Source organism: Diabrotica undecimpunctata, chromosome 2 (assembly GCF_040954645.1).
Source record: "Diabrotica undecimpunctata isolate CICGRU chromosome 2, icDiaUnde3, whole genome shotgun sequence".
NCBI lineage: Eukaryota > Metazoa > Arthropoda > Insecta > Coleoptera > Chrysomelidae > Diabrotica > Diabrotica undecimpunctata.
The window spans coordinates 4,330,073-4,402,161 of NC_092804.1; the positions used below are offsets into that span (position 1 = coordinate 4,330,073).

At 33.5% G+C, this 72,089-nt stretch overlaps 1 pseudogene; it reads left to right on the forward strand.

The window, feature by feature from the left end:
• Positions 1-45,293: 45,293 nt before the first annotated feature.
• LOC140433112 (uncharacterized) lies at positions 45,294-46,751 on the forward strand (annotated as a pseudogene).
• Positions 46,752-72,089: the final 25,338 nt, after the last annotated feature.

The window sequence follows — 72,089 nt, forward strand, 5'->3', positions numbered from 1 at the left end:
TCGACACCATGAATAGAGCTAAGATTAATACTATTACAAGAATTAATAATAAACTCAACAGGGCTTGAACCGTGTCATTTATCATTTCGCCGAGCTTTCTACATCCTCTTTGATGTCTTCTTTAGGGCTTCCGACGTCTCAGTCTCCTAAGCCCCCAGACACTACTACACTGATCACTAACCAGTGCATTACTGCTACTGGGAAGAGAGGACGGTTCATTTATACCGTCGATGGTGACGTTACCGTGACCATAGTTCCTGTTCATTAATCAAAATCGTTTCTATATTCAATCAATAATAATATTGTTTTAAATATTAACTATTTTAAATCCGGAAGGCGTAACTTCGTAGTTCAATGACTTGAATCGATGAAATTATACTTCTAAATTTTCTATCATGAGCAATTACGATTAAGGCGAACATGCCAATTGAAAAAAAAAATTTTAAACTTGTATGCAATTTAGTACTGATATATTTTAGTTCTATATATCTTTTGGTTTTGTCACGATGTATGTTTACACCATATTCTCTCTAAAACATTATTACTTCTCTCTGTTTAAGGTGAATAGCAAGCAAATACATCTTGAATTACATACTCATACACAAAGATTATAGTCTAGACTTCAAAACGGGTTTTTAGGTGTCTTGTACCGACGAACGTGGGCTCATGTGTACATATATATCGGCGTGGACTGTTTACAAACGGAATAACAATATCCCTAAATTGATTGTTCTGATCATATATTTGTTTAAGGTAGTGACTCGCCTACGGAAATCAGAGCAATCCATTAGTATCATTAGAGGTGTTTACTCTCCTGCGACCATGTAGGTAGTACTTACGATACTTGGTAGAATGATTTCCTAATTCCATTGGCTGATGCTCGGGAATTTTTAATAATTTTCGTAAAAATTGTTTTTTTTTACGCTTGTTGTTTTTTTAAGTTTAGGCATATCGATGTTTCTTACCGTAGTTTAGTTCTCGAGGTCAATAAATGAGGTTTTTTCTGTATGTTGTTCTAAAGTATAAATGTAATCTTTATATGGTCTACCTACTGTAATCCTTGTTTGATCATGTTTAGACTTTTTCCATTTTACACGACTCCAAATGATGAGTTGGGCGGTGGATGTTTGATGTAAAGCATATGTTGAGCAAAGGACGTTAAATGACTTTACGAGAGAGCTGTGTTATTCGTGTTTATGAAGCTTTTGAGTTTGACAAATTTATATATATATTGTTATGCTATTTAAATTGTATTATATTGCTTACTTAGGAAAAATCCTGTCTATATTTATTAAATGAACTAATCTCCAATTAATCACAATAAATCAGCATTAATTAATTACAATCTCAGGCTATTTAAATTGTACGATTTACCTTTGATCGTGGATTCAAAATATTTTCCAATTGGCGTCCTAATCGGGATAGGTAATATGACCTGAATAAAATACATAGAATTTCAACTGAACTATATGTGAGATGTCCTTTATTTTAATGAAATTTTATACAACAATCAATCCTGTAATATTTGCAATATACTAACTTTAAATATATGAGAAGTTGTTTTCTATCATGGACCCAAATGTTATTTTACATTGATTTTTAATATGTGTTATAACTAAGCTCTTTTTATAATTCCTTTTTTTTTTTAGTGATCGCAAAATTAACTGTCTCTATTATTTATTCAATTTACTTAATTAATAAATGAAAATCACACTCCGGCTCTAATGAAATTTGACTGACCTTTCCTTCTCTGCCGTTGCAATTCTATGGCCACGCCACAACAAAAAAATCCTTTCTCTGCTTCTGCTCCTATTGTGGTCCAGATGACGTACACCTTTCTCCTATCTGTCCTTGTATCTCCAAATGTTTCCGGCTTCGTCTGCTATTAATATTCTTAGGCCCTTTGGTTTTCTATCTCTCTGTACCCCGTTCCTCACACTGGTCAGCTTTTCCACCGCAAATAAACACACCCGGTAAATTACGTCTTCGGGACTTCAAACAAACACAAATCACAAAGCTCCTTCCTTCTTGGACGACGAAAACTGACTAACTAACCTTTTTTTCTCTCTCCTATCTCATAGCCAAAACCAAACCTCCTTGCATTCAAAATTTGACCAATAAAAATCATCCACCTCTTGTGAGTATATCGTTACCACCCAACTCTCTCTATAAAACGTCATTCGGGTAATTCCAGAAAACAAATCTTCTTTAATTATTCTAACTAAATCTATCTACTTTACAAATATTTCTTACTAATAGCTACAAACGATACCTGTTTCTCAATTCAATGTCTTTTGTTAATAAACTTTTACCGATATAATCTTTCGGGGAGAAAACCACCGCAAATCCCGGTCCATTGTTCAACACTTTCTATATACACTTTTATTCCGGGTAAAACCATTTCACAATAACCGACTTATTTAAATTTCTTATCGATAATATTTGAAAGTCTTGTCTCTGAGGCCTAATGAACAATTCTTCGAACAACTTAAAATACATATTTTGTCTTATACAGGATGTTTGAAAATTCATATGCCCGTGTCTTTATGAAATATCAATAATTTTAATTTTTATTTAAGTAATAAAATTTGTATATCGGTTTTTTATTGCTTATGGACATTCAAAAGTACAACAAATCCCCGCCTTTGTAATCGATAAAATTTATCAATTTATGCAACTAAATTTTCTCGAGGCAAAATAAACGCACTTCCTGTATGCTATCTGTACTTATGCTACGTATTATCCTATCCTACTATCTACTTTATACAAATTTAAATCTTCATTCGTGATATTTATATACATCATGGATATTATAAATACCTCTGATCTTTTCAGAATCCATATGTTTCAACTCATAGCTGTTTACTCCATCTTCGTTGTTTACTATGTATGGCCCTTCGAAAACAGGCATCAATTTTGCGCAAATACCGGTCTGAAGATTTGACACTCTTAATGCTCTTACCATTACTTTGTCACCCTTTTGGAAAGTTACTGGTCTTCGTTTCCTATTATGACCCTGTCTCTGGATGTATTTCTCATTGCTTCTTCTTAATCTCCTCTGAACGGTTTCTATAACCTGTCGATACTCTCTTTGTTCTGGATCTTCCCACGGTCTTATCGGCATGACGCCTTTCATGATGTATTCTGGTGTTTCTTTCGTTACTGTACTTGGCATGGAATTTAGGTACATCTCTATTTCTCCCAATTTTCTGTCCCATCGCCGATGTTGACCATCCATTGCAATACGAAGAAATTTCGTTACCTCTTGTATAAATCGCTCAGAAGGATTACTTTGGGGATGCCTGATGCTTACAAAGTTCGTCTCGATTCCCCGTTCTCTAAGCTGTCCCTTGAAACGATCATTTCGGAAGTACGTTGCATTGTCTAGTAAAATTTTTCTTGGGGTTCCTACCGTAGCGATGAAATTGTCTATTTTTCTCAATATTTCTTCCCCTTTTGTGGTGCGGCAACTATATAATTTTACGTATTTTGAGAACACATCCACCATCACCAGAATATGCTTGTTCCTTTGCGTGGTCACAATTAGATCGCTTAACATGTCGATGGCTATAATGTCCAGGTTGTTCCGGGAAACAATGCTCTTTGCAATATTTTCGTTTTTAAAATTCCTGCTCTTGTATTTCTGGCATACTTCGCATTTCTGTGTGATCTCTTTTGCAATGCGGTAATCTTGTCGACTGATGTAGTTTTCCCTAAATACAAGCCATACCTTTCTACTGCCAATATGTCCATTTTCCTCGTGTAGTTTCTTGATGATTCTTTCTGCCAATGTCGGTGTCACTAAATATAATTCCTTTCCGTCTATTCTCTTAAAAAATATCTCGTTTTCTAGCTCTGCTCTTCTCTTTTCTCTTTCTTCTAGGCCTTCCTGGTCGGTCCTTATCTCATTTAACGAAAATATCCCTTCGTCTTGTGTCAGTATATTCAATCCCACATGTAATGTAATTGTCTCCTTTTTTCCTGTATCTTCGTCCCGTGTTAAAGCGTCAGCTATTATGTTGTCTTTCCCTTTGATGTATCGAAATTGGAAATCATACTCTTGTAAGAGCAGAATGCCTCTGTGTATTCTGTTATTTACCAATCGATTCTTCATGATGTGTATCAATGCTGCATGATCCGTTTCGATGGTGAATTTAGCTCCCAATAAGTAAAACCTTAATTTGTTTACACAAAATAGTACACTGGCGAATTCCAACTCGGTGACACTGTATTTTCTCTCATGTGTTTTAGTCACTCGAGATATAAAACATATCGGAACCTCTTGGCCGTTTTGTATTTGCGACAACACTCCTGCAAATTTCTGTATCGACGCATCCGTACGGAGTATAAACGGCAAATTGTAAATAGGGTGATATATTTTTGTTCCTTTAGCAAATTCTTGTTTCAATATTTTGAAAGCTTCCTCCTGTTCTTCTTTCCAATTCCATTTTGTCCCTTTCTTTAACAATTTTATTAAAGGAATTTCTTTTTGGCTTAAATCGGGAATTAATTTCTTGAAATAATTTATCGTATCGAGAAACCCTCGCAATGTTTTTAGATTTGTTGGTCTTGGGTATTCGTCGATGAGCTTTACTCTGTCCTCGGCTAGACTTACAGTTTCGGTGTCAAGTTTGAAACCCAAATAAATCACTTCCTTTTGAAAAAATTGACATTTTTCAATGTTTAGTTTTAATCCCGCTGTGTCCAATTCTTTCAAAATTATTTTGATATGTTCCACATGACTCTGCATATCTTGTGAAAAAATTAATAAATCGTCGATGTAATGGACGATGAACTCTTCATGGTGATTCAAAATGGTATGCAAAGCTCGTACAAGTGCTGCACAGGCGCTTTGTAATCCAAACGGAACTACCTTAAATCGGTATACTATACCATCAATTGAAAAGGCAGTGTAGTTTCTACACTTTTCAGCCAAAGGTATTAACCAAAAACTATGCTTTAGATCAATTTTTGAGAAAATATGTGATCCCGTGATCCTTCCAAAATGGCCTCGATATTTAACGGTGATTCATATTGTGATACTGTGTGTTGGTTGATATTTCGGGCATCTAAACAGAGTCTTAACTCTCCACTGCTCTTCTTCACTATCACAATTGGGTTAATATAGGGTGAGTCACATCTCTCAATGATTTGATCTTCCAACATTTTTTTGATTTCTTGCTTTACTTCTTGCCGATACTTATAAGGAATTGGATAAGTCTTCGATCGAAAATTTCTCAAGTTTTTCACCTCAAATGAGTGCTCGTATTTTGTGGCCACTCGGTTTTCCTCATTTATCAGCGTTTCATAGTCTCTTAAAATTATACGCAAATCATTTTCTTTGCCTTCTCCACATATCAATTTTTTTTCTCTCCCATCAAATTTTTCGCACATATTCACCGTGTACTCCGTGTCTTCTTCAAACACCACTGTCTCCATTGTGTCCTCTTCATTTTCCTTTGTGTTTTTTTTTGTTGGGCTCGTCTCTTCTTTTGAGGAATCCCAAGTTTTGCTTTTATTTCTTGTCAAAATTTTTCCATCTTCTTCTCCTGAGCTCGTCTCATCTTTTGAGGAATCCCAGGTTTTTTTTTCTTTGATCTTTTTCAGACCTTTTCCCCTCTTTCTTCCTTTTCCTTTCTTCGTCGCCAGGTTCATTTCCACCGTTTGTTCTTTCTCTGATTCGTCCGTAATTTGTTTCTCTTGTTCCTTATCCTGTTCTTCTTCTTTTTCCTTGGTTATTTTCATCGTATTGGTTTTGAAGTCGATCACTACATGTTTTTCCGTTAATTCGTCAACGCCTACAATCATGTCATGTGACATATTCGGCATTATTACACATTGAAGTGCATACATATTTTTTTTTCAATCGTACCATTACTCGTATACCTTCATTTATTGTTGCCAATGTCCGTTTATTTGCGCCCACTAAATTCACCCTAGGTATTTTATAAATTAGACTTGTTAAATTTACTTCTTCGATTAATTTTCTGTTGACCAGTGTTATTTCAGAGCCTGTGTCTATCATAATTTTAATTGGTTTCTCATTTATAAATCCATCCACAAATTTTAAATTAACTCCATTTCTCTTTTCATTGTTTCCTGCCAGTTTAATAAATTCCTTGGGGTGACAAAAAATTCCTGTTTGTTTCTTCGTTTTTAGTGAGCGCCTTCTTGAAAACACGCCTGTTGTTCTTCTGTGTTTTCTCTCCCGTCATCTTCTCTCTCATATTCATTTTCTTCTCTTTGCATATTATTTATTTCTCTTCTGTTCTCTTTTGGTCTATCATTCCCGTATCGATTACCGCGAGATTCCTGTTCATTCCGTGGGTTATTGTATCTGTTTCCTTGGTATGGGCGGTTATTTCTACTCTGATTTTCCCGATCCCTGTTTTCATTCCATCTCTGGGTTCTGGGTTCATAATTCTCTCTTCCGTTCGGTCTATTTTCATATCCCCGTCTAGGTATGAATTCTCGTCTTGTATAATCTCTTCTAAAATTTTGACCTCTATCTCTATATTCTTGGTTTTCTCTTTGTCTATAATTTTCTTGCGGTCTTCTTTCTCTTCTTTCATGCCTATGTGATTCTCTCATTTGCAAAAATTGACATAAGCTGTCAATGTCCTTGTAATTTTGGAGATTTATGTGGTCTTCCAAGGTATCTTCAAAATGTCGCGATATCAACTCTACCAATTGTTCTGATGAATAATTATATTGCAAATGTTTTGCATTATTATAGAGTTGTAATGCGTACATCTTTTCTGATACGCCCATCCTCTCATGGTATTTTCCATTTTGTAACTCTTTATTTACTTGTAGTTGCTGGATTTTTCCCCAGAAATAATTTAAGAATCTTCTCTCAAAATCTTGCCAATTGTCCAATTCTTCTTCCTTGCTGACAAACCAAAGATTTGCCTCTTCTGTGAGATGGTTTCTGATGGTTTCCTTTGCTGTTGCAAACGGTCCTATGTATTTGACTTTTTCCTTTAGGTTATTTATAAAAGGCACTGGGTGTATTTTCCTTATATCCCCGCCAAATCGTACTTTTACGTCTTCTGTGCTATGTACGATGACTTCCTTTCTTTCTATTCCTCTTATCTCCATCTCTGCAATTTGTTTAAATCTCCTTTCCGTTTCTTTCCGGTCTTCTTGTAGCGCATTTTCAAATTTTATTTCTATCTGTTCTAATTCCCTTTTTTGCATACTCTGAATATCCTTCATTTTAGTTTCGATTTCTTCTCTCTGCAATTCTATTTTCCTCTCTGTTTCTTCCCTACTTCTTTCTAAACAGACTTTTATTTCGTTTTCATATTTGTCCATACGCGTTTCCATTTTTTGTTCCATTTTTCTTTGGTTTTCTTCCAAATTGTCCAATTTTTGTTCCGTTCTTTGTTGTGATTCATCCATTATGTGTTTTGTTTCCAGTTGATTTTTATCCATTTTTTGTGACGATTCTTGTATTTGTTGTGTCTGTATTTGCATCATAGCTAATAATTTTTCTAACATCCCTGTTTCTTTTCTTTCCTCCATTATTGTAGCATTTCCTTCATTATCCGATCCTTCATCAATAATTGTTTCCTCTTCTATCTTATCCTCTTTCCTTTCTTGCGTTTTGCTTTGACTCCTTGTGGCCGACATGTTCGTTAGATTATTTATCCCCGCCAAATATGAAACTTTGAAATTTGTGCAATAATTTCCCCGCCAAATATAAAATTCTACTGGTCTGTTGCAACAAACGGGACTTTTCCTGTTCAAATGTAATAACTCTTGAGTACGAGTATCAAATTTCAATATCCCACAAATAAATCAAATGGTAAAATATCAAATGTCAAAATCAATCAAATCATTCAAGTATGGTAAAATTATCAAATTTAAATATCACACAAATAAATCAATTATGGTAACCTATAAATTGTCAATATCACGAATAAATCAATTATGGTAAATTGTATCTTAAAAAAAATATATAATCTTTATGTCCTCAATTTTTACATAATATTTCACTTTATCCCCGGCATATAAACTTTCAAATATCTGCTCGTCTACTCCTATCCTTTCAAATTTGCCAACTAGAAATATTTTTCAAAGCTTTACACGTTGGGGGCCATTTTGTTATGCTATTTAAATTGTATTATATTGCTTACTTAGGAAAAATCCTGTCTATATTTATTAAATGAACTAATCTCCAATTAATCACAATAAATCAGCATTAATTAATTACAATCTCAGGCTATTTAAATTGTACGATTTACCTTTGATCGTGGATTCAAAATATTTTCCAATTGGCGTCCTAATCGGGATAGGTAATATGACCTGAATAAAATACATAGAATTTCAACTGAACTATATGTGAGATGTCCTTTATTTTAATGAAATTTTATACAACAATCAATCCTGTAATATTTGCAATATACTAACTTTAAATATATGAGAAGTTGTTTTCTATCATGGACCCAAATGTTATTTTACATTGATTTTTAATATGTGTTATAACTAAGCTCTTTTTATAATTCCTTTTTTTTTTTAGTGATCGCAAAATTAACTGTCTCTATTATTTATTCAATTTACTTAATTAATAAATGAAAATCACACTCCGGCTCTAATGAAATTTGACTGACCTTTCCTTCTCTGCCGTTGCAATTCTATGGCCACGCCACAACAAAAAAATCCTTTCTCTGCTTCTGCTCCTATTGCGGTCCAGATGACGTACACCTTTCTCCTATCTGTCCTTGTATCTCCAAATGTTTCCGGCTTCGTCTGCTATTAATATTCTTAGGCCCTTTGGTTTTCTATCTCTCTGTACCCCGTTCCTCACACTGGTCAGCTTTTCCACCGCAAATAAACACACCCGGTAAATTACGTCTTCGGGACTTCAAACAAACACAAATCACAAAGCTCCTTCCTTCTTGGACGACGAAAACTGACTAACTAACCTTTTTTTCTCTCTCCTATCTCATAGCCAAAACCAAACCTCCTTGCATTCAAAATTTGACCAATAAAAATCATCCACCTCTTGTGAGTATATCGTTACCACCCAACTCTCTCTATAAAACGTCATTCGGGTAATTCCAGAAAACAAATCTTCTTTAATTATTCTAACTAAATCTATCTACTTTACAAATATTTCTTACTAATAGCTACAAACGATACCTGTTTCTCAATTCAATGTCTTTTGTTAATAAACTTTTACCGATATAATCTTTCGGGGAGAAAACCACCGCAAATCCCGGTCCATTGTTCAACACTTTCTATATACACTTTTATTCCGGGTAAAACCATTTCACAATAACCGACTTATTTAAATTTCTTATCGATAATATTTGAAAGTCTTGTCTCTGAGGCCTAATGAACAATTCTTCGAACAACTTAAAATACATATTTTGTCTTATACAGGATGTTTGAAAATTCATATGCCCGTGTCTTTATGAAATATCAATAATTTTAATTTTTATTTAAGTAATAAAATTTGTATATCGGTTTTTTATTGCTTATGGACATTCAAAAGTACAACAATATATATATATATATATATATATATATATATATATATATATACATATACATATATAGAGATTAAAGAAATAAGTTGGAAGAAGCAGGATGCTCAGTATCGGTGGCCACCGTACGCCGAAATTTGTATGGTATGGACTTCAAATGTCACAGGCTTATTAAGGAGCCAAAACTAACACCACAAATGCTCAAAAAACTCTTAGCTTGGGCCAAGATCCATAAAGACCTCTATTCATGATTAGTGTCAAAGACAAAAGGGTCTTGCGTACAGTATTGGTTCCACAAGTGAACGAATGGTTTGGTGACGGCCATAAGATGTTTATGCAGGATGGAGCACCTTGCCATTTGGCTAAAAGCTGCTAAAAGTATTAAAAAATGTTTATGCCTAAAAAGAGAGAAGTAAGGGGAAATGATTACCAACAAGGTTCAGTTCATATAAAGAATCATTTTCCATTGATTTCCATTTCAAATCGCAGGAAAATGCATAAACAGCATGCCTAGGAGAGTGGCAGCATGTTCGGATAAAATCCGCAGTCAGGTAAAAGGAAATTACTAAATTCTCGGGAAGAACCGCGTTGAGAATTTAAAACTCGAAGTTTTAGTCCCATTTTGGAGCATTATCAAGAGGGAAATGATTCCGTTCGAGTTCAGAGTCCAATCTGCCGCTTCCTCTCACTCGTGACGTACCAGTATCTTGTTCTCTAGAAATACGAGAACTGTCAAAAACGTGCGCCAAACAGTACTGAGGTCTCAATCTGCCTATTCCTCAGTGCAGTGTTACTCGACACTGTCGAAGTCGTAGGTCTGTCCCTTCTTAGAATGTTTTAGCCAAGTACAATGGAATAACAGCCACCAAAAATTACACTCGCGATCATAAAATCCGGGTCACCTTGAAAATCGCCGTTATTTCATTTTTAACGAGCTTTATCGTAAATAATAATAACACAAATACAAACTAATGCATGTTTCTGAGAATTGTTGTCGCCTAAGTGGTGTCCTTTGTAACAAAGAATTCCAATAATGCCGATTTCGCGGAAAACTATACACTTTCCAAAATGAACGGTACCTGTAACTGCCGCTTGTTTTGAATGTCTCATTTGTGCTTCGACTTTCTGTTCAAACGCAACAAACAAATGTTTATTATTGCCACCATTAGTGTGTATTAGTGCCATTATTAGTGTTTATTATTGTTTATTTTTTGCCAAAAATGCCTTTGACTGTTGTTGAAACGGTACGCATTGTTGCGCTTGTGGAAGACGGTCATACTCAACGGCAAGTCGCAAGAACTGTTGGCGTAAACCTTTCTACGGTTCAACGAGTGCTTCAACGCTTTCAGGAGACGGGTTTGCTAACCAGACGATCTGGATCTGGACGAAGAAGAACGACCACGGCACGAGATGACCGTTTCCTTATGTTTCAGGCTTTACGAAACCGGACCTCAACTGCGGTTATGCATCGAAATCGTCTACAGGAAGTACGAAATTGCAATGTTAGCGTTGCAACAGTCAGGAGAAGACTTTGTTCTTCTGGACTATTTTCTCGGGTAATGGCTATAGGACCGCCACTTCGCCGGGCGCATCGAGTTGCACGACTAGCTTTTGCTCGACAATACGCGCATTGGGGAATTAATGATTGGAGCAAAGTGTTATTCTCATATGAATCCCGTTTTTGCCTAACTGGATCCGATGGACGTGTAAGAGTTTGGAGGAGAACCGGTGAACGATTTTCACAAGCTTGCATTGCTCCAAGAATGTGATTTGGTGGAGGCTCGGTCATGGCTTCGGGAGGTGTATCTTCCGACTTCCGCACAGAATTACCCTTCATCGAAAATGGGTCCTTAACTGCACGAAAGTACATTACGGAGATTCTGGAAGAACATGTTATGCCCACCATGGCAGGGCTTGGAGAAGACGCCGTTTTTATGCAGGACAACGCGCGACCGTACGTTGCCAGAATCAGTATGCAATACTTAGACGAGGTTGGAATTACGAGGTTACCCCGGCCAGCTAGGTCTCCGGACCTGAATCCCATCGAACATCTCTGGGACGATTTGAAAAAACGTATTAAAACCCATACACCACCTCCTAACAACGCACAGGAGCTTAAGGATCTGTTAGTGAGAGAGTGGAATACATGTACATGAACCACAACATGTAATCCGGAGAAAAATTGAGAGTATGCCTCGTCGTCTGCAAGAGGTTATTAGAGCAAGGGGAGGCAATACATGATATTAGTCATTGAAATTCCACTGTTTTACTACGTTCTGTATTTTTAATTTTTTTTTTCGTATGTCTGTTTTATCAACAATTTGGTTTGTTTTCTGCTTTTTCAATAAAAACAATAAAAAAACCGTTTTTTTTTCTTTCAAAACAAACATTGATGACAAATAAAAAATACATTAGTCTAAAAAAAAGGTTATTACTGCACCAGATGCAAAAATATTCAATAAACATGAAATTTTCAAGGTGGCCCGGATTTTATGATCGCGAGTGTATATACACCTAGAAATAATATTTGAAGATTTCTATTAATGTAAACTTAAAGAGATACATCATAACTGGTTTCATTTAGTTTGTGTAAGTGGATTATAAAGCGTTTTTATGAAGCACACTTTTCTGACTCACACTTTAACTCGATGAAACGAAGGTGACATTTTGATATAAATTGGGAAAACTTATTTATTTAACAGTTGCAATGTTCACACTTCACATTTGTTTTTATTATTTACTATTAATTAAACTGTGTTCTTTTTAGAACAAAATTAGTGTGATTTTTAATTTAAAATTAATTCAGATTTTTTTTTGTAATTGGGCAATAATGTCAACTTGGATCTCTGATATCGATAATGACGTGCATCGAGAATTATACTGTAGATACCAACTGTATTTAATTTTAATTTGATTTGATTAAAAAAAAAAGGTATTAGACGAAAAAACCATAATTAACGATGTAACACTAAAATATGTAAATAATTCCATCCTATAAAGCTTTTGACCATCATATTTCCTTTTAAAAATATTCTCAGCTCCGGTTATGACAAATCTCAGGTGACTGACTGACGCTTATCCGGATCACTTTCGACTACCATCTTTGTTTTAGGATGCCATTACCATAATTTAGGCAAATAAGACCAGTATCAGTAGCTTAAAGTAGTTTGAGCTTGTCGAGCTAACGGGTCTATCATGTATATTAAATATTTAATAACTTGATGATGTAGTTTTTTTATTTCATTTCATAAAAACAATGACGAAGGCTAAGCTCAGATTAACTTTAAGTTGTAGGTATTATGCTATAAATAAAAATCGATAACTGTCAATAGAGGACATTGTCTAGATTAAAGACATGATAATGATAAAAGTTAACTTACTAACACAAGAATTAATGGTTTTTATGTGAAAGAAATAGTAATTTATAAAACAAGAGCATAAAGAGATAGGATAAAAAAGATACTTTATGCATGTGTTGCCTATAATATTTTTTTAAAATTAAAATCGATTTTTGGAACATTTGAATTAAACTTCTTTAACAAATACAAGAATATAAGTTGTGAGAAACGGCCGTATATAAAGAAGAAAAAAGAGTTGTTCCAAGAGTTGTAAAAACCAAGAACGGTCTTTAACAAAATGAGCGCCATCTTCAAAAGTCACAACATATCCCTAGATACAAAAATGAGACATTTGAGATGCTATTGTTTTCTCTGTGTTGTTGTACGGGGCGGAGGCATGGACGCTTACAGACACCACTATTAAAAAACTTGAAGCATTTGAGATGTGGCTTTATAGAAGAATGCTGAGAATATCATGGACAGCAAGGATCACGAACAAGGAAGTTCTAGAAAAAATGAAGAAGGAGCCACAGATTGTGTTTACGATCAAACGCATAAAATTGCAATATCTGGGACAAGTTATGAGAAATCAGCACCGTTACTCCCTGCTGCAGTCTATATTGCAAGGTAAAGTCAAAGGTAACGAGGACCCGGTAGAAGGAGAATATCATGGCTGCGGAATTTGAGAACATGGTTTAAGAAAACCTCAACGGTGCTGTTTCGAGCCGCGGCGAGCAAGGTCATGATTGCCAATATGATTTCCAAAATCCGAAACGGATAGGAACCATAAGAAGAAGAAGAATCTACAGCAACATTCTACGAGTATAACCTAGCGAGAAATTAAAATTAAGACAATTTTGAAGATGAATTGCTAAATGAAGACATCATTGAACTTTTTGAAGTTGAAGATGTTTGAGCTAGCCTTATATAATATTTTAGTGTTATGGAAAAACCTGACAAGAATCAATAACCATGTATTATTTTTTTATTCGTTATTAAACTTTTCTTTACATAATTTAATTTATTCCTGTCGCCACAAATTGTATATTCAAAAGAGATATTAAAACATTATTGTGATTTCTTTGACAATTAATTAAATATTGGTGTGTTCTAAAATAAATTTTACATTTATCTTAGAGATAAGTAACCGCAACACAATTTGACGTGAAAAGACGGGTACATTTTATTTTATAAATAAATGTCTATCCTTCAGATAACTAATGGTCAGATAAGACAATATTTATCTGGAGGTGAAAAGACCGGCCCTTTGATGCATAAGTTTATTATTTTAAAAATTTAATTTTTAACTCTTTTGACAATTTTGTTGATCTTAAAAAAATTTTCTGCGAATTTGGTGATCGGTAAAAAACATAGTACAAAAGTCGAGCTTTCCCAACAAATAAATTGTCAAACTAGAATTACGCTGGTTTTAGACGTAAGTCGATTTCATAAGACGACTTTACGCAAAAGTTCAGCAACTCTCCAAAACTGACTTATTTGTTATGAAAGTTGTACAACAGATTAAAATATTATTCTGTTGTCGTCCTAGCCTTAAATAGGAGGAAGACAAAAAAAATTAAGTGGAGTTATTGTAGATGCAATTGATTGGATCTCCCATCGCAGGATGACGGGCAAAATCCCTAGTTATTATATTATATTATTACATAAATATATACTGCTATGACATGCCCTCCAGCTTTCAATTGTTAGATGAACTTTTCGATATTGATTCATTTAGTGGTTGCCAAAAGCTTCAAGTTTAAATGTGGTACTGTCCTGGAAAGGACCTGGAAGATGCTTACAGTTTTTACAGAAAGCGAAATATCCACTAGAGAGTAGGTACCCTACATTTTGAGCGTATTGTAAACACTATCACAGAAAATTTTGACATTTTTCTTGATTATTTTTTTTACACCTCAAAACTATTCAGAATATCTATAAAACATCGCTAAATTAAACTTTGAGCAATTACTCTTATGAGTTCCGGGTCAGATTTTAGATCAAGTTACGAGCCTAGCAACAATTTCAACAAAACAACTCACATACTCGTCGCCGCTCACCATCACCATCACCAATATCGTAGTAGCTTATTCGATGTGCAGGTGTCATCCAGACTCTCTGGCGCCGAGTTGCATTCCTCTCACTTTGAACAGTTGAACACGTGCAATCTACGGCGACCACAATTCAAAGCAGCCGAATTACCAGAGCCGTATTCTAAAAATCAAAATACGCTTACAGAGTATCAGATTTTTTGTCAATCTGAAAAGATTTTTGGTATGGTTATTCTCATAACTGTCTTTCTTTTTTATCATAAGAGTAACCATTTAAAGTAATTTAGTGTATGTTTTCTCGTCCATACGGAGATCTTTTGGTTTAAATTTGAATTCATTTAATAACTTCACTGTATGTTTTCCTTTTCAACAACCAATGCTTACACCACTTTTTTCGCTTTTTTTTTAACTGTTTTTTTAACGTTTGTCTTCAAAATTAAAACAAGGCCTAACAATGTCCACGCGTCATCGTCTTCAATCGATGTCATCGCTTAAGGAACTGAAGACCGCACCGGTAATCCGGAGAGTCTCCATACACGCTACCGCTGTTTCGTTGACATGTACATGCACACCTGCTCAGGTTGACCTCTCGAGTAGACCGTAGTGTGTATGGCGTACTTACTCCCGGGCGGACGTTTCTTATAACATTATATTCAAAAGATCCATACTTATGAAAAAGACAGAAAATATTTTATTTCACGTTCAAAGCGTCTATGTACCTATTGATACGTATTTCGCTTTAATAAAGCTCATCAGAATAGTTATTCATAGCCGTTCTTAACGTGAAAAATAAAATTCTCTGTCTTATTAGAAGTAACAATAACATGACTTCGTTATGGACGCAATAGCGACATCTGATAGAAAAATCGGTAAGATAGTTTCGAAACAAATTCAGATTTCTGCTTTAATCTGGAGCCTTCTAAAAATTGCAAGGCATGGCCAAACGATGATAAAGATGTTAATAGAGACATGGGGAATCTAAAATTTGCATTCCACGACATGTCTATTCATCTAAGCAGAAATCCTAACGAATTTGTTTCTCGTACTCATACAGAGTAGATCCGAAGAAAATGAAAAAGACAGAAAATATTTTATTTCACGTTCAAAGCGTCTATGTACCTATTGATACGTATTTCGCTTTAATAAAGCTCATCAGAATAGTTATTCATAGCCGTTCTTAACGTGAAAAATAAAATTCTCTGTCTTATTAGAAGTAACAATAACATGACTTCGTTATGGACGCAATAGCGACATCTGATAGAAAAATCGGTAAGATAGTTTCGAAACAAATTCAGATTTCTGCTTTAATCTGGAGCCTTCTAAAAATTGCAAGGCATGGCCAAACGATGATAAAGATGTTAATAGAGACATGGGGAATCTAAAATTTGCATTCCACGACATGTCTATTCATCTAAGCAGAAATCCTAACGAATTTGTTTCTCGTACTCATACAGAGTAGATCCGAAGAAAATGAAAAAGACAGAAAATATTTTATTTCACGTTCAAAGCGTCTATGTACCTATTGATACGTATTTCGCTTTAATAAAGCTCATCAGAATAGTTATTCATAGCCGTTCTTAACGTGGGGAATTTGTTTCGAAACTATCTTACCGATTTTTCTATCAGATGTCGCTATTGCGTCCATAACGAAGTCATGTTATTGTTACTTCTAATAAGACAGAGAATTTTATTTTTCACGTTAAGAACGGCTATGAATAACTATTCTGATGAGCTTTATTAAAGCGAAATACGTATCAATAGGTACATAGACGCTTTGAACGTGAAATAAAATATTTTCTGTCTTTTTCATTTTCTTCGGATCTACTCTGTATGAGTACGAGAAACAAATTCGTTAGGATTTCTGCTTAGATGAATAGACATGTCGTGGAATGCAAATTTTAGATTCCCCATGTCTCTATTAACATCTTTATCATCGTTTGGCCATGCCTTGCAATTTTTAGAAGGCTCCAGATTAAAGCAGAAATCTGAATTTGTTTCGAAACTATCTTACCGATTTTTCTATCAGATGTCGCTATTGCGTCCATAACGAAGTCATGTTATTGTTACTTCTAATAAGACAGAGAATTTTATTTTTCACGTTAAGAACGGCTATGAATAACTATTCTGATGAGCTTTATTAAAGCGAAATACGTATCAATAGGTACATAGACGCTTTGAACGTGAAATAAAATATTTTCTGTCTTTTTCATTTTCTTCGGATCTACTCTGTATGAGTACGAGAAACAAATTCGTTAGGATTTCTGCTTAGATGAATAGACATGTCGTGGAATGCAAATTTTAGATTCCCCATGTCTCTATTAACATCTTTATCATCGTTTGGCCATGCCTTGCAATTTTTAGAAGGCTCCAGATTAAAGCAGAAATCTGAATTTGTTTCGAAACTATCTTACCGATTTTCTATCAGATGTCGCTATTGCGTCCATAACGAAGTCATGTTATTGTTACTTCTAATAAGACAGAGAATTTTATTTTTCACGTTAAGAACGGCTATGAATAACTATTCTGATGAGCTTTATTAAAGCGAAATACGTATCAATAGGTACATAGACGCTTTGAACGTGAAATAAAATATTTTCTGTCTTTTTCATTTTCTTCGGATCTACTCTGTATGAGTACGAGAAACAAATTCGTTAGGATTTCTGCTTAGATGAATAGACATGTCGTGGAATGCAAATTTTAGATTCCCCATGTCTCTATTAACATCTTTATCATCGTTTGGCCATGCCTTGCAATTTTTAGAAGGCTCCAGATTAAAGCAGAAATCTGAATTTGTTTCGAAACTATCTTACCGATTTTTCTATCAGATGTCGCTATTGCGTCCATAACGAAGTCATGTTATTGTTACTTCTAATAAGACAGAGAATTTTATTTTTCACGTTAAGAACGGCTATGAATAACTATTCTGATGAGCTTTATTAAAGCGAAATACGTATCAATAGGTACATAGACGCTTTGAACGTGAAATAAAATATTTTCTGTCTTTTTCATTTTCTTCGGATCTACTCTGTATGAGTACGAGAAACAAATTCGTTAGGATTTCTGCTTAGATGAATAGACATGTCGTGGAATGCAAATTTTAGATTCCCCATGTCTCTATTAACATCTTTATCATCGTTTGGCCATGCCTTGCAATTTTTAGAAGGCTCCAGATTAAAGCAGAAATCTGAATTTGTTTCGAAACTATCTTACCGATTTTTCTATCAGATGTCGCTATTGCGTCCATAACGAAGTCATGTTATTGTTACTTCTAATAAGACAGAGAATTTTATTTTTCACGTTAAGAACGGCTATGAATAACTATTCTGATGAGCTTTATTAAAGCGAAATACGTATCAATAGGTACATAGACGCTTTGAACGTGAAATAAAATATTTTCTGTCTTTTTCATTTTCTTCGGATCTACTCTGTATGAGTACGAGAAACAAATTCGTTAGGATTTCTGCTTAGATGAATAGACATGTCGTGGAATGCAAATTTTAGATTCCCCATGTCTCTATTAACATCTTTATCATCGTTTGGCCATGCCTTGCAATTTTTAGAAGGCTCCAGATTAAAGCAGAAATCTGAATTTGTTTCGAAACTATTTGTTTCGAAACTATCTTACCGATTTTTCTATCAGATGTCGCTATTGCGTCCATAACGAAGTCATGTTATTGTTACTTCTAATAAGACAGAGAATTTTATTTTTCACGTTAAGAACGGCTATGAATAACTATTCTGATGAGCTTTATTAAAGCGAAATACGTATCAATAGGTACATAGACGCTTTGAACGTGAAATAAAATATTTTCTGTCTTTTTCATTTTCTTCGGATCTACTCTGTATGAGTACGAGAAACAAATTCGTTAGGATTTCTGCTTAGATGAATAGACATGTCGTGGAATGCAAATTTTAGATTCCCCATGTCTCTATTAACATCTTTATCATCGTTTGGCCATGCCTTGCAATTTTTAGAAGGCTCCAGATTAAAGCAGAAATCTGAATTTGTTTCGAAACTATCTTACCGATTTTTCTATCAGATGTCGCTATTGCGTCCATAACGAAGTCATGTTATTGTTACTTCTAATAAGACAGAGAATTTTATTTTTCACGTTAAGAACGGCTATGAATAACTATTCTGATGAGCTTTATTAAAGCGAAATACGTATCAATAGGTACATAGACGCTTTGAACGTGAAATAAAATATTTTCTGTCTTTTTCATTTTCTTCGGATCTACTCTGTATGAGTACGAGAAACAAATTCGTTAGGATTTCTGCTTAGATGAATAGACATGTCGTGGAATGCAAATTTTAGATTCCCCATGTCTCTATTAACATCTTTATCATCGTTTTGGCCATGCCTTGCAATTTTTAGAAGGCTCCAGATTAAAGCAGAAATCTGAATTTGTTTCGAAACTATCTTACCGATTTTTCTATCAGATGTCGCTATTGCGTCCATAACGAAGTCATGTTATTGTTACTTCTAATAAGACAGAGAATTTTATTTTTCACGTTAAGAACGGCTATGAATAACTATTCTGATGAGCTTTATTAAAGCGAAATACGTATCAATAGGTACATAGACGCTTTGAACGTGAAATAAAATATTTTCTGTCTTTTTCATTTTCTTCGGATCTACTCTGTATGAGTACGAGAAACAAATTCGTTAGGATTTCTGCTTAGATGAATAGACATGTCGTGGAATGCAAATTTTAGATTCCCCATGTCTCTATTAACATCTTTATCATCGTTTGGCCATGCCTTGCAATTTTTAGAAGGCTCCAGATTAAAGCAGAAATCTGAATTTGTTTCGAAACTATCTTACCGATTTTTCTATCAGATGTCGCTATTGCGTCCATAACGAAGTCATGTTATTGTTACTTCTAATAAGACAGAGAATTTTATTTTTCACGTTAAGAACGGCTATGAATAACTATTCTGATGAGCTTTATTAAAGCGAAATACGTATCAATAGGTACATAGACGCTTTGAACGTGAAATAAAATATTTTCTGTCTTTTTCATTTTCTTCGGATCTACTCTGTATGAGTACGAGAAACAAATTCGTTAGGATTTCTGCTTAGATGAATAGACATGTCGTGGAATGCAAATTTTAGATTCCCCATGTCTCTATTAACATCTTTATCATCGTTTGGCCATGCCTTGCAATTTTTAGAAGGCTCCAGATTAAAGCAGAAATCTGAATTTGTTTCGAAACTATCTTACCGATTTTTCTATCAGATGTCGCTATTGCGTCCATAACGAAGTCATGTTATTGTTACTTCTAATAAGACAGAGAATTTTATTTTTCACGTTAAGAACGGCTATGAATAACTATTCTGATGAGCTTTATTAAAGCGAAATACGTATCAATAGGTACATAGACGCTTTGAACGTGAAATAAAATATTTTCTGTCTTTTTCATTTTCTTCGGATCTACTCTGTATGAGTACGAGAAACAAATTCGTTAGGATTTCTGCTTAGATGAATAGACATGTCGTGGAATGCAAATTTTAGATTCCCCATGTCTCTATTAACATCTTTATCATCGTTTGGCCATGCCTTGCAATTTTTAGAAGGCTCCAGATTAAAGCAGAAATCTGAATTTGTTTCGAAACTATCTTACCGATTTTTCTATCAGATGTCGCTATTGCGTCCATAACGAAGTCATGTTATTGTTACTTCTAATAAGACAGAGAATTTTATTTTTCACGTTAAGAACGGCTATGAATAACTATTCTGATGAGCTTTATTAAAGCGAAATACGTATCAATAGGTACATAGACGCTTTGAACGTGAAATAAAATATTTTCTGTCTTTTTCATTTTCTTCGGATCTACTCTGTATGAGTACGAGAAACAAATTCGTTAGGATTTCTGCTTAGATGAATAGACATGTCGTGGAATGCAAATTTTAGATTCCCCATGTCTCTATTAACATCTTTATCATCGTTTGGCCATGCCTTGCAATTTTTAGAAGGCTCCAGATTAAAGCAGAAATCTGAATTTGTTTCGAAACTATCTTACCGATTTTTCTATCAGATGTCGCTATTGCGTCCATAACGAAGTCATGTTATTGTTACTTCTAATAAGACAGAGAATTTTATTTTTCACGTTAAGAACGGCTATGAATAACTATTCTGATGAGCTTTATTAAAGCGAAATACGTATCAATAGGTACATAGACGCTTTGAACGTGAAATAAAATATTTTCTGTCTTTTTCATTTTCTTCGGATCTACTCTGTATGAGTACGAGAAACAAATTCGTTAGGATTTCTGCTTAGATGAATAGACATGTCGTGGAATGCAAATTTTAGATTCCCCATGTCTCTATTAACATCTTTATCATCGTTTGGCCATGCCTTGCAATTTTTAGAAGGCTCCAGATTAAAGCAGAAATCTGAATTTGTTTCGAAACTATCTTACCGATTTTTCTATCAGATGTCGCTATTGCGTCCATAACGAAGTCATGTTATTGTTACTTCTAATAAGACAGAGAATTTTATTTTTCACGTTAAGAACGGCTATGAATAACTATTCTGATGAGCTTTATTAAAGCGAAATACGTATCAATAGGTACATAGACGCTTTGAACGTGAAATAAAATATTTTCTGTCTTTTTCATTTTCTTCGGATCTACTCTGTATGAGTACGAGAAACAAATTCGTTAGGATTTCTGCTTAGATGAATAGACATGTCGTGGAATGCAAATTTTAGATTCCCCATGTCTCTATTAACATCTTTATCATCGTTTGGCCATGCCTTGCAATTTTTAGAAGGCTCCAGATTAAAGCAGAAATCTGAATTTGTTTCGAAACTATCTTACCGATTTTTCTATCAGATGTCGCTATTGCGTCCATAACGAAGTCATGTTATTGTTACTTCTAATAAGACAGAGAATTTTATTTTTCACGTTAAGAACGGCTATGAATAACTATTCTGATGAGCTTTATTAAAGCGAAATACGTATCAATAGGTACATAGACGCTTTGAACGTGAAATAAAATATTTTCTGTCTTTTTCATTTTCTTCGGATCTACTCTGTATGAGTACGAGAAACAAATTCGTTAGGATTTCTGCTTAGATGAATAGACATGTCGTGGAATGCAAATTTTAGATTCCCCATGTCTCTATTAACATCTTTATCATCGTTTGGCCATGCCTTGCAATTTTTAGAAGGCTCCAGATTAAAGCAGAAATCTGAATTTGTTTCGAAACTATCTTACCGATTTATCCATACTTATCTTTAATACAAAGTTCTAAATAATCGTAAATCTGAAATACTTAAATCAAATCTTTTGTTTCATTAAAGTACAAAAATAAAATATTACAAAACATAATAAATTTTAGTCCCAAAAAAGTCTAAAGAAATCTAATATTTTTTCTTTATTTTCCTTTTCATCTACTTGAGTAATCAGACATTTTTGGTACGTATTGCTATGCCCCCACATATTTTTAGAGAAGCTGTTACACCAGCCCAACAGTTATTTTTACCATTAATATTTTTTGTGGAACCTATGGAGTAAAAATTAGAAATGTTGCTGCAAAGTGACTGTATTCTGTACATGATCAAACAACATTTAATAATAGTGGCATACAAAGATTTGAAGCTTGATACTTTGTTAGGTTTGTACTATTTTTTATAGCTGATGTGTGTGGTTACAATTTGAAATCATATTTAATGACACGACTAGACAAGATGCTAGAGCAGAAGCAGAGAATTTTTATAATGAATCTCCCATACAAACTGCGAATGTTGTGGAAAGGCAATAAATGGTATAGAAACGATGAATTTTTAAAAATCGAATGAGATTAAATTGGAAAGTGACTATGAATATAATAGTAGCAACAGCAGTAATTCATAACATCATTATAGAAAATGCAGCCTGGTTTCCTATAGATCATAAACTAGATCAACAAGAAGATCATTTAATTAAGGCCATAAAAATAAAAAAAAGGAAGAAAATTTTCATCTTTTTCTAGGAAGTTTAATTGTGAATTATGTACTAGAGATCATTTTGCAGAATTAGAATTGTTGCAGAACAATTTCTAAAAAAATATTTTCTATTAAATCAATTGTTTTATTTCTGAGGTAATTTACAATGTCTAAGTTTTACACTTACTTTCACCTTTAGTAAGATAAATTTTATAGCTGTATGATGCTTATATTTCAGTAATTTGCATTTTTATAATTGTACATATATTAATCATTAATATACACTGCGCTCCAAAATTAACGCATAATTTTAAAATTCTTATTTTGAGTTGTAATGAAAGAATTTTTGTTTGTCCTTTTCTGCTTTATGGTTATTTTAGAACATCTTAAATAAAAAACTTTTCTTTTTTTACAAAAAATGTATTGAAATTAACAATATAACATTATAAATCTAAACATCTAAACAAACAACTGATCTAAACAAACTAATATTATAAATTAATGACAAAATTGAAATTTTTAAAGTTGACGAAAATACTAGTACTGTGTACTAGTATCGAGTATTGCCTCCTCTGGCATTTACTACTGCTTTACAACGATCTTTTATACTGAGAATAATCGTTCTGATTTCTTCTTGATCAATTTAATCCCAAATTTCAACCAACCGCAAAAACAGTTCATCTAATGTGTTTGGTGCATTAGGTAGTTGTCGTAGTCATCTGCCTATGATGTTCCAAACATGTTCTATTGGGTTGAGGTCAGGACTTCCCTCAGGCCAATCCATGGCAGGAATTCCAACCTTCTGACGATACTGCTGCACAATTCTTGCCGTGTGTGGCCTGGCATTATCTTGCATAAGCATGAAATTATCCCCAATAAATGGTGCAAATGGCACGACATGCTTTTCTAAAATGTCTGTTATATACCTCTGCGATGTAAGCCGACCGCGATCTATTCTAACTAATTCCGTACGAGCCTCTAAATTAATCCCACCCACACCATTACCGAGCCTCCACCATACTGTGCAGTCCCTACGGTGTTACACTGTGCGTAACGTTCCCCAGGCCTTCTATACACTCGGTTTCTCCTGTCATCAGAAAAAAGACAGTACCTGGATATTCATCGGTGAACAATATTCTTCCCCAATCGTCATTATTCCAATCAACATGTTCACGAGCAAAATGCAATCTTTGCCTTCTATGGTCTCTGGTCAATAACGGGCCAATTGGTGCCCTTCTAGGTATAGGTCGTTTTCGGAAAGTCTTCTTCTAATCGTATTTTGGCTGATTCTAAAGTTATTACGATCCAAAAATTCATTTTGTAGACAAGTATTGGTAACAAACCTTTATCTCAGTGTACGAAGTGTCAAAAACCGGTCTTGATTGGGAGTTGTAACCCTTCTACGGCCTTGACCGGGTCTTCTCGAGTTCCTTCCAGTAACAGAAAAACGTGTTAATACTTTTGAAATGGTTGACTGAGTGGCGTTAAAACGTTCAGCGAACTCTACTTGAGTGTATCCTTCTTCGCGAAGAGTAACGATTCTGAAACAGTCACTTTCTGACAAATTTCGATTTTCTTGCTGCTGGTGGTTCATTTCAAAGAAAAAGCACTTAATAAACTTGAAAAACCCCTTTAAACGTTCAGCACAACGTAATCCAATCCAACTAAATTCAAAATAAAATGAAGCACAATTAGCATGTTTTTAATTTTTTTGCAAAAAATGGTAAAAACGTCAGCGTTTTTTACCGTTCTTTCGATAAATTTTACAATATACGGTTGGTATATTAGCACAAAAATCTAAACATTAAAATTATTTAATTATTTGATTTACCAGGGTTTTTAAAATTATGCGTTAATTTTGGAGCGCAGTGTATTAGTTTAGCAATTTCTGTACTGTGTTCTTATAATTTGCGTATAGTTTAAATTTACTTATTTAATATAAATAACATTAAAACACAACACTTTTTGTACAATATATTTATTTCTTTCACTTTCTTATAACATTAACATTAACGTATCGTTCCTGAAGTTGTTCAATTTTTTGGCTTTTCATTGGTACCCAGTTTTTTTTCTTCAGCTTCTCTGCCCTTTTTTTCTAATGTTACATCAGAATATTACAAACAAATTAACGAATTATTAAAGTTGCAAGTTTTCCTTGAAGAGAAAATCAATCTGGTAGTACCTATACGTAATGTGGAGCAACTATCTAAAAAAGATAAACTTATTTTCCAAATTATGAGATAAAAACATACCTATTTAGCCACAGCCAGTTAAACTATTATATTATAATAATTAAGTGTTTTTAAAATCATTTTGGTTCTACATTGTGAAATTAGAAATAATAAAAGACATTGATGCTGGGGGCGGTACTAATCGACAGTGTTATTCTAGCGGTGCTAGTATTTTAATTCGTTAATGTAAATAAAATGGAACTTTTTACTTACTAATTGATTTTTAAGAACCTCCTTTTTATTTTGTGATTTGTCACAAAGCATACGAAATGCTCAACTTTATGATTCACCAAGAATTTATTGGGTATAAGCATTTTGGAAGGTTTGGCCGGCCTGTATATTTCTAGTTTTTGTTGACAGTTTAATTACAGTAAGTGATAAACTGGAAAAAGACAGGCTTTAATTTTTAATTCTATTATTACTTGTAACTTTTAGTTTTAATTTTTTCTAAAATATAAAATCTAATTAGCGACTGATCTCATTTGTGTTTATTCACTCCAATAATTGGAAAAGCAAGTACAAATATTTGCAGAATTAATACAGTATGCCTTGTGGGAATAAACTCCACCATTGGTCAGAACACATAACAGAAGTCACTGCCCTCCTAGCATAAGAAAGAATATTAAAAAAAAAACGACACCTAAGAAAGATCTGGCAAATCTGACCCTGAAGATAAAACAAACTATAACAGGGCAGCCAAACGCTTAAAAGACTACCTATCAAGCATTAAAAACGAGAGCTTCCAAAACTATTGAGCTTGACTTCATTTATTCAGATGCCTTCATCAATATCTTTTAAAGCCTCTTCAAAAATGTGCTCCGAGTACAGATTTAATATCAGTGGTGAAATTATTAGAAATGTAAAAATAAAAGACGTACTTACTACCACAATTCTCAATTGTATCCATCTCCATGCAGTGAACTTAAGTGTCTTTTTCTTCTTATTCAGCCTGTATTTGTTCACTGCTGGACATAGGCCTCTTCCATTTGATTTCATTGATTTCTACTCTTGGCAATTCTCATTCACTGCTTGCCCGCGACTTGTTTGATATCACCTGCCCACCTCTTCTGTGGTCTGCCTACTCTTCGCCTGTTCTCTCTTGGTCTCCAGTTTGTTAATCTCTGTGTCCATTTTTCGGGATTATCTCGGGCAACATGTCCGACCCATTGCCACTTGAGCCTTGCTATACGTTAGTTTAGTATTCGCCATGTCTATATAGTTTGAAGGATGAGTATCCTTAAAACACCACGCTGGCTAGACGGGTTGATGAGTTTTATATCAGCCGCCCACTCTGGGTCAGACGCTATTCATAGCCGTTCATTCTGGATCATACGCTACTGTTTTGATTCTATATTAACCCTATAATCGAGGGTTGCCACTTCCGCCATCCACACCGTACCGAAGCTCCGATTCTTCGCCGTGGCTGCCGTTGTAGACTTCATCCGTAACCCTGGACAATTTCAAGTGTATCTATGTGTTTTAGCTTGAATATTGGGCCTTGTTTCCAGGATCTTTCAATATATTACCCAGTTTCTCTGCTGGAACGAAACTAAAAGGGATGATAAGGCCCAATAAAACCGAATACTGAATTTGTTTGGTTTATTATTCTGCGAAATGACATTAACGTTTAAATGTTTTTATAATTTTGCTGGTAGTCTTCATGACCCTGGTCTGTAAATCTTGGAATTTTTTCTATAATATCACAGATATTAAAATATTTTAACTACAATATATAGATTTGAATTGCGATATTTTATATACAAAAAAATGAACATTTTTTTTTTAAAAATCTTTAATTTGTAACCATTAAGAATCCAGTCCTGTGAATAGGCCCTGAACTGACATCAACTGAGCGGAGAGCAGATCCGGCCTAACGTAATTAGTTATTTCTATTATTGACCACCACTACTCATTGACCTATCCGGTACAGTCGATGTGGTGCTGACACATGTTGCTTGCTTCATACATGTGTATGTGTTATTTCATCATAACTGATTCTTTCCTCCACATTTAAATCCTGAAAGCGAGACTTTTTTGTTGTTTGAACGTTAAAAGCAAACAAAAGCTTTGTAGAGCATCCATTTATTTTGTATTTAGATCGTATAAGTATGTGAAGACACTATTCTGTCACAACAAAAATGGCACACCGTTGTGATGAATTCTTGTTCAAGGAGAGAAACACTTAACTTAATTTAATATTTTAATATATAAATAGCGAATATTTGTACAAATAAATAAAACAATCATCATCATCAATTAGCCTATATTTGTCCACTGCTGAACGTAGGCCTCCCGTAAAATGTTCCACCTATTTCTATCTTGAGCTTCTTGCATCCAGTTGGTGGTGACGAGCTTGATATCATCCGCCCATCTAGTCGGTGGTCGTCCTCTGCTTCAATATGCCTCTTGCTTTGGTCGCTATTCCAGAATCTTTTTGGTCCATCTACCATCCGTTAATCTGGCAACATGTCCGGCCCAAGCCCATTTAGCCATGGCTATTTTTTCAAATGCATCTGTGACTCCTGTTCTTCTTCTTATTTCGAGGTTTGGTACTTTATCTCTGATGGTAATACCTAATATTGATTCTTTCCATAGCGCGTTGTGTAACTCTTATTTTATCTATTGTTCTTTTACAGAATCACCGACCTAACATATGCTTGGTAGAGTTGAATTTTCTTCGCCTTCGAGAGTGGACTGGACCTAAAAATGAAAGGAAGTATTAGTTTTTTAGCTGCATTAGCTTTTACCTTAGTTTTTTGTGTATGCACCCGGAAGTTGAGTTTTCTGTCGAGGTGGACTCCTAGGTATTTGACCGTCTCTGTTTCCTGAATTCTGTTGTCTCCTACTGTGATCTGGTTCCGTAGTTGTCGTCTATCCTGGCCGAAAATGATGAACTGCGTTTTTTCGGCGTTAATCTTGATTTTCCATTTTTCGGTGTAGTCCGTGATTTTTTCCAGGTGGTTCTCCATGTCATCTATGATTCTTCTTTCGTCTTTTCCGGATGCATACACTGCTGTGTCGTCTGCATACAGGGCTGTAGAAGTCCTTGGATCTGTAGGGAGGTCTGAAACAAAAATGTTATATAAGATGGGTGATAAGATGCTGCCCTGAGGCATTTCTTCCTGGATTTCTTGAATCGTCGACATCTTTTGGTCAGCTGAAACTTGGAATGTTCTATTAGATAGATACATGTCGCAGATGTTGATGAGGTAGTGTGGAAGTCTAGCCTTGTGATGGATCAAAAACAATTCAAAGGTTATTTAGGTACTTTCTATCTTACTATAAGATTCAAATCTTTTTCTTCTTCCCTCTTTACTCTAGACAAATCGCATTCAACTTCAACCAGCTGTATTAACGTACAGATTGTTGATCCACATTTTTTGGGATCAGCATTTACTTCACCAACCCTTTGGCGATTTATCTCGAGCGATTCTCAACATTCTTCTTTCTTCCATTTTGTTAATATTTTCATTCCACTCTTTTTTACTCTTTAGCGTTTGTATCTAAAAACATTATCTTCAGTTCTATGGGTAGTACAAACTTCTTTTTTTAATTAAAGATGTTTTTTTTTATAATAATCCAGATGATATATTTTGTTTTTTCTTTGTAACGGTTAAAACGGCATAGGGAATTTAAATGTTTTATGTTTATATGGCCAAAAATGGTACATCATTTTGCATTAGTTTCAAAAACATGAACATTTGAGACGTTACGAACAAAATAAGACCAAAAAACCTTTCTATAAAGTATTAAAACATATGTACAGCCATTATTCTCTCAAATGGGATAAACAAATAACTTTTTTAAAAACTAATCGACCGATCGGGCTCATGTTTTGCGCATTAGTAACTACATAAAAACTGACATTGTAAAATGTGTCTTAAATATTTTTATTGTTTATTTTAATAATTACAAAGAATTGAAAAAATGTTCACTTTCAGGTTTAACTTGCAATGTTTAACTGTTTTTTTAGAAACAATATTTTATAATTTAGAAAATATTATTTTAAAGAGGAAGTATTTTTAAGAAAGTCATCTGTTGTACCTTTTCACCCACAATATTGAAATTAATGAAAAAATCAGTTTTTTTAATAAAAAACGCACATGACGCAGTAGAAATTTCGATACCCACGAGATGGTACGCTTTTTCTGTTCTTGTTTACTTAAAATTCTTCAAAATATCAAACTATTATATCACTCTTCCATAAATGTCTTCCATTTGGTGGAATTATTTGAACACACCTGAATAATAATTCCGGCATCGCATATAATATAACACTTGGTTTGGCCATCGTTCGGCCAACCTTCTTGGTAATGTGAATATGTAGCAGTTGAGATCACGATGGGATTGTTCGACTTCGACGGTGCAAGCTTTAGTCATCGGTAAGGCCAAAGCCTCAAAAAACGCAACTAAGATGACTGTGCGCCATATAAAGCGGTCACTCATTGACACTAAAAAGAAAAAGTATGAAACCGCAGGCAGTTCAGAATAATTTATGCACTTGTGGTAATAACAAATAGATATATGGGTAGAAATTATAGAGGTATTTATGTTTTAAATATTTTCGTACATTTTAACAGCATAACACCACCGGAGCCTGACTTACTAGGTATAAACCAACTAGAGCCACGGAATGCGTGACCGTTTATACTTATATAGTTATATAATTAGGTTTAATGTTTTTTTTAAAACAGTTTTTCATAAAATCCATAAATTTAAACTCACATTACCTTTCGTTTCCTACTTTGCTCATCTATTTATTTATAAATCTAAGTGATTCCATCACAGTAATCATTAAAATTTGAACGCTCCACTGTTTTAGTGCTCCAACGAATCTGCTAAATAATAAATCTGTCATGTGTGCATTTCATTTGTTTGCTGGTTCACATATTTCGTTAAATTGAAGTGGCCATCAAATATTACATCTGTGCCGGATTCAATAAATAAGTACAGGACGGGACTACACAATTTAGTTGTAGTTTTTTCAAACAACAGTGTTTTATCTATGGCATATCTGTTTGACAATATCTTAAGGAAATAAAACCACAAGTGCAATATAGCCTTCTCCCATATTTCGCCCGTGAATAGGCCAATATTTCGCCCCTGTTAGCCTCCATTAATTTCTGTGAATAGAGTGTCACAAACTTTTACCAATTAGTTTTTCCTCTCTACTTCTTGGATATTATCATATTATCACCTTAAAGGATGTTCAGGTCTTTATTTTCCAGTCCATGGTTTTTAAATATTTTACCAATAAATTAGTCTGCCCCTCTATATTCAGTATATTCCACCTACGTATTGCCTAGGCCTTCGGTATTAACTCTTACCACCTATCTCTTTTCTGGGACTCTGCAATCCAGTTTTTCCTAGCTATTTTTTGCACATCATCATAACGTCGCATTAAAGAACGGAAAAAAACGTGTTTCACAAAGACGAAGAAGATCCTGGCATAAGAAATTCCGGCAGGGGTATAGAGTCAGACCACAACACCGGTTAGGTCGAATGCGGAAAAATAAAGATTATGAGACTGATCTCCAATGTTTTTGGAAAACAAGGCACTTAAAAATGACAAAAATTGATTAAATAGACCAAATTGAGATGCTTGGGCTAACTAACATGTTATACAATAGATCCAGTTCAAAAAATTAAAAATAGAATAGAATCGTCTAGAAACGTTTTCCTATTTTTTTTTAACGTTTTTCTAAAAAAAACGACTGTTCTTTGGCTTGACTTCCATGGCTTGTTAAGTGTTTTCAGATCTTGTTCCACTTGTTCTATGTATCTAAGTTTGGGTCTTCCCTTTGACCTTATCCCTACTGGTGTTTGCCTCATTATATGTTTTAGTGTTTTAGTCTCCAACATCCGTTCATCATGGCCCACCCAGTGCAGACGTCCGATCTTTATGGATGTTATGACCTCGGGTTCATTGTGTGCTGTGTATAGCTCAAAATTATATCTTCTGCGCAATATGTCATTTTCTTTCACCCCCTTATATATGTGTCTAAGGATTTTTCGTTCAAACATACCTAATAGGTTCTCATCGCTTTTCGACATTGTCTATGTCTCTGATCCATATAAGAGGATCGGTTTTATCAGGGTCTTGTATATTTTGCATTTGGTTTTTCTTGTGATGTTGTTAGATCTTAGATGTTTAATTAGTCCATTATATGTTTTATTAGCGATATGTATTCTTCTCTTAACTTCTTCACTGACATTGTTATCTGCGATAACTAGCGAACCTAGATATTTAAAAATTTTCACGCTTTCGATGTTATAGTCTCCTATAGTCTTCTGTAGGTTTCTTTGACCTGTCTTTGATTTGCTGGCCTTCATGTTTTTAATCAGTCCGGTTTTCTTTCCTTAAACATTCGTAACGTGTGTGTTTTCTAGGATAGGTTTGTTAGTCCTATGCTTAACCCACTTTTCGGAGGACCATTTCTCCCTTCCTCGTCGGCCCTTACCCTACTTTCCACTGGGGTTAGTTACCCAATCTCCGGTAGGGTTGCTCAGGTTTGCCAGGGTCCACCCATGTATTTAAGTCACACTTCTTGGAGGTGAGGATAGGAATTGAGTAGAAGTGGCTAGAGGTGTTATCAGGAAGCAGCACCTTATATTGCGCATTGCGCTCCTTTAAACCCCGCTCAGGTATAATACCGTATGGTAAATTGTTATGTATATAGCATCCTGGATGTGGAAGATTCCAAGAATGGATCACGTCAGAAACGAAGAAGTTGTAAAGAAAATGGATTAAAAATTTTTTTTGAAATGGTAAAAAAGCAAAAAACAGTTCCTTTTAGACACTTCCTTAGACACAAGTGATATAACTCTACAACTAATAATGGAAGGAACTATTAAGGGGAGACGAGGCTCCATTCGACGACAGATGACGTAGCTAAGGGACGTTAAAAAGTGGAGTGGCTTAAACTTACGGTCACTATTAGGAAATCCGCAGACAGATAAGAGCTTGCAAGATTTATCACCAACCTTCTTTAGAAGAGCGCACCTAATCAAGAAAGGACTGTATTTAGCTGCCTTGTCTTCCCCTTTTTGTGGCGTTGAAAATTATCTATAGATCATTACACGTACAGTAAACAGGTACACATCTACAGCTTTTAACGTCCATTATATTTGTGAAATGTCATCTGTTAATTAACCCTATATTGCATGAGTTTGCGTATTGAGTTTGAGTATGAGTATTGCATAAACACTAAAAATCATTTCTTGTTTTGAAATAGCTTAAGTGATCAATTAAAAAATTCCTCTAGATTAATTTTGAATTGTCCCCATTTTTAGAAAATAAGGAATGCCTACTCTACGCAACTTTGTCTACTCTCTTCTTTGCCTAATGTCAGTTCACAGCCAGCGAGTCTATTTTACCATACAGTCCCTTCACACTGTATAACATTCTTTGATAATTCTAACTGCAAGTTGTTGCTGTTGAACCAATTGTCAAAGTACAATCTGTATAACATTCTTTGATAAGTCTAAGTCGTTACTGTTGAACCAATTGTCAAAGTACAATTTATTCGGAATAATATCCTTTCCTTTCCTTTCTCCGCCAAGTACGTATTCCCATATTTCTCATGTCTTCATCGATGTTATCAAGGAACCTTGTTCTGGGTCTTCATCTTCTTCTCTGACCAATGAGTCTATCAAGGAACGCTTTTTTAGCTGGGTCATTTTGTTCCATCCGCATTATATGCCCTATCCACCTCAGATATCCTATCTTATGTTTTACGATATCTGGTTTTTGATATATTCTATAAAGTTCGAATTTGTATCGTCTTTTCCACACTCCATTATCATCCGCAGCTCCATAGATTCGCCGTAGTACTTTTCTTTCGAAATGTTTTCATTATTTTTTGTTAGAGTCCAGGTCTCTGAAGCATATGTAAGGACTGGGCGTACTATTGTTTTGTAGAGTTTAATTTAAGGAGCGCTCCCAGGTACAGAAATTCGTTCACTGCTTCGATTACGTCGTATTCTATAACAAGTGGTCGTAGGATCTGTGGTTGTGTGCTTATTTTCATATACTTCGTTTTGTTGGTGTTTATTATTAAACCCATTTTTGTAGCTGATTCTTTTAATGCTACATACGCCTCTTGTACAGCGTTTTCATTCTCCCAACAATACATCCAGGGAGAGGATCTCCCTGGCGCAGCCCGTTGTTTGTTTTAAAAGGCTCAGACAGTTCCCTTTGAATTCGTACTCCTAATTCAACTTTTTCAAGAGTTAATTTTGTTGAATTTACCAACTGATTTGGTATTCCTAGCTCTTTCATTGCTTTGAACATTTCTCTTCTATTCACAGAGTCGTAGGCTGCATTGTAGTCTATAAATATGTGATTAGTATTAATGCGATATTCCAGTGATTTTTCCAGATCTATTCATTTCATTAATTTTTTTATAGTTAGACTTATTATACACATTTTTTTTCAGATTATAGTCACTCTCCAGCAGAATTATTATTGCATCAATAGCAGATTTCCTATAAACTCCAACAATATTTCTATTACACAACCACTTAACTATGTAATTTCAATTTCGAGGACGTTCTGTGCATAAAACAAACAATAAAACTGGAACTGCCCGTATTTTATAGTCGTTGAAATTAAAATGAATCGAGCAAGACGTGATTTTAGTGGTATTTTTGTAGCCAAAATAAATTGGATGCTGAAAAGTGCAAGTGTTCAACATTGTATGACGAATCATCTTACTATAAATGTTTTCGGAGGCGGGCATATGGCATGCTGCAATAATGTGCATGTTTTAATTTTTGATCGATTCGACGAAATAATTTTAAGTAAACACTGAAAACTACTGTTTTAAAATGTTTTTTAAAGGATTTTATTACTAGTTGTAGGCAACCGCTTTGGAATTTTATAATAAAAAGCTTTTGCTTGAAATACCAGAGAAGCTATGAAGAATTTTTGTAACTTAGTTCATTAAAAGTTATGATTAGATTTAGACAAATGGGAAAAATGCATATATTGCATATTTTACAAAATATCTGCATAAAAATATACAAAAAAATGCATAAAATGTATAAACTTCAATTTATTTTGAATTGCGGATATTAAATAATATTGGTAAAAGACGAAAATACAATATATATGAATCTCTCATAAAAACCAGCTTAACCTATGGTACAGAGACATGGAGACTATACCCTGGCCGCTTAAAACATGGAATCCAAGGTCGCATGATCACTCAATGCAAGCATCGACAGGCGCTCGAAACTAGACCTTATGGGAAACTGTTTACACCGTCATTATTTGTGTCATGATACTATGATACTATAACTTAAATGTTTTATGTATCATGATTTGTGTTTCACTTTCGCTGGCTGGTGAATTTTGTGAAAATGTTTAAAATTAATGTAAATCAATAACCTCTAAAAAACGGTATAAATATATTATAGCAACATTGTTAGTTCGTTTTTGTTGAGCGGTGTAAACGTGGGAAAAGTAATAACATAGTAAGAGGAATATTTAAGAGTGCGTGCCATTCACATGATCATTCCATCTTTTCAGCGGCTCAACTATAACAGAAAGCAATAAAAGAAAACTCGAAGCAACAGAAATGGATGTATTTAGACGATCACTTCGAATATCTAGAGCAGACAGAATTAGAAACGATGAAATAAGAAATCGGATGGGGGTAGATGGATCACTGGCAACAGACATAGAAAGGAAACAACTTATATGGTATGGCCATGTTCTCTTGTATGCCAGAAACAAGACTACCAAAAATCGCCATGAAATGGATACCACCAAATCGTAAGAAACGAGGAAGACCAAAAAGAACATGGAAGGAGGGAATAACAAAGGCAATGAGCTCCCGAGACTTGACCGAAGAACAATGGAATGATAGAAATTCGTAGAAATTAGGCAACGACGCAAGACGTTTTGAAACCGATATATATATATATATATATATATATATATATATATATATATATATATATATATATATTTATCTAACGTAGATAATGGTTTGACTAAGTAACTAGAAATTCCAATTTTCATTTTTATTTCAATATTTCAGTCTTCAATATTACCGATAGTACCTACAGCTACTACCTAATATTCTTGGTATTGTTGTAGCAGGTAACCGATTATAATCCCGTAATAAAACGGAGTTTCGTTTCAAAAGTTTATTGCGTGGGGTATGAATAGAATTGTCCTTTTGAAAATCATTTTGTTCCCAAAAGTGAAAGTGAAAACTTAAGCATCGTCAGTCAAGCTTGTTTTATTTGTTAAATATTTTGATTTTAAAATGCCGAAAATAACTAGTGTTGCTACTTGGATTAAACCTTACAAAGAGCTATTTATGGATATGGACAAAATTTATTGTTCAGTTTGTGACAAAATTGCGAGTAAAACAAAAATTTGAAATAATAGCCGTCGAGAATTTAAACAACGATTAAAAATTTGTAAACGATTAAAAATAACGAAATTCTACATGATAAAAACTCAGTTCTTAACAGATGGGCACAACATTTCAGCGAACATCTAAATATCAACGATAGTGTTCTATAGCGCTAACTACGCAGTGAAGACTCAACAAAAGAAGAAGAATCAAATGCCATCCTAAAACTCAAAGACAATAAAGCCCAAGGAATCGATGAAATCGGTTCGGAAATGTATACAAAAGGTGGTGATCATTTTTTTGCAGCAATTCATAAACTAATAGTGCTTTTATGGCAGAATGAATTGGTACCAGAAGAGTGGCTAAAAGGAATAATATGTCCGTTACATAAAAAAGGTGATCAACTGGAGTGTAAGAACTATATAGGCATTACTCTGTTAGTATCTGCGTATAAAATCTTCGGCAATGTATTGTTTGAAAGACTTAAACATTTTACAAAGGATATTGTTGGTCAATATAAATGTGGATTTAATGCTGGAAAGTCAACTACACATCAAATTCAAGCAGATCTCTTCGTCGACTTCAAAGCAGCCTATGACAGTATGAAAACTGCATGCAAACTGAGGAGAACTGCATTATATAAGCAAGCAGAAGCAGAAGTAAAAGAACCCAGCTCATGGGTTAGAATTGAAGGAGAAAACTCTACGTTGTTTGACATTAATATTGGTCTAAGACAGGGAGATGCACTGGCATGTCTCCTCTTTTATCAGACAATTAAATATTAGAATGAATGAAACTATTTTTAATAGATCGATGCAAATTCTCGCATTCGCTGACGATATAGTTATAGTGGGCAGAAGTATGAGAGACATGGTGCAGTGTTTTACAAAGCTTGCGGACGCAGCAAGTGAATTAGAACTTGTGGTAAACGAGGAAAAAACCAAATATATGTTGGTTTCTAAAAACCCCCGAAATACCCAACAGAGAATTCAAATTAGTAACCATACCTTTGAGCAAGGGAAAGAATTCACATATCTTGGATCGCTAGTAAACACAACAAACACGACAAGCGACGAAATTAAAGGACGAATAGCAATAGCAAACAGAACTGTTCACGGTCTCCAGAAACATTAAAAAAATAAAAATATAAAACGTGCAGTAAAGCTTAATATATACAAGACCTTAATAAGACCGGTTTTGATTTATGGGGCTGAAACGTGGATCTTGTCTCAAAATGATGACAGACTTCTTGGTATTTTTGAGAGAAAAATTCTTAAAAAGATTTTTGGGGCCGTAAATGGTGTCGAAGATACAACTTTGAACTACATATATCAGTTATACACCGATCCAGATATTGTGAAATCCGTTAAAGTGCAGAGACTTAGCTGGGCTGGACACATTGCTAGGATGTCAGATCACGAATACACGAGGAGATTAACATTTTCAAAACCAGAGGGCACAAGAAGCAGAGCACGACCACGAAGGAGATGGTTTGATGAGTGGCGACTTCTTTGCGAGCAGGCCAAGATCCACAACGAATTGTCGAGCCACTTATGATGAAATAGTGAATGTTGTACATTTGCATTTAATACGGTAATTAATCCATTCATATAAGACTTGTTAAGGGCTTCCTCTAATTCTTAAGGGGTTATGCAATCAACTTAAGTCTTCGTTGATTCTTCATCAATATTCATTAAAAAATAATTAATAAAATGATTTACCAATTATTTATGTATAAATGGACAAGTATTTATTTTATTAATTCTTTAACAAGAACTCCAATCTGATGCAAAACAAGGTACAAACGCTACGAAAAAAGACTTTTTTGCTGTGTAAACTCTACAGAAAATGTTATATATTCCCTCTGTAATCTACTCGTTTATTTTAACTTAACAAAATTAACTGTGAAATCAGATTATTTATGTTTTAATTTATTGGTCATCTCCTTTATTAATTATTACAAAACCGGTAGACTATAAGTCCTTTTATAGAGTAGCCGTTCCATCATTATCTATTACTTGTAAAGGTAATAACTAGTTTTCCAAAAACTGAACCAAACCGGAAATTTCATGTGATTAGATACGTGACAAAAAATTCTTTTGAGTTAAGCTACAAGGGAAGTTCTAGAGGTTCTAAAATATAGTAAAATAATATAAGAAATTAATTGAAAGTACTGATACTTGATGCTTCCGGGTGATTCTTGATACTTTAGTTTCCCACCAACAAGATTGCTACAATAAAAGATGTTAGTGTAATCAAAAAATGTCAAACAGGCAGCAATCATAGACTAATCAGACCAAAAATTGTTCTAGATCTAAAACTGGAAAGAATGAAATTAGTAACAAAACCAAAAGCAACCGTTATAAATATCAACAATCTAGAAGGAAACTCAGATCGCTACTAAAGGACAATCGATCAAAGCGTACATGACCAAATCGACAGTTCTCAATTAATGGAAATCATCATTGATAGTACCAAAGAACTAGGAGGCCCACAACAATAAAATGAACATAGACAAACTGTCTAATAAAACCAGAATAATGCTAAAACAAAGAAGGGAAATGAAGTTGTAACCGTTTCAATAGTTTCAAATTATTTTTTCAAAGTTTCAAAAATTTATTATTAGAATTTCTAGTAAATATTTAAATTAATGTTGCTCAGGCCACCTATTCATCTAGTGGGGAAGTATCTAAATTACCTCAAGGATCCAAAAGCAGTTCATAGTAGTTCCGATATTAGAAAAAATCCATTGTAGTGTTGGTCGTGTGGGTTTTTGGGTGTTTTTCTTGTGTTTGGATGGCTATGCTGTCCTGTTTTAGGCTTTTGCCTCTTCAGGACGTGTTTTCCTTTCCGATATTAGCAGAGTATATATCCCCCTAGTAAGGTAAGTACCGGAGAAAAAGTGGGGAGAGAGTTTCTAGCGCCAAATAAGTTCGGAATCGGGAACTAAAATATTTAGCGGCAAATTCAAAATATAGGATCTGAAATTAAGGCGGGAAATTCAAAATGTTCCAAATTTTATATGGAAAATATAGTCATAAAATAATAAATAAAAACTTATTCTATGCCAAAATATATTCTCTGTCCAAAAATTTAATATACACTTATGCAATTTTATATACCATAAATGTATAACATATCAGATAGAGACATATGTTTTGGTACAGGATAAGTTTTTATTTATTATTTTATGACTAATCTGTTTTCCATTACATTAAAACATCAACATAAAAAACAGATATTCTTAAAAATTTATTTATTTCTGTAATTTATAAAATTTGCGGAATCACAGAGGTATAATATATTATATAGATCTAAGACATCACTGTCATTGTGGTGGTCTTCACCTGTATCCCTGTATAGGAATCTGTGTCCACGAAACTAGGTTCCATTCTAAACTTTGTAGCGTTTTAAAACTTTTTTACTACGAAATATTTATATGTTAAAAATTTCTAAAGACGCCCCTGTTTGTTTGTTTGCAACGAAGTTAAAATTCCCCATTTCGTACATGTTATTTCTAACTATAATATTTCAAGATTTTTTTGTCGCTGAACAACGATTTGTTTACATTCAAATCCCCCAAATCTCTGAATACATTGTGAGGTAGAAAAATCAATATAATACGTGTTAATCTTCATATTGGGAAGTAGTTTGTTTGAGGGTCGCTTTGTAAAATAGTTGAGGCCTGTTTTAAAAACAAGAAATTTATGTTATGGACGTAAGAAGATTCGCCCACACCAGTATTAGATTTAGGTCAAGAGGGGAATTTATTTTGCGTTGAATTTGGTAAAATGTAAGGCATTAAGGAGTCAAGCAAGAGATGTCAGAGTAGAAAGATGTTTGGGTAATTAGGAATCGCGAGTCGATTCAATTTTTTTGTGTTATGTCTTAAGACCGGTTAAGGTGATAATACTCTTTGCATAATGGCAGTTTAGAACAGAGTAATCATCATAAGATTTGTGCAGTACACCGGCACTGAAGAAATTTTGGAAAATTATTATATAGGATGTCCCCGTCGTCAGCTTGCTTCCTCCACCGATCCTAATTTTACATCTCTTTATTGTTCATCCCTGAGTATGGAAATGGTTGCTTTGTCCCTGCTGGAGAATATGTCCAGATAGATGTTTCATAGATGTTAACAATTTTTTTTGAATGTTAAGTGCGAAACAGTGAAATCAAGGTAACATTTAACATATTAATTTTAAAGTAAAGACAGACATTTTTTTGCTAAAAGTAATAATTGCTTTCGTTAAAATTTAAAAGGATTTGTAATAATTAATAAATTGTAAATTTTATGGTTTAACTTAGCTGTCATTTTAATTGTTTTTTTTTTTATTTAATGTTAACATATGCCAGCTAGTTTTATTTGTTTCCATATTTATTTGTTTTGTTTGTTTAAAAAAAAAAGGTTAATCTCTGTGCGGTAACATTTGTAAGTTTTTGTAGTATCTCCAACCCCTTTGTAAACGGAGTTTGTAAACGGACACATGTAAGTTTTTTATTCTGTATTTGGCAACTATTTATATAGTATATTTTATGTGCCATTTATATGTTTGATAACTGTTTGTATGAGACAAAAATAAACGTTTTGATTTGTTTCTCTGATCCATCTTTTTATTTATTTTAGAAAAATCTCCTAACCTTTTTTGTGTGTTTACTTTTAGGAAGGAAGAGCCCTTTTCTTCTTTCTTCCAGCAAGTTTAGGATCCTTCAAAGCGGCGCCCTTATTCTAAATTGCTAGAAGCCTTTCCTTGTTGTTTTATTTGCCCAGTTGCCCAGGAGATTTGTGTAAGTATCTCTTTGTTTCATATTCTGGTAGTTATCCCAATCTCAACCCCCTTGTTGTTCACTTATCCACGACCCCAGCTCTCCAACAACCCCCTGAGTGCCGTTCGCATATGTTTCGATTTATTTTGCTTGCCCTATCTTCGCCCTCATAGTTTCTGTCCCCTATTTCTACCCCCATGATCTTACCCTGAGGTAGGCAAAATAATATCGTTACAACTTAACCGTCTATTCACTGCAACCTACAAAATGATATATGGAATTACATACAAGCAAGCAACCAAAATAAGTAAGCCCTACCTACGGAGACTTGCATACCCATATGGACATTTAGGCATACAATTCATTGAGGTGAGAAGGATTGGTCCTTGTAAAATTAGGGACCACTCCTTCGAGCCCCAATGCTCCCCAGTGTATATGTTAGAGCTTTGTTATTTATCCAATGTATTTTATATACAAACATATATAAATAAAAAATAAACTATTTTTATGTGTAAAATAAAAGTAAAATATGTAACTATGTACAATAAAAGGAAAATATGTGACTATGTATAATTAAAGTGAAATATGTAACTATTTAAATAAAAGTAAAACAATGGAACAACAAGGGTATATCATCTAAACATCATTTCTATAAACTTAACAGCACAAGGTAGATACAGATAGAAGCAATTGTGATTATTTACAAAAAAAAGCAGACACATTTTTTGTAAAACATATATTATTAATGAAGAAGCTTTTCAAAATAGATTGAAGAGAACTATAACATACAAATTGTAGTTTTATACTGGAAATAATTTAATTACATTTATCACCTGTACTTACAAAATTGTTTTCTCCTGCTTTCATATTTTCTATGAGCAATTAATTTCATAGGATCTATCCTAGTGCATTCTGGTTTAGTTTTAAGGAAGTTAATAAATTTCTGGTATCTGCCATTTACAATATTGCATTTACACCACATAATATACAAAGTCCTATAAATTTACATATTTCCGTCTTACTACACTATCATGGTAACCTTTTATTTTGTTCCATTTCAACGATTGTGGAAAAATGTTTAAAACTTTTTTTACAATTCAAGATGATTACAACAAAGACAAAACAAAATTTAATTTTGTAATATCGTACCAACACCATTATTCATTCATAATCTTCATTTAAATTCTTCCACGGCACACGCGTCTCCCGCTATGCCCCACCTAAAGTGACTGCAGCGCCGCCGCCATTACGTACGAGTGGAATCGTCAAAACAGACTTCCCCGATGTCCTATCATCCTCTTGCACTAATATTTTTTTTATGTACTATGGATATTAGTAGGAATTAAAATTTCTATTTTAACGCCCTGATATATCTGTATTAAGTTAGTATTTAATTTATTATTTATGTAAATATTAAGTATATATATATATATATATATATATATATATATATATATATATATATATATATATATATATATATATATATATATATATAACGAGTTTATTACAGCTGCCGCCGTTTCTCGCAACCTAGCTTCCAACGCTTGCGATCGTTTCAGTCATCTACTTGTAGACCCCTATCTTCCATTGCACCTTTTACTTCTTGTCTCCACGATCTTCTTGGTCTTCCCTTTTTCCTGCGGTTGGTGGGGATCCAGTGTAAAATTCTCTTTGACCATCGTTGATCATTCATCCTTTCTACATGACCATACCATTTCAGCCTTTTGCATTCTATAGTTTCCAGGACGTCAATGTCTATGCCCATACGCTCTCTGATTTCAGTATTCCTTACTCTATCTCTTCTAGTGAGTTGGCAACATCTTCTCCAATAATTCATTTCCATTGCTTTTATTTTCGATGCGTCATTTTTATTTATTACCCAAAGCTCTGAACCATATGTAGCAATGCTTTCTATGATACTTTTGTATATCCTAATTTTTGTGTTTCGGGTGATGTGGTTATTGAAAAGTATACTATTCAGTTGGCGTATTGCTGAATTTCCTTGACCAATTCTAGTAGCTATTTCTTTTGTATTCCGACCATTGTTTGTAATGTTTACACCGAGATATTTATAGCTATCAGTATTTTGAATTTGTTTGCTTCCTAGTTCTAAGTGCTTTCCTTCACCTCCCACTACTACGTACTCTGTTTTTGATGGATTAATTGATAAGCCCCACTTAGTATATTCTTCATCTATTTTTTGTAACATGTAGTGGATATCATCTTGATCTTCTGCAAGTATTACTTGGTCATCAGCAAAATGCAAGCTGTACAGTGTATCGTCTCCAATTTTAACACCCATAGGTTCACATTTTCTTTTCCAAATATCGAAAACCCCCTCCAAATAAATCTTAAAGAGTGTAGGTGCAATGCAGCAGCCTTGGCGAAGTCCTTTGGTCACTTTTATCTTTTTTGTCACTTTTTGTCCAATCTTTATTACACTCGTCATATCATCGTACAACTCCCTTACAGCATTAATGTAAATCGGTGGAATATTCTTGCATTCTAGCACCTGCCATAGCTTGGCTAATGAGACACTGTCATACGCTTTTTGAAGATCAATAAATACCATGTGTGTCTCCATATTATGTTCCAAACGCTTTTCTATTGTTTGTTTTAGGCAGAACCCATTGTCTATACAAGAACGACCAGTACGAAAGCCACTCTGATCTTCAACGTCTTCCCAGCAATCTTTAATTCGGCTTTTAATTATCTTCCCGTAGACTCTACAGATTGAGTTAGTTACACTAAGCCCTCGGTAGTTCTTACAATCTTTTCTGTCGCCTTTATTTTTGTATAGATTGCTGATATATGCAGTTTTCCATTCCACTCTTCTCCTCTCAAGAATAAATTAAAAGTATAAGCCAATAGCTGAAATAGTTTGTCAGGGCCATATTTAATCAGTTCAATGGGTACACCCCCCGGTCCTGGAGCCTTTCCATTTTTCATAGCGTTGGCGTGTTTTTTAATTTCTTCTGGTGTTATTTCAGTTTCTTCGCGGTAGGAAATATCATATTTTTGGTAGCCAATATCTTGGAATTCTGTTCGATCTTCTGTCAGCATTTGTTCATAATATTCGACTCATAATTCTGGGGCTATTAGAGTTAACCTACTGCATTCTTTTCTATCTGTTCTACTACCTCTAATTGTTTTCCAGGCTTCTTTACTTCTTGCTGTACCCATAAAATTTTCTACGTTGTCGCAGGCTTTATTCCACATCTCATTTTTGGCTTTATTTACCTCTTTTTTTACTTCTTTGTTTAAGCTGTTGTACTGTTGTCGATAGTAAGGGTCCTTTGTTGCTAGCCATTTGTTATACATATTCTTCTTCTTCCCCACAAGATCTTCTATTTCTTTATTCCACCATTCATTTCTATTTTACAAATATTAAACTTTACAAATATTAAACTTTACAAATATTAAGTTTGTACCTATATAAATTGTGCAAAAATTAATTGTCAATTAAAACTTGTTTGTTTACATTTAACTCACCGTCTGAGTCGAGGAAACGTTCTATGAGCGTCCTTATTCGTTGTTTGTACTCTAAAAACACGAATCTAAGTTCCTCAAATAAATTTGACTGCCAAAAAACGAGCGTTGTTCTTTTAAATCTGTTAATTAAACTCAACGCAAAAAATCCTCCAACTATATACAGGGTACCTACTGTAAAGTATCTTAAAAACCACAAGAACAATAAACAAAAATAATATTCTTTATATCCTAATATTATAATAATTTGCAAAAGCCAGTTCACTGTCATATTTTGTTTATCCCTAGTTCTACTTTGATCCATAGTTTCTTTTCTTGTATTTCCTTGTTCGTCTACAAATCCTAATCTCCTCGTAGCTTCTTGAAAAAACGGAGGCCAATCTAGTGATGGCGTATTAGCATAAAACAGTAATTGCTTTCCCAAGACTAGATCTAGCGGTGGCAGCGACTGAATGATATTTTTTGTTGCTTTTATCGATCTCGGCTTTCGATTTGTCGTAATCAACCACATCCGCAATTCAGAATGTCCGAGAGGACGGTAAAAAGAAACAATTTCGCTGTTAAACGCCGAGAGCTTACTTTTTTCCTTCGAGTCAATCAAACTTCGATTACTTCTTGTTTAATGGAAGTTTTCTTGTTATGACACTATAAAGTTTATGGTTAATGTTCGTTTATTGTGTTCAGGACAACAAAGGATTTTTAAAAGATAAAAACGCGTAATTATAAACAGTGTCGAAAAATTTTAATTTATATGTATTGTAATATGTTACTTTTTACAGCAGTATAGAATTGGAAAAGTTGGGAGTAGATTTGTAATAACCAAATTGAGTTGCTCTGAAAATAACAAAGGTTTATTTATTTTTACAAAATTTACAACTTTTAATAATTATATACTTGAAAATAACAAAGAAACAACAATTAAAACTATTAATTAGGTTTTGTTATCATTTCTCATTCATAATGTTTATTTTCACTTGTCACTATCACTTGTCTCTCACCGAGTATCTCAAGCTGCTTGGTAATCTTCCGATCTGTCGGTAAGGCGGTAAAATTCAAATTTAAGAAAATCTCGCTAGCTGGATATTGTATGTCGGTTAGACACTTAGAAACTGCTCAAATAGGTTAATTTACTTTGACAACTTCTCACATTCTATACAATTCATCTTTTTTCATTGTTCATATTATTTTTAAATGACAATATTGTACATCACCTAAAGCTGCAAAATGCAAGAGATATCATTAGAATACAACAAACCCATTTATGTTTCGTGGACCTTAATAATAAATTTGAAGGCACTGTCAAATTAAAGGACCTTCTCCATTGTATGCAAGAGGAATAATCAAAAGGATCGAAAATATCTAGCAAAACAACACAATAAAAGTAAAATTAACAATGTTTAAAGTTGCATGCTTATTTTGTTAGTTTTGAGGTTAGGATGGGTGGTCCAGTTACCTCGAGAGCTTTTGCTCTTTCGGGGTAACTGGAACTCATATCGGGAGTAACTGGACCAGTGCCTGGTCCAGTTACCCCTCAGAACCTCAGGACCTAAAAATTGTTTCCATGCTTTACTTCTTCAAAGCCTAGGTTATATCAGATTGTTTTTCTTTCAGAAAATGGTACGAACGTATATAAGAAAAACTCCACGGATACTCCATAACTCCATATACCACGGATGACCTTGATAGGGCAATTTAGGACATTGGAAATGGCATCAAGACGACACGGGACATCATTATTTTACAATATTTCGCGATCTACACTAAAGCAACGAGTCAAAGGGACGCGTGGGACTGGACTGACTTCAAAAAAAGGTAACGGTGGTGGAGGAGTTCAGTCATATTTGTTGTCTCTTGAGGAAAAAGAAATTGCAGATTGCATAAAAATTATGGACAAAAATGGGTTTGGCCTATCAGGAAAGGAAGTATTAGACTTAGTACAATTGTATATAAGACAGAATAATATCAGACAGAATAATATTAAGACCAGAGACCACGCCCTGACTGGTTTAGATCGTTTAAAACTAGGCACCATCTGTCAATAAAGAAACCTAGGAGCATTGAACATGTTAGATGCGGTCAGGTGAACCCTTGGGTCATCTATAATTTTTTTGAAGTATTAACTAAAACTGTGGAAAAACTAAACCTTAAAGGGAAACCAGAACAGATATTTAACTGAGATAAGACGTCATTTTGCCATAACCCTAGTAAAACAAAGGTCGTTGGTGCAATTGGTACAAAAAGCATACGGAAGACCAGTTCGTCTGGCCGACAAAACACATCTGTTTTGTTGTGTTGTTCTGCTGATGGTCCTCTGTGTATTTAAAGTGTGCTCCAAACTGCAGTTTCTGCAACGTCTCGAGGTTGGATGGAAACTACTTTGTTTTTTAAGTGGTTTAGAGATATTTTTTTACCTAATATTACAAAGAAGAGACCAGTTTTATTCATTTATGATGGCCATGCTACCCATATGTCCACAGATTTGATTAAGTTAGCACAAAAAAATGAAATTATCATTATGAAGTTACCTCCACACAAAACACATTTATTACAATCATTAGATGTGTCAGTCTTAGAGGTCTGAAAAATAGTTGGCACAAGGCACTCAGTAAGTGACAGAGGGAAAATCCTCGCAAAAAAATTCCTAAAGAAATATTTGTACAAATGATAACCAAGCTAGCACATGAAATACCTAGTATTAATAGTTTTAACGGATTTAAAGCCACAGGAATTTATGATACCGATAAACAAGGTCCTAACAGAGATGCAATTCCTACATCAATATTGAAAAAAGATGATTTGCTTGGGTATAAAAATAATCATCCCAATCCCACTACAGTACACTTGGAAGCCACTGTTTCTTTCAATGTCCAACACTCAATGACTACCACTTCCTCAGCCACAGTACAATCAGAAGGAAGTAGGCCTACATCTTCAGGAGCACTACAACCAGATGCGAGTCCTGTTATAGCCACTAAAAATCAAGAAGACTACAATTATTCAAATGTACGGCAACAAGCATGCCATACTTCTTCAGATACGGTACAATCATATATCTCCTTTACAATGCTTTAATCCTAACAGAACAGCCAGAAACCTCCATCTCTACCTTTGCAATGGTTGAAAGAACAGAAGCTAGTTCTGCAAACGAAGTTCGAGTAGAAAAAAAAGCCCAAAAATTATTTCTAAAAGAGGGTTTTTTCATGTGAAAGAATTGCAGCATTTGTGGGACATTATATAAGATTATAAACGCTTTTTTACTAATCTTATTTTTCAATTTGCAGTTTCTGTTCCATGAAGAATTTTGTTTAGGAATATATTCCTAAACAAAATATTAGTTTTCTTTAGGAATATTATTAATGTTTAGTTTTGTAAGATATTAGTTTGGATTTGTTCAGTTTTAATAAACTCTTAAAATGTAAGTTTATAAACTCTTTAATGTAATGGCATTAAATACAAGTTGTTAGCTGCAAACTGTGTATAATTTGTTCATAAACGTTATCTGCTATACGAGGCGATACCCTGACATTGAGTCTGGTTTCAACTCCGCTCAATTTAAATTATTGTTTGAGGTTTTTTTGAAAAGTGTAAAGATGTGCAATCAGGCCTAGATAGCCCACAATGATTTCTACCAGCTCTTATGAGATTTTAGGCTGGCTGCTGCAGTTACCCCTGTTAATTCAGATAACTGGACCCACCGTACGTACAATTTTATTATTTATTTTACTATTACTGTAATACTTTTAATCAAATTAAGGTTCCTTACATTTAAATAGTATTAAATAAAGGTCATGTTTTTATACAAATTAATAGTTTAAAATTTACTTATCATTTATCATATATACTTTGATCATTAGGTAACTAAAATTCTGAGCTGAACGCAGATTTGTTGCAAAATCATGATCCACCTTACCCTATATTTAACTATATTTTTTTGTAAATTGTTTATTTATTAATTACTAATGATATTAAAAGAATTTATTAGGCTACTTCAAATGTAGCTGTAATTCTGCAAAAAAAATTTAAAGCAAAAATAACAGTTAAAGTTATATTCTATTTATTTGATAACGTATTCATTAACCCTTTATAGGTCTGTGGTCGATATTTCGACTACTGCTCTTATTAACACTTATGAGCTAGTAATTGACATGAAAAGTTACCGAAGTGCAAATTCAGTGTTTGTAAATGAATTGTACCCAAAATGAACACCACAGAACAAAATACGGCAACGTGGCAGCAATGTCGTCGATTCGCCAACCACAACCCATCATACTCTGTAAGTTACCGTTGAACGTGATCACAGGTTTTTGCCGTTTGTAAAAGTTAGAAAATAATTTACAAAAGATTTATACATCAAACTCAAGGTAACACATCACAGTATTATGGTCTTTTATTATCTATTCAGATTTTATTGGCTCTAAGATGATATATCTTGATTTACTAAACATAACCTCAAAGTAGAACATGCTGATTTTACAATTGTTCTATTGAAATGTATTTTCACTCTTGTTTATTTTAAATCTATACAATTATATTCTTTTTTTACGTAAATCTGATTTACTTGAATAATATTTCCAAGAATTAAATTGCTATGCGGTAGATCAAGTAATTAAATTTTTCAAGTATTTGTATACAACAATGTACGTATCTTTTGCAGTAAAATGGAACACCGCAATATACTTGAAAATTTACAAAATATGACTCAGGATGATTTATTTGATTACATAGATGGTATTCCATATCAACAAGCCATAAATTCAGATTTTGAGGGTGATTCTGATGCAGAAGATAATCTTCCTATTTCCAACCGAACGTCGGTTGCATCCAACGCGACTATTACTTCATTGTCTAATGATGACAAGGTTGAATTTGTTGATGTTGATTCAGATGACTCAATGGATGATATAGCTTTCCACCCTCAGGTAAGAACAAATCGCATTTTTGACGACGTCGATACTTCCTCAGGCGAAGACGAAATAGAAGAGAACCAAGAGAACACAGTAAAGTGCGATGATACATATAAATGGAGAAAGAACGCTTCTGATGCACAAAAATATTCGAATGCGCCGTTTACCAGACCATTTGGCCCAGCAAAACCGGTCAATATAAATTCACCATTCGACGTGTTTTCTTTGTTCATGAGCAAAGATATTATAGCTAATATAATTACACAGTCAAATCTCTATGCTCAACAACAAAATCATAATAATCTCGACCTAACTGAGGAAGAACTGAAAGCATTTCTAGGGGTTCTTATAATCATGGGGTTTCATAAACTACCTAGTTTGAGACATTATTGGTCAACTGATATTAACATGCACGTGCCAAGAGTTTCGCAAATTTTTACGCAAAAACGATTCTTAAAAATTCTTCATTTTCTCCATCTAAACAATAACGAAAACATGGAAAGAAATCAAAATAACCCCAATTTTGACAAACTGTTCAAAGTAAGGCCTTTGATAACAGAACTGCAGCAACGCTTTCAAGAGAACTTTTATACAAGTAGAAATGTTGCGGTAGATGAAAGTATGGTTGCTTTCAAGGGGCGAAGTTCTCTCAAACAATATATGCCGAAAAAGCACATAAAAAGAGGCTTTAAAGTTTGGGTCGTTGCATGCTCCGAAACTGGATACGTGCATAAATTTAGCATATATGAAGGCAAATCTCAATCACAACATGCTGAATATGGTTTAGGCGCTAAAACAGTATTAGACATTACCGAGTCTCTTAGAGGCGCAAACTACTGCATTTATTTCGATAATTTTTTCTCGAGTTTTCCTCTTCTTAAGAAAATGTTAACCTATGATTTGTTCTGCTGTGGAACTTTTAGAATAAATCGTAAAGGCTTTCCAAAACAAATGAGAAAGGACAAAACAATGAAAATGGAAGAACACGATTATTTCATGTCCAATGATATGTCTGTTGTTAAATGGAAAGATCGGGGGCGCAAATGCGTTTTAGTCGGCAGTACTATGCATAATCCACTTGAGATTACTTCAGTTTTGCGAAGAAAACCGAATGGTGAACAAGAAAGTGTTAAGTGTCCAAAAGCCATAAGTGATTACAGTCGCTATATGGGTGGAGTCGATCTATTCGATCAACTTCATGCTTCTTATCCAATTTCATGGAAATCCCGAAGATGGTATATGAAGATTATTTACTATTTGATTGATGCAGCAGTGGTAAATTCATATATAACTTATAAGACTACAATGAAAATGAGGTCCATTAAATCGAAACCAATGAGTTACCTGTATTTGAGAAGTGTATTGGCCAACGAGCTCATAGGTGATTTCTATAACAGAAAGAGACCAGGACCTAAGGTAACAATAGGAAGAAATAAACTGAAGAAAATGGGAGCAACCACTAATTCTGTTAGCGTTGAAAGCACGGTGAGACTAAGCGATGTTGGCAATCACATGCCAGAAAAAGGAACATCAAGACGTTGTGCACTCTGTTCAACGAGAGCAAAGCCAAAACGTTCAAGTATTAAATGCTCAGATTGCCAGGTTGCATTATGTATTCAATGTTTTCCATTATTTCATAATAAAAATGTTTAATTAATGTGTTTTTTTCTGTGGTCGATTATGGAACCACAACTACATTTACCAAAGTTAACATACCTAATCAGGCTGTGGTCGAAATTTCAACCACCTAAAAAAAACAACAAGGAGTGAAAATAAAATGAAAATACGAATGAAAGTTCAATAACGGATCATTCCTTATCTATAATCTGCAAAGAATTTGTTTATATTACCAAAAAATAATTCTGCCCTATAAAGGGTTAAATGATGACGCACGGGTAGAACCATCGACTCAACTGTATAGAGAGGGTGACAGTATTCCTCTCTCTGGCACTCCATCCTTAATCAGTCCGACTTGAAAAAGGATATGTCTTATTTGAACCCTGAATTTGCTATTGACTAGATACGACAAGAGAACGCCTGTCATTGTCTTGCTGTAATTAAGTTGGCTTATTCTGCGGGTAAATATGGTTTCGATAGAAAAATTCAGATTCAAAAGTAACATTACCCACCTCGCAATATATTCCTCTTTGGTTTTTTCAGTAATGTTGATCAGCATTTTAAGCCTAGCTTGATTGTTTTGTTCCATTAGCCTCCGACATTTATCATACCATCTTTTTTGGCTAGGTTCTTTGCATTTTCCCATTAGTTCTTTTACAGCTGTTATAACTGCTTCTTTTAAAAGCCTCCACTTATCTTCGATATTGCTGACCTGATTTTCATTTACTTTATTACCTTGTTCAATTATATTTTCGTTTCATATCTTGCTCTTTTTTCATCATTAGAAATAAATATATCTGAAGCATATTTGATCTTTTTTTCACATTTCTATTTCCTTGGTGTTAATTTTTTGTTTATATTTAATATTTTTAATTTGTATTTAGTTCGTTTAATTAAATAAATGCGTATGAATAATGCTTATTTTCTATTATTTGCTTCTTAGTCTTGATTTGCATATTTTTCAATCAGTACCACATACTTTATAAAAAAAAAAAAAAAAAAAAAAAATCGCAAGCGGTGCTAACAAGCATCCCAGACTACAATATCATCATAAATTCTCCACGTACAATCTGTCTTTGCGTACTTTTTCAATTTTTATGTATCTTAAAATAAACTGGAACCGCAACAGATGTGCAACAACTAGACAAAAAGACAATATTCACACATGTGGTCGTGGTCACTTGGTGGACAGGGACACTAAGTAAAGGGAATGAATTTCTTTCAGCTTTTATTTGATTAGAAGTGTTTGATTTTTCAATTTTTCATCACGCATATGTTGCATGAAGTTCAAGGTACTTTGTTTATGACCACTGCGCTGAGCATCTGACGCCATAAAAGATCGTTTAGTTGGAAGAATTGAATGATTTTACGGTTTTGTTAACTTTATAGAACAATAATTATTATGGGCCATTGTTAGCGGTGCTCGAGGAGAGCCTATGTCGTGGAAAAGTTTTTAGAATTTACATCTTTTGTGTTGGTTTATTATTAAGAAACAAGTACCCTTTAAAATATTCTCTTTACAAATACAGCATTTTTAAAGAAACGTTTACAGTACTAAACACAGTTTAAAAAAATGTTGCTCTGTTATTACTTACGTAGATATGTATTAATAAACTTGTTAAAAAAAGTTACAAGTGCTTTCATTTCTGATTCTAACCTCCATCTGTGTATAACACGTTATAGTTTATTTTTATGAACGAGAGAGTAATTAGCATAATTTTAACTGGTAGCTCCGACCACTCCATGGGCGTGCTCAAGATTAATTGAAAAATTACTTTGAATAATTGTAAAAAATAAATGAATTATTTCAGTGTTATAAAGTGTTATGTGTATGTAAACAAAAGTGACCTCTTTTATCACACACTATATTAGAACTGACTGGCCTACATTAAAAAGGGTTTTAAAAAATTCACATTTTTTTTAATTTTTAAAAATTACAAAAGAGAAAAAGAGTTTTTAAAACCGTTTAGGGTATGTTAAATAGATGAATAAAAATATTAATATAAAACTTACAGCTACTTGTTACAAATCCAAATCAGATTCAGAAGATGAACTTTCAGAACCAAGATTTATAATAACTGGCTCGATCATTTTATCAGTAATATTGTCCAGCTTCCACATTTTTTCCTCTTATTTAATAGTGTGATTTACTGTCTTTTCCCAGTTTTCAGGTTTTACATTATTTACGGCCTCCTAAAACAACTGTTTAACATCATGAATTTTAAAAGTGGTATTTTTTCTTGAAATTTCACTCTTTATCTGTGCCCATACCAGTTCAATCGGGTTTAATTCACAATGATATGGTGGGGATCCAAGTACTGTCATTCCACGATTTTTGGCAATTTCATCAATTTCGTATTTTTTAAATTTTTCTTTATGAAGGGCACACAACGAATAAAGTTCCTTTCTTATAGATCCGGGATGGTACGTGATATTTTTTGAACTCAGCCAATTCTGCAAGTCTTTTTTAACCACTTGGTTGTGGGCAGTCCTTCTATAAGTCTGGAGTGATAACTTGCATTATCCATTACTATTACACAGTTCTTAGGAAGGAGATCTATCATTTGTTCGAACCATTCTTGAAAGACATCAGCGTTCATGTCTTCATGGTAGTCACCGGTACGAGTTGATTCAAAAGTTAATAAACCACCTTCAACAAAACCGTCTGAACTGCCAATGTGTACTATTATCAGCCTGCGTCCCTTTCCTGATGGTGGGTTTAAACCAGTAGATAAGTTATTTACAAAAGCGTGCCTTTAACTTGTAACAGTTTCATCCTGCCAAAATTTATTTGGTGTATGACCCTCGTTGATCCATGTTTCATCAAGATAAAATATTTTTCTTTTTTGGTTTCTCATTTCCTTTATGGTTCTTAGAAAATGTCTTCTCCATATGACAATATCGCTTCTTTCTAATAAAATAGACTTTCTGGGATCCTTTTTCCAGCGGAAGCCTATTTCTTTTAAAAGTTTCCATAACGTACTTCGACTCATTTCTGGGTAATCCTTATCAACTCGAACTGAGACAAGAACTTTATCCAATGTTGGAAATTCTTGTCTAAAGAAGAATTCATGCCCTTTCCGTCGAAGTCCTTCTTTAAAATGATATTCTATTTGAAATTTTGGTTTCCCTGGAGCATTACGTGGCATTTGAAAACTACCACATTTCTCTTCTTTAATAACTCTGTAAATCGTAGATTTCCCAACACCAAGTGTACTGCTAACTAACTCAACGGTCTCATCAACACTTTCACATAAACGTTTGTTTGTAAATGATTTAAAACAATTAAATATTAATGTTTTTTCATTAATTGTTAGAGGACCAATTTTTCGGCGTTTACACGGCACTTCCAAATTTTCCATAACACTAGTATACACAATAAACTGCACCTTGCAACTGAAGTACCTACTTTTAGTGAACTGTTAAGAATTTTGAATACGCCACTTGGACCTTCCTATATACAAAATGGAAAAACCCACTATCACATTTTCTGTGGAATAAGTTTAGAAGGTAATTATCTAGTCAATTACTGTCGTAGATTCCTGGAATTAAAGAATTAAATGTTTGATTGTTGAAACCCTTACTTCGTGGAATGCACTCATTTCAGATAAAATAAAACGTTTTATTTTATCTAAAGAATTAAACTTTATTTTGCAAATAGGCAAAGAATTAAACTTTATTTTGCAAATAGATAAAATAAAACGTTTTATTTTATCTAAAGAATTAAACTTTATTTTGCAAATAGGTAGGTACTTATTAAACTTTTATTGGTTATATATAACCAATAAAATAAACATCTTACATTTCTTGCAAATTCATTAGTACCTGTTAACCTCCATCACTCCGACACTGGCAACCTTATTTAGGGATTAGTAAGACTCACAACTATTGTATTCTATTCTGCTCCAACCTTTATACCTGGTGGTCATACTCAATTTAAAATTGTTTTCCTATATACTTCTGTAAACTTGTTGACAAATATCTGTTTTTCATTGAGTCACCCGTATCAACAGTTTAGGGATTTGCATACATAATTTATTGTTTTATTACTCTCTCATACATAAAAATACACTATAACCGATTGTACTTCAAGTATTCTGCTGGTTACCTAATAAATATTTAGGCATGCCTATGTAACCTCTTCCCTTTTTTATAGAATTACTAATTAAAACCCATATAACAATCATCAAACTGTAGTAGCTTTGTTATCACTCTACCTGAACATTTGGAAACTGAAGCACCTTGAACGGTACTAGACAAACTGGAGAGTTATCATTATTATTGGTTATTTCAGACGCACTAGAAGTGGAATTCTAGTTTCTGCTATTTAGTAGAAGTATCATCCACACTGACCAACATTCGTCACCGCAGTTTGCTGAAAATATCGCCAATGAAGCCATTGATCGTATTAATCTTGCCAAAAATATACAGTGTGGCGCACCGGAAACGAAACAGAGGCATTTACTGGCAGATGATTCCTTTGTTCCTTGTTCCTTGTTTTCGAGGGGGACACAAAATTGGCATAAAATCACTTTAACATTTGCAGCCCCTTAAGCGGGGGTGGCATCATCCCCAAAATCTTAAATGAAAAGGGGGGTCGAATAATCCATTATTTGAAAGGTCTTTTAACTCCCTTTATAATGATGTAAAATTCATGTATTCAATTCAGTAGTTTTGGAGATTTATTGATTTAAAGTTTAAAGTAGACTTTAATAGGTACATCAAATTAGTTTGTACTTCTTTCAGAAGAAATTTGAGTAAAAGCATTTTCTTGATAAGTAAATGCTTTTATTTACTACGCCCATGGTTTATTAATAATAAAAATAGCAATTGAAGTGTCCTTTGTGACAAAAAAAGGTGTTTCTTGAAGAAAGATAAGTAGAGAATGCCACGTACTTATTTTAAATAGGAAATAGTACATTAGTTTGCGATTGATTTGACCAATCTTTGTTGTTAAAATATCATTTATTGCTTTATACATAAATTAACCATGGTATATTCCACGGCAGAAAGGGTTGAAATTATTGAAATATTTTTCGGAAATAATCAGTGCGCTAATAGAACAGCACAAATTTTTAATGAGCGACATGAGAACAATAATGTGCACCGAAAATATGTTCTAGAACTTGTAGCTAAATTTCGGGAAACTGGATCAGTCGCCAATAAAAAACGTAATATTGAAAATCCTATAAGGAACGAAGCAACAGAAGTGGGGGTTTTAGGGCAAGTTATTGTAGATCCTACATTAAGTACCCGCAAATTGCAAACTTCGTGTGGTGTTAGTCGACGTACTATCCAACGGATTCTAAAGGCCCATAATTTTCATCCGTATAAAATTCACCTTGTACAAGAACTTAATGAAGACGATTTTGATAAGCGATTAGAATTTTGTGAAGTTATGAGTGAACGAATTACAAACGATGAACAATTTTTATTTAACATTTGCTTTTCCGACGAATGTTCCTTTTTTTTAAATGGCAAAGTAAATCGTCATAATTGTCGATATTGGTCGGACTCTAATCCCAGAATTTACCATGAGGTACACACACAGCAGCCACAAAAATTAAATTTTTGGGCTGGCATTTTTGGCGATCATTTGGTTGGTCCTTTTTTCTTACCTGGAAATTTGACTGGTGAAATGTATTTGGAATTACTGCAAAATGCCATAGATGCTTTGGCGTTGAAAAAACTAAAAGCTTTTTGTGGCAAGTGTGGCTTTAGCGTATAGTAGACGCTAAGCTTCATTATGCCGCAAATCTAGAGGTATACGTTGGACAACAGCCACCTGGCCCATATAAAGTTGATACGAGCAATATTTCCCTCGTTCCTCACCTCTGCACTCCTATATGTGGTTCTAACAGAAATGTAACAATGGACAATATTTCTACGAGCCTCAGCTTGGCCGATCTTCTTTTAAACTAACATCATCTGACTATGATAGACACTATAAGAAAAAACAAAAGAGAGCTTCCACTTCAATTTACTGATCCTAAGAGACCAGAAAAAACAAGTATGTTTGCTTTAAGAGAAAAATGTACGAGTGTGTCGTATATAACCAGAAAAAACAAAAACGTTATTTTACTCTCAACGATGCACCACGATGATTTGCTAGACGAATTAACGGGCAAGCCAGAAATCATCATTGACTATAATAAATCCAAAGGAGTAGATCTAGTTGGTAAAATGTGTACCGTCTACAATATTACGCTAGAGCCACTTTCCGATGGTCTATGGTCATTTGTTATTCTGCAATGAATGTAGCCGGTATCAATTCATTTGTAATAAACAAATGTAAATCTAATGAGATAGATAAAATACCTAGAAGACATTTTCTAGAAGCTCTTGGTATGGAGCTAGTATAGAAATTGTTCCAGCCTTAAATCCCCAACCTAATCGTCGAGGTCGTTGTTTTTACTGTAGTAAACAAAATAATAGGCCAACGAGATATACCTCTCAAAAATGCTAAAAATTTGTATGCTTAGATTACAGTCAACAATATGGGCTCAATATAAACGTTAAGAAGACAAAGCTTATGATAATTAGTAAGAAAAGAATAACAGAAGGTCAACTCTACGTCAACCAATCCCCTGTAGAAAGAGTGGCGCACTACAACTACCTTGGCACCATAACAAATGAAGAATGGACCAACAACCAGGAGATTAGAGCACGCATCGGTAAAGCTAGATCCACCTTCAATCGGATGGGGGCCTTCTTCAAGAGTCACAACCTCTCTCTTGATATAAAAGTAAGAATGCTGCGATGCTACGTCTTCCCTGTCCTTTTTTGAATGGTGTTTTTGAGTGTTGAATCGTGGACCTTGAACGAAGATATGTGCAGAAAACTGGAAGCATTTGAGATGTGGCTATATCAAAAACTTTTAGGTTAATAACAATTTATAGCATTTTAAAATTTTTACGTCTTTTTAACATTCATTCATTTGAAAGGTTTTTCATTAAAATAATCGATTCTTTTTTCAGTTTTTTGATAAATTATTATGGCTTACAGACGAAAATTCGAAAAATTAGTAATTTTTCAATTAATTTGTTAATAAATAAAAATATTACTATCATAAACTATTTCAGCTATTGGCACTTTTAATTTATTCTTGAGAGGAGAAGAGCTACCCCCAGAATGGAAAACTGCATATATCAGCAATCTATACAAAAATAAAGGCGACAGAAAAGATTGTAAGAACTACCGAGGGCTTAGTGTAACTAACTCAATCTGTAGAGTCTACGGGAAGATAATTAAAAGCCGAATTGAAGATTGCTGGGAAGACGCTGAAGATCAGAGTGGCTTTCGTGCTGGTCGTTCTTGTATAGACAATGTGTTCTGCCTAAAACAAACAATAGAAAAGCGTTTGGAACATAATATGGAGACACACATGGTATTTATTGATCTTCAAAAAGCGTATGACAGTGTCCCATTAGCCAAGCTATGGCAGGTGCTAGAAGACAAGAATATTCCACCGATTTACATTAATGCTGTAAGGGAGTTGTACGATGATATGACGAGTGTAATAAAGATTGGACAAAAAGTGACAAAAAAGATAAAAGTGACCAAAGGACTTCGCTAAGGCTGCTGCATTGCACCTACACTCTTTAAGATTTATTTGGAGGGGGTTTTGGATATTTGGAAAAGAAAATGTGAACCTATGGGTGTTAAAATTGGAGACCATACACTGTACAGCTTGCATTTTGCTGATGACCAAGTAATACTTGCAGAAGATCAAGATGATATCCACTACATGTTACGAAAAATAGATGAAGAAGATACTAAGTGGGGTTTATCAATTAATCCATCAAAAACAGAGTACGTAGTAGTGGGAGGTGAAGGAAAGCACTTAGAACTAGGAAGCAAACAAATTCAAAATACTGATAGCTATAAATATCTCGGTGTAAACATTACAAACAATGGTCGGAATACAAAAGAAATAGCTACTAGAATTGGTCAAGGAAATTCAGCAATACGTCAACTGAATAGTATACTTTGGAATAACCACATCACCCGAAACACAAAAATTAGGATATACAAAAGTATCATAGAAAGCATTGCTACATATGGTTCAAAACTTTGGGTAATAAATAAAAATGACGCATCCAAAATAAAAGCAATGGAAATGAATTATTGGAGAAGATGTTGCCAACTCACTAGAAGAGATAGAGTAAGAAATACTAAAATCAGAGAGCGTATGGGCATAGACACTGACGTCCTGGAAACTATAGAATGCAAAAGGCTGAAATGGTATAGCCATGTAGAAAGGATAAATGATCAACGATGGCCAAAGAGAATATTACAGTGGATCCCCACCAACCGCAGGAAAAAGGGAAGACCAAGAAGATCTTGGAGACAAGAAGTAAAAGGTGCAATGGAAGATAGGGGTCTACAAGTAGATGACTGGAACGATCGCAAGCGTTGGAAGCTAGGTTGCGAGAAACGGCGGCAGCTATAATAATAAACTCGTTATATATATATATATATATATATATATATATATATATATATATATATATATATATATATATATATATATATATATATATATAAAAATATATGAAAAAAAATGCATATATTTGCATAACTTTTGTTATTCTACCAATACATATCCTAAAACAATATCGGTAGGATAGTAGTTATAGTGACTGTCAAAAATACTGTATTTTTGTTAATTTCCATGGGTTAGTAATTTAATATACAGGTGACAGATGTTTCCAATCCTTTTTGTGTTTTAAACATCTAATTTCCCACGTTAATTTGGATAATCTCCCAAACTATCCGTTATCTACCAAATCAAGTTTTGATCATACTTTATTGGTTATTTAGTAAAATTTAATCCGTTTGTCGTATAGAACAAGTTTTTGTTTTGTTTGAACACCTGGTATAGACGATTCCAAGTCTATAAAATCACCGGATTGATCTAGTAATCAAGTCTCCTGCTTACTTAAGTGTTTAATCGTGTAGTTGGGACAACTTATAGAGGAGATTGACTTATAATTTGTTGCTTTAAATTGTTTACTTAAGGTGTATGTTTTACACTGTAAAAATTTACAGATTACACATAAATCTATCATATAACTCGACAAAAAGTATTTTTTATGGCAGTTCATGTTAATGAATGAACAATATTAACGAATCGGTCTTTGAAAAAAGTCAATTTACTAACTTTGATGAATTGCTAATGCTATTATTGTTATATATGGAAGATATAAATGTTGTCCGGATAAACAATCGTATATTTTGAGTTTTATAACATGTATTCCTTTTAATAAATTTGATTACTTGCATTAAGTTCTTCGGTCAACATCAAGTGACAAGCCCACGCACTTGTGTCTCTCTCATGTCACTTATTGTTAACTCACAATAATATAGTAATCAAATATTCTAGTTTTACCTATAATAAACATGTGCAAAGCCATATACAAAAATTATAGCACATGAACCAAGACTTTTAATTGCATTTTGTATATATAGACCTTTATTTTCCAAAAATCTGTTGTTTTTCTCCTATATAATATGGCTTCTGTAATATTTTTAATCATTTGGAGTATATTTTAGGAATGAGTTGCCGAAAGATATGAGAAAATTGCAAGAAAGCAATAGTTTAACCCAACCTGGGAGACTTGCGCACCCCTTAAGCATGACATTAGAATGATACAATTCATTGGAGCGCGGAGGATTAACTCGTGTAATCAAAAATACAGACCAGCGATATTCATAGGTATGATATTGCGCATGACATTTGACAGCTGGCCCGGGAGTGTGACGTAGTTAAGATCGCCTGAACCACCTCGAACCCATTATTACAGCTTAACGTACACATTAATTTTGAAATTATGGTTAAAAAGTGATCTAATTTTTTTTAAATGTTTTGTTTTGGTTATAATTGAATAAAAAATATATTTTCAGTAGCGTAAAACCTTTACTTTTCCTAGAGATTCAGGCAAAATATTTATTTTTGTTTTCATACATATACTAATAATATAAGTACTCTTTTTGTATGCAAATCCCTTGAAATTTAAAAATTTTCTGCAGAGGAAATACTGTGAATAGGTAAATAGTAGTAGATTTGCTTATTCTGATTCACTGTCACTCACTTCCAAGCAGTTTTCCTGAAATAAAAACAAAATAGAGTACAATAGAGAAAAATCTGTTTTACAATTCAATATGGTATTTTAGATGAGTTATAATGAAATTTAGTAAAATAAAAAATATACACATTACTATAACCTACCAATTATTATATGCAAAATTTACTTATCAAACAATATAATAATATGAAAATAAGACACAAATTAGTTCAAACGCAAAACACAATAAATATCGACTTCAGACGACTTTACACCGGCAAGACAGAAAGCTTGTATAAAAACAAAAGTTCAACAATAATATCGGTTATCAATGGTGACTATTGCAAATTGCAAGTTATGAGATAATAAATATATTTTAAAGTATCTTAATACTGACTGAGTCATCTATTTTATAATAGAAAAATAATTTAGATATATGTGTCTTTATACAAATGGTGTTTAGTTACTATTTATTTATACTGTATAGTATATAGTAGTTATTTGCCATTGTATATCTGGTTTTGTACCTTTTTCAAAGTATGCTGTGCAATTGCTTGTTGCAATAGTGACAATGAAGATAAAATCTTTAGGTTTCATACATTTCCTAAAGATAGCGTGACCAGAAAACTGTGGATTATATCTTGTTGTAGATAGGATAATTTTAATTGTAATACTGCAAGAATTTGTTATACACATTTTAAAACTGAAGATTACCAAAGAAATCTACAAAAGGAACTTTTAAATTACGTTTCTAAAAAGGGTCTAAAACTCAAACCTGAGGCAGTACCTAGTCTTTATTTGCCTAAATCAACATCGGCTACCCTTTTAACCAACCAAAAGAAACGCGTACAAGGAGGCGAACACAGAGAGTCCAAAAAGTATGTTGAGCAGCTTCTTACTACTTCTGGGTCAACGACGTAAGTCTAAATCTTTATTTTTATTAATTATTAGTCATGAAACCTTAATGGTTTTTTCATATCGATTTGTTAAGTAAGAAATTAGCCTCAGCCTGCTATGCAATTTGCAATAAGAACTGTTTCGGAGGAAATCAATTTAGCATCTTCCAAAATAACATATTTTTCTTTGTTAAATCATGTTATCATTATTAAAATATACAATGTTATCATTATTATAAACAATACCAAGATAATTTTATGTGTGAATATTACAAAAATGTCATTTTAAATGTTGTGCAATATTGTGTGCCCTCACTACACTCATATTCGATGGCCAGCTAGCTAATTTGATATAAATAAAGTTGACTTTGTCATTATTTATTTTGATTTTGTGTTTAGTTCAGTAGGTATATATACGTACAAATTTTGTGTACCTTCATTACCACTTTTCTGTATCTTTTTAAACATCTGAAATATCGAACTCTGGAGTATAAGTTAATTAACCTGTACCTACGTGTAATAAAAGATAATTAAAACTTCTCTTATAAAGGATATCTATGTTTTATAAAGGATAAATATTATAATAACATAATTTTATCATCTCTTTATAATTACTATAATTAAATTAGCCAAATTATATAAAAAAACTTAAAATTAAAAGTCTTTCCTATACAACTACATTCAAATGTTGCGGGAATAAGCGATCTTGACTACGTCATGCGCGAAAGCGAACCGATTTTGGAACATTATGTATCATACCTTGTGTATTCATTGTACCATGAGCGATATTACTACGCTATTAACATCAAAATCACCAAGTATGATCAGTTTGTCTGCTTTACTAAGCAAGGACGTTATGACATTCTCAAAATTCACTAAAAACATTGTGTTTTTTGGCTTTTACTATTAGTAAAGTATTAGTATTAGTAAATACACTGTCATGACAAAGGTAAGTACGTTGTCTTCTTCTAATAGAGCTACGATTATATAGACTTTATTATATGTTTGCTGTTTAGTTCTTCAGTGTTTTCATCTATGGTACACATCATATTCTAATATCTCTAGCAGGATCCGGTGTGAGTGGTCTTCTAACTCAGCGAATTTTGTTCTGGCTTTTTACTCCATCATATCCAATACCCTTCTTTGTTTTAGATTTCTGAATAGAAACCATTCAACGACGTATCCGGGCACGTTTGCAGCTTCTTTAAAGCAGTTGTTGTGTACTGCTTGAATCTTCTTTTTGTTGCTGCGACTTTTGGTGTTCCCATGCAAGGATGCATATGTAATTATTGGTAGTTTGGTGCTACTGATCAGTCTTAATTTTATTTTCGTAGCTACTTTGCTTCGTCTTCTTGCGAGTCCTTGTATTGCGGTTCTGGAAGTTGCTATTTTCTGGATTGTCGCGTTAACATGTAGTATAAGTTTTAGATCTTGGTCCATTGTAAATTCTAGGTATTTAGCTTCGTTTGCCATTCTATGGGTCTAGCTTGCACTGTTGGCTGTTCTTTTGGGCTATCTCGTCGTTTTTTGAAGATAACCACTTGGGTCTGTTCTGGATTTATTGCTATTTTCCATTGAATACTCCATTCCTCTATCGTATCCAATGCAGTCTGTAGATTTTTTACAGCCATATTCAAGTTTCTATATTTTGCTGTAATTGCAGTGTCGTCTGCATAAAGGCTGATTAATGTTCCGGGTGTTTTTGTATCATCTGATCTATATATACCATACAGTAGAAGTGATAAGGCTGTCCCTTGTGGTACTCCAACTTCCGGAATTTCCTGTTCAAATAGGTCGTATCTGAACTGTAAATCTCCGGTCGCTTAGGCACAAGGAGATGAGTTTCGTCATGTCCCCGCTGTATCCACAATTTCTCATTTTGTATATCAGTACTTCATGTCACACTCTGACGAAGGCCTTGCTTACATACAGGAAAGCTGCTCCTGTATATTCCTTGTCATCAATCCAGCTGCTAGTGAGAGGTAAGTATTGTGAAGTAACAACTAATGTTGTTGGAGAGGCTGATACATTACATTTGAAGGTAGAATTGCATTAGGGATCTGTGATTAGTGTTTATTTATTCTCAATGTATGATTAGATTACTGAAAAATTTCAGAGTAACATTGATTTGATGGAGTTTAAGGTATGTTGATTTTTCAAAATTGTTGCCGACCTTCAGAAATGAAGAGGACTCTCTAAGAAGAAGAAAATAAAAAAATGTGATAAAGAAAGCCGAAATCGCATAGTAATAAAGACAAATAGGTACAATGATGATACAGAAGTTGCATAATCAATTTTCCTGTACTCTATTGTGTTTTCAGATATCTATTGCATCCTCATAGACAAACACAGATTTTGTCGTATTTTAAATTTATTTTAAATATATAAAAGGAAAAAGAAGAAGTTTAAAAAAAAACTACCTAAAAATAACTCAAATATCGCATTGCACTTTTTTTGTACAAACGAGCATTGACGAATTTCTTACAGTGTAGATAAATAATAGAAGCAGGAGGATAAATTTGATAAAATTGCTGATAGCTATCTGTAGTCTTAGAAACGGTTACCACTGATGGCCATTATCGACTCCTACAAGGTTGAATTTTGATTTAAAGCTGGTAATCTAACTGATGTGTTCAATATCAGAAACAAGGTTACCACATTTTGGTACAACAGTTTACGTAATTTAGCGGAATTTAGAGGTTACTACATTACTAAGGTAATTTTAATTTGAACAGGCTGTACGATTCTATAGAAATATACAACAGATTAAAGCAAGCAATGGAAAAAATCATTAATAAAAAACAAATGTAGACAAATTGTATAAAAAAAATTATGGACATTATGTGATGATATTATCTCTCTTTTTTAAGATTGTCTCAGCAATATAACAGTAATGTCATCTTGTTCAAGTCTTATTATTGTTCAAATGTTTTATTATTATTCTTTGAATTTGCTGTTTATTTAATTTTTATATAAATTTCAATTTGCATAGAAATTGGTTACCTTTTATTCATCCAGCTCTCCTGTTTCACGTCTCCCTTTTAATTCATTTTAGGTTCGGTACCATTTCCCCGACGTATGTTTCGTTTCTTCTGTCTTGCTTCACGTTTTTCTGTTTCGGTATAAATATTGCTGTTTAGTGTAGGTTAAGGACGTAGATATTAAAAGATTTATTGAAGTCGGAGAGTATGATCAGTATGATGTTTAATGTTTATAAACTTAGTGCCAGAATATAATATTTGACGCAGAATTGAAATTTTTAATTTTTGTAATGATGAAGACTTTTTAAAAGGTTAAAATTAAGTTAACCGACAGTGATCTATATTCTGAGAAAATATTGTAAATAGTTGTTAATAAATGATTATAAAAGTAGGTGTATACATATTTTTATTTAATTAGTTTAGGGATTCAATATTTTCATAATCTTGATAATTAAAAAATTGATTAATTAACATTTCTCAAGATTTTTTTATTGCTATTTATTCAATAATAGTATCGGATTCCAAAATAAAAAGTATGTACATAGTACCTATGTTGTCAAATTCTTTTAATACATAATTATAAAATACAAAAGAGTAAGTATACAAAATATCCAGAATTTAGTAGGAAATTTTAAAAACTTTCAATAAATCTTTTGTAATAATATATGGAATATTAATTTTAAATTCTGACAATTTCGTGATACTTGTTGGATATGTTTTTCTAGATACCTAACAGGTAGCAAAAATAAATCTGTTAGCTTGATAAGAAGTTTAAATGGAGATAATAGAAATGGGTACTTACAAGGATATTCTGATTATAAAGTAAAGCCATTTTTAAGAAGTCCACTAAACAATCAAATTTCTTTAATGAATTTCATATTAGAACTAGAATTTCATATAAGATTCAACCGTTATAATCTATAGCAACATTCTACGAAAATAACCTAGCGAGACATCAAAATTAGGACAATTTTAAAGATGAATTGCTAAATGAAAACATTACTGAACTTTTTGAAGTTGAAAATGTTTGAGCTAACCTTATATAATATTTTAGTGCTATGGAAAAACCTGAGGAGACTCATTAAACATGTATTATTTTTTTATTCGTTATTAAATTTTTCTTTACATAATTTAATTTATTCCTGCTACCACAAATTGTACAATCAAAAGAGATATTAAAACATTATTGTGGTTTCTTTGACAATTAATTAAATATTGGTGTGTTCCGAAATAAATTTTACATTTATCTTACAGATAAGTAACCGAAACATAATTTGACGTGAAAAGACGAGTGTATTTTATTATATAAATAAATGTCTGTCCTTCAGATAACTATCTGTCAGATAAGACAATATTTATCTGGAGGTGAAATAAAGGCCCTTTCATGCAAAAAGTTTATTATTTTAAAAATTTAATTTTGAATTTATTTGAAAAATGTTACTAAGTAGTAAGTACATATATGACCTGTACTTTGTGTTTTGTTATATATCTCCTTTGTTTTTGTGAACGGGTACTAATATGCTCCTTCTCCATTTGTCTTACTTCCATGACTCTAACTATTACCCAACCTGTTCCGTATCTTTCCTAATACTGTCCCCAGGAATATCATCTGGTCCAACTGCATTACCTTTCTTTATTTTTTGAAGTACTTGATCAACTTTCTAGTTTCTTATTTTGGTCACCATTGCTGTTACTGTCTCATTGTCTCGTTATTCTAACTGGTTTTCTATTACATTCTCGTTTAGTAAACTATCACTTTATTACTTTCGACAATTAACATTATTAAAAGATCTCTGTGGAAATTAATCACTACCGAATAACTCAACCTATATATATTTCAATTAAAGTTCAACAATTTTCTAAATTGTCAGAAAAATCCTATCGCTAACGACATATATCAACTTAGTTACATTGCATACATTCACTTATCAGTGAAGGTAATTTTCATGTCTAAGAAAAGCAATATAATCTTCCAAACGTACCTCAGTCACGACTTTCATGAACTATACCATCTGTTCCTTCGATTTTTTCACTTTACATCTCGCAATATCAAATTGCAACATACAAAAATTAAAGCTGTTACGGATCCATTCTCAGGTCAGGCCTAGCAGGAGGTATATAAACGATCACTGTTATTTGCTCTAACAAAATGTTAGGAATTATGGGTCTCGAAAGATACACATCTAAATTAAAGTCAATCAACTTTACTCCGATTAGTTTGAGACTAATGAGAAAAATATTCCTGTAGAATTGTGGGTTTCAACTTAATATGGTTGTCACGTATTTTGAATGAGTTAAATATTATGTTTAAATGGGATTAAGCCACAAAAGCTGGTAAACAAATTTTGTGGTCTTTGCGTATGATTTTCACGTAACCAGTGTGTATTTACCTCACTCGAATACCTTACAATTTAAGGCTCAAATTTTGACGATTAAAATTTCCACGGAGTGTAAATATTGCTTCGTCGGAAAAACATTTTAGCATTTTAGCACAAATTTAGTATAACGTGTATATCAACTGTGTGAAGTCATAAAAACTGTTAAAATTAGAAAGATTCAATATCTGGGTCATATAATGAGGGGCGAGAAGTACGTATTACTTAGATTAATTATGCAAGGGAAGATACAAGGGAAGAGAAACCCAGGACGACGCAAAATATCCTGGCTAAGAAATTTAAGAGAGTGGTTCGGTTGCAGCTCATTAGAATTATTCAGAAGCGCGGCCAATAAAATTAAAATAGCGATGATGATTTCCAACCTCCGATAGGAGAAGGAACCTGAAGAAGAAGTATATCAACTATTTCTTTGAAAATAAAAGTTAACAGATATATCTTTTTCACATTTTGAGTACTATAAAACACAAAAACCCAAATTAAACAAATACAAAACAACTATTTCTAAGAAATTAAACAAATACTAAATAAAAAACAAATGTTTGAGATGACCAAAGTAAATACATAAATGAAAGGAAATAAGTCAATCTTCGCTGCTGTCTTCGGAAATACCATCGTGTAGGCAGTCGGAGCGAATGTATTTTGCCTGTTCTAAGCATACAAATTTTTGGTATTTTTGACAGGTACTTTTTTTTTGTCTACTACAATAAAAACAACGACCTCGACGATTAGATTGTGGATTTGGGGTGGAACAATTTCTTCTTCAATACGGCAAATTTCCTTTATTCTTGACCTATTTGATCTAGGAATACGTTTATTCAAAAATCGACGTTGCAGATGATACATTTTTCTCCAAAAGCAAACATACTTGTTGTTTCTGGTCTCTTAGGATCAGTAAATTGAAGTGGAAACTATCTTTTGTTTTTTCTCATAGTGCTTATCATAGTCAGGTAATGTTCGTTAGAAAGAAGATCGGCCAAGATGAGGCTCGTAAAAAAATTGTCCATTGTTACATTTCTATGAGAACCAGATGTAGGATTGCAGAGGTAGGGAACGAGGGAAATTTTGCTCGTATCATTTTTATATGGTCCAGGTGGCTGTTGTCCAACGTACACCTCTAGATTTGCGGTATAAGGAAAGTTAGCATCTACTAATTCGTAGATTTTTATGCCGTATTTATTAGGTTTATTGGGCATATATACCCTAAAGCAACGAAAGGCTTTCAGTTTTTCATCTACCGTTGTATATGCTGATAATGGAAAATGTTTTGTTTTGGTCTGCATTTTTGTGGTTATTTTTGGTTACCCCAGCTATATATAAAAGACCCAATAGTGTCGTAAGTTCTAAAATATCTGTCTTTTTTGCACATTTATTACTGAGATTGTAAGAACACAGTTTAATAAACATATTCGTGTTCTCTACAATAGTTTGAAAAATCTCTTCAGTAAAAAGCAACTGCAAATCTTTAATGTGCTTTTCATATGTCGTATTTACCTAGTTACTCCAGAAATTTTTACCTTCATTAAATTGTCACTGCGAGTTCATATCCGGTGGTTTCCTACATGTTCCTTTACCAATGAAATGTGGCACTCTTTGCAACATTCAAGACTTCTGCGATTGACGCCTCAATTTCTTCTCCAACCAAATATACAAAAAACATAATCAATAGATCACTCGCAATTATAAATTATATAAATATTTTTTATTTACCATAGAAATAAAATATTTTAAAATTGAACCTTACCTGAAAATTTGTGACAACTTTTATAACGTGCGGACTCATGTTCTGCAATTCAATATAGCAGCAGAACTAAATGAACTATAGATTGTCTCAAAGTGACTAGTCTGTACAGGGTAAATGCATAACATCGATGCCATACTTCTTTGCAAACTTGTATTAAAATAAACGTCACTTCTTACTACTTAGCCTAATACATCTTTTGTGTTGAGGGTAGCTTAAGTACCTACTAATGCCCACTAACGACCCTGCCTGGCTTCCTTCTGTCAGTGGTTCTCAAACATAAATAATATTTGCTACAACATACTTGGGTTAAATTAAAATAAAATAGAAATTAAGAAAGGCCTTTTATTTATGTCACACAAGCAAAGCAAGTTTGTTTTTAATTCTACAGTATGTGCTAGCGATACAAACCATTTGTTTATAGATTTAAATAAAATCGAATAAAATAAATCTAAAATATAAAGAAACATTTTATTTATGTATTGTTCCGTTCAAAAGTTAAGGGGGAAGGACTTTTAAAAACCGCACTGTATATGTTGGCATTAACAAAACGTAGAAATATCCGAAAATAAAACTAATAAATAACTTGAAAATAAAAGAAGTCATTGTATTTAATTTCGTGTGTAAGTAATCGTAATTGTACACCATTATATTTAGTTCCTTTTTCTGTCAATCGCTGTCACATTTAGTTTCTGCTTCACTATCATCATCATTATTATCGTCACTTCCATCACTATCTCTGTTATTTATATTTATAATAATTGGTTCGATATCATCCAACAAATTGTCAATTTTCCACATTTTTTTTCTGTTGCTATTACGTGGTTTACGTAGTTTACCGTTTCACTTCACTCCAAACCATTTCGATGGAATTGAGTTCACAGTGATACGGTGGGAGCCTCAGAATCTTCACATTGTGCTTTTTGGCAATATTTTCTATTATGTACCTGTCATATTTTGCTTTGAGGGCCTTGACTACATCAAGTAACTCGCATTTTAGTTAGTCTTCTTCAAAAAATAGGTCCTTTGACAGAAGCTAATCTTGAATATCTATTTTTAGTGTCGAACTGTTGGGAAATTGTTCTGACTTTCTGGCATTGTCCATTACCACAACAGTTTTTTCTGGCAAATTTAGCATTAAGTTATTTTCGAACCAATCTTCGAAGGTCGGTCCATCCATTTCGTCGTGGTAGTCCTTAGTATTTTTCTTTGAAAAAAACGTCTGCTCCATCAACAAATCCGCTGGTAGATCCTGCGTGCAATAAAAGGAACCGTGCACCACGAGCTGTTGGAGTTTTAATCCTGTTGTCAGACCACGAACAAAAGCATCGCGATGAGATGTAATAGTTTTACCAACTCATTCTTTTTTCACACTATGCCCGATATTTACCCATGATTTATCCAAATACACTATGTTGTATCCTTCTGCACGGTATCTACGAATTGCGCGTAAATAACAATGACGCAACGAGATGATTTCTGGTTTTTCAATCAAAATTGAATTTCTGCCACGTTTTGTAAACACAAAATCCATTTCACTCAGCAAGCGATGTAGCGTGCCCGTGAAAAGTTGGGCAAAGTTTCTTCGACATTTACAACAGCTAATATGGTGTTTATTGTTGGTGGTATGTTGTCATGAAAAAATTGATGAACTATTCTACGAATTTGGCCCCTGACACCTTCATTGTACTTGTTGTCACGAGAATTACCAACCTTTCGCTTTTTGGGCCTGCTCTTTGGAGATTGTAATCCAGCAGGTGATGAATATTCCTGTCGTATGTGAAACATAGTCTTTTCGCAAACACCACTCATTTCTGACCCTTTCCTAATTACACTTGATACAGAATCGTTGTTATCCTGATTAAGATGATAATTAATAATATTCATTAGTATCTACTTCTCTAAAAGTTTCAGATCTTTTCCACGTTTCCATTGAACAATTTCCTCCATTTTGCGGTAAAAACTCGGCGTCAAATATAACAATAGCCAACAACAGAAAATAACAATAATTGGCAACAGCAAATCACACCAACAGCCACCAACAAATAATAACAATAACAAAACAGTAACAGTACATCCAAGATGGTACAAATAATCGTAACTCGAATATGTTTACGCGCTCCGAAGAACAAATAAAGACTAATTAAGGCGCTGGATGTATCAAGCTTTTAAACATATTCTGTACAAGAATTACTCTAATTGCTTCTTATTTACCGAATAACTTAAAAGAAACTATAATTGGCAGTTGATATCAACCAAAATTACAAATTTCTTACACATTATAGCAGTAATTAGCACCGCAAAGACATAAATAACATTTTAAATTTGGTAGTTAGTAGAAATTACCGGAATTACTTTAAACTTTGAAACAAATGTTTATTTAATGCTCATTTTATTATACTACTGCTACTAATAAAAGATAAAAGTTGATAAGTTACTATTAGAAACAAATAATGTATAGTATTGTGTAAAATTATTAGCAAACGATATTTGTAAATGACATAAAATGGTACGTGAGGACTTGTTGAGAACTCCTGGTTTATTCCGTTTATTTTGAAAGATAGACAATAGAAAACGCCATCGCTCACTGCATAAAACTGGCAACGTCTTGGCGAAATTCCAATAAGATTAGCATTGCATATCCTACCCTGTACAGAATAGTCACTTTGAGACAAAGTATAGACAACTCTCACAAATGTACTGAATACTATCCGCTCGCTTGAAGCTAGCGAGCACGCCACGACCGAAATCATAATTAATCGTCAGAAATCGACAAATATTTTGACAATCGGACCCATAATCCGCACGTTAACTCTGAAAGGTTAAGGGTTAAATTGTGATTGACCATGACGATGTCTATTTTAAATTGGATGCAAAAAAAGGCTTAATACTGGTGTAATACTATAAAATTATCGTATCTGAACTATTTTTACTTTTTAACGCTTTATATTTTAACCCTTGAAAAATTTAACGTGTCACTTTTGGACAGAAAACAAACTAATAAGATCCCTAAATCGTCCCTGTACCACTTCCTGCTAGCACTCTGTTCACTTCATCATTCTGTTTGCGTGCTACCTTCAATGAATGACTTGCTGACCTCACTAATAAGTTAATAAGGTGTAAAAATTAATTAACAGTCCAGTAAAGAGCTGGAATTTAGCCGCAATACCTTTAAAAGCATCTCAGTTCATATGTTACCGAATACCTCGACATATTTTGACGACGTCTTGAGGAATTTTTGCAACATCTGGTTAATGACGACGACCCGAAATGGTAACGAATTTTTTTGTTTTTTCTTAGTGGTCCGACAATGGATCTCGTGCCTAAAAGGGAAAAATTGATGGGTATTGAACGTCGTTAAGCATTTTCACCTCCTTCGATGGTGCACCAAAGATTGTTCATTGTATGTTTTAAGATAATTGTAATAATTACGGTAGTGCTACGGGCTTAAAAAATGCATTGATTGTGAAGAAATTCTTCGTATTTTATATACAGGGTATCGATAGACGAAAAGGATAAAATATATAGACAATTTGACATGGAAAATTGAAACAAAATAGGGGAAAACGCGTAGAAAAAATACAAAGCTAGCTAGCAAATGTACTATGAATACATGAAACCTGTACAACAATCCAATTAGCTGAACTACGGATGGTTTATGACAAAGGGCGGCTACTGATTCGAGAAAATATAGCAAAAATAGTTGAGGCGTATATTCCAATAACTTTTCATCTTTTCGCGTTACTTCGCTGATTGCTATGACGTCCCTTTTTATATTTTTAGTTTCTTTTTCCAATTCTAGAAGCCTGGA